Genomic DNA, 72,089 nt, shown 5'->3' on the forward strand with positions numbered 1-72,089 from the left:
GTCCATCTGTACAAATTAATGAGCCCATGAGTGCTTGACCTGCCTACTTGAACTCAGTTGAATCTTACTGAACACTTATGGTGTGCCAGGCACCTTCCTAAGTGGGAATGCAATATTAACCCAGATACATACAGTCTATGTCCAAAAGGAGTTTCAAGTTGGCATGGGCAAAGAATGCATATCATAATGGACTGCTTATATAGATGATGGTAAAGTAAAGGTGGTATGAGATTATATTAGAAAGAATTTGTTACTTAAAAAAATATGAATGATGGACATTGTAATTTCGATTCTTTACCATATTGCAGTCATATAGTCCTGTTCCTATCAGGTTTTTTTTTTTGCGGGATTGCGGGGGGTGGTTGGAGTCTCACTCAGTCACCCAGGCTAGAGTGCAATGGTGTGATCTTGGCTCACTGCAACCTCCACTTCTCAGGTTCAAGCAATCCTCCTGAGTAGCTGGAATTACAGGTGTGTGCCACCATGCCCAGCAAATTTTTGTATTTTTAGTAGAGATGGGGTTTCGCCGTGTTGGCCAGGCTGGTCTTGAACCCCTGACCTTACATTTGATCCACCCGCCTCAACCTCCCAAAGTGCTGGGATTACAGGTGTGAGCCACCATGCCCGGCCACTATCAGTTTTATTATATCTTTCTCTCACCAAGACCATGCATTCCCTCAAAAAAAAAAAAAAAGTGTCTTCTCTGAAAACTCTCACCATTCTCACCAGCTCCACCCCCAATACTGGCTCAGTTTGTGGCCTTTGCAATTGTGGTTCTCTCTGCCCACTCTATAAATGATTAATTTATTATCTCACTTGCTCAAAAGAAATCTTTTAACCCCTATCTGAACTGTTCACTTATTCCCAATCATTCACTTATTATCTCTCTTATTTTTTTTTTGTCTTTATGAAAATATTGGTGAATTATTCACTTTTTTAAATCATTGTTACTTTCTTTTCTAGACAGTAAAGCATCATTAGAAAAGAAGGGAACCTGGTCTGTTTTGTTCAGCATTATATTCAGTACCAAGAACAGTACACATAGTAGGTGCAGTCTTAATATTTGATAAATAATGAATAAATGAATGAATGAATCCCACATAATGGGGCTTGAGATAACACAGATCCAGAGTTCCAACAGTGTTGTTTATCTCCCAATGCCTCAGTTTCTCAATATGTAAACTGAAAATGCGTTCTCCCAAGACCTTCTTTTGTAAAGGAAAAATTAAGGATATCTAAGAAACATTTTAACTGTGGTGTGTAAAAGCAGTATTTAACAATTATTTTTCATGTGTAGTTACTTGGGTCAAAATTTTTTAAGCCAAATCAAGTGCAGCAAAACCTTAATAAGACTATTAGAGAATCGACAGGGAGACAATTTTATCACGTAATCACTTTGGGGTCAGCATGCCTCGATTCCAGTTATGATTTTAGCATGGACTATGAGACCAAAAGTCAATCACTTCCAAGCCTCTCTGTCCTTGAGCTAAAATAAATGATGTAGACTAGCTAATTTAACAATGCCAACTACATTTTTCAAAGAAAAACAAAGTCATTGGGGTCTGCATTAATCCATTCTCATGCTACTAATAAAGTCATACCCAAGACTGGGTAATTTATAAATGAAAGAGGTTTAATTGACTCAGTGCCACAGGGCTGGGGAGACTTCACAATAATGGTGGGAGGCAAAGGAGGAGCAAAGTCATGTCTTGCATGGTGGCAGAGAAGAGGGCATGTGCGGAGGAATTCCCCTTTATAAAACCATCAGATCTTGTGAGACTTACACACTGTCACAAGAACAGCATAGGAAAAACTCACCTCCATGATTTAATGACCTCCTACTGGGTCCCTTCCATAATACGTGGGGATCATTACAAATCAAGGTGAGATTTGAGTGGGGACACAGAGCCAAACCACATAAGGGTCTAAATAAGATTCTTATAGGTCTCTTCTGGCTGAATCTAAAAGGAAATCTATGAGAAGCTTTTGAATACAACCTATGAGAATCCCTGATGCATTCAAATGGTCTATAGAGTCCATAGTATAGATTGGAACTGGGATTGCTCAGAGAACAGAAGATGGATAATCACCATATCTGCAAGGCAGCTTCCAACTGTGAATTCAAAATGCAAAACCTCAACTGGTAGATAGATGGGTAGATATGCAATAAAGCAAGTATTGAAAAACGTTAACGTTAGAATCTAGGTGGTAGGTATATGGTTTATTTTACAATTATTTTCAACTTTGCTACGTTTGGACATTTTCATAAAAAATATTAGAAAAAATTTAGGTTTAACACCAAAACTTAAGGGCTCAAATCCTTGCTATGCACATTTAGGTATTTTGGGCTGTATAGGGGTTCTTTCTTAGGACTATATCATGTCATCCCATTTGCTAGATTGTCACTTTAGATGTTGGTTCATCTAAACCGACCAATGTCTAGAAACTTCTAAGATTGACAAGTGGGTAAGAGATATTCCAGAAGAATGTCAAAATGTAGTGCAAAGAGCAAAGGAAGCCCTAGCAACCACATACTTGCTCATTCAGGACCTTATTTGACCCCATGAGAGCGGCAGGTGGACAAAACGTGACCATCTTATAGGCAAGAAGATGAAAGCCCCAGGAAACCAAGTGACTTCCCCAGGGTCACACAAGTACATGGAAGAGTCAGGTTTTGAACTGGGGTCATTGGACTCGAACTCTTGCATCTTTATTCTTATTACAATAGCTTAGACTTTAATGAGCTTTTAGTATGTTCCAAGCTCTATTGTAAATGCTTTTCATGTTCTGACTCACAACTTTTTTTCACACCTACATGGAGTAGGAACTTCTTTTATTCTCTTCATTTTATAGAAGGAATTGGAGGCTCAGAGAGGTTAATTAGCTTTTCCAAGGTCACACAGCTAGGAGAGGCTAGAGCTAGGATGTAAACCTCATAATGATCCCAAGGTATCTCAGTGCTATGAAAAGGTATCCAATGACTCTTATCAATGATCGTTTAAATGTTAATAAAGCTGTTTTTAACAAAATATCCCTTCAGGGATTCTGCGAATTAGCTAAGCTAAGAATAAAGTCTAGACACAGTATTTTTTGTTATAATATTTTAAACTTTGTGTTTTAAAAGACAAATTAGTAATATACTTTTCTTATGGGACAACTTTTATATTTCTTATGTGTTTTTTTGCTTTTAGTTATTTCAGAGTTAATGAACTTACAATAAAATGTATTTTATTGTTTCTTGAAGCCAAATAAAACCATTATTTATTCTTGAATGGGCCCTTCATGCCAATTTAGAATGGGATAATGGCAATGTTTATTTACACTCAATATATATGTGACTGTAAAGCATGCTTCTAGCCAACACTAACTTCCTAAACTAAGACTTGTACCTGCTTCTCTCTCTCTGTACACGGAGACCCAGAGACTCTCTAAGAGCCTCTTCTGGATTTGTTGCTGATAAACTTGAGCATATTTGCTATCTGACTTGTAAGTTGTGAGAAGTTTAAGTGTGAGAAAGGGAGGGAGGCCTGACTGTATCCATCAGAACCTGAAAGATGAAGGGACCTTGTGGCAAATGCTGTACCTGCCTTGCCTGGTCTTCTGGCCCCATATCGTTTCCTGGCACATGTGCTCGACTTTCAACCATTAGCCTCTGTCTTCCTTTATCTAAGGGCTTTCTCTGGGAGTAGCAGAGCCACTCTGCCTGTGTGTGCAACAGGACAAAAGAGTAGAGTTTGGAATCCATGCAGCAGCAGCCCTCAGCCAATGCCTGAATGTGGGTGCACGGGGAGATGAAGCTCCAGTTACCCAGAGAGGCAGCCTGCTTAATATTGCCTGCTTTTTTTTGTTGTTTGTTTGTTTGTTTGGCTTCTTTTCTCTCCCTGTCTTACTTCCTGTGATGGTAAATTTGATGTGTCAACTTGGCTGGGCTATGGTGGTCAGATACTTGGTCTAACATTATTCTGGATATTTTTCATGAGAGATGAGTAAGGGATGAGATTTACATGTAAATCATACACCTTGAGTAAAGCAGATTGTTCTCCAGAATATGGATGGGCCTCATTCAATCAGTTGAAGGACTGAATAGAACAAAAGGGTGATCTCCTCAAAGCAAGAGGGAATTGTCCAATAGACTGACTTTGGACCTGACCCATAACAATGGCTCTTAACTGTCCTTGGACTCAAACTTCAGCTCTTTCCTGAGTCTCATCAGGTTTTGGACTCACCAAGTCTCTAAAATCATGGGAACCAATTACCTGCACTTGAATCCTGAACTCAGGGTCTATTTCTGGGATAACCTAAATAAAAACTCCTGAGAATCTCATGGAGAAAAGGTGTGTGATTCTGGGCAAACTCATGTAAAATCAAAAAGGTAATAATTGAGCACTTACAATGTGCTTGTCATGTATTGCCCTGCCTTATGTACAGTATATCAATCAATCCTCACTATGCAACAGGTACTAATGTTGTCCTTATTTTACAGATGAGAAAAGTAAAATTTGACGAGTTAACTATCTGATTAAACCTAAAAAGCTCTAAACTTTGCATCCTAAATTGCTTTTTGCTAGTGCTCAACATCGATTTTCTGGTCAACAGAACAGAAAATGACCATTCCTCACTGCACGAGCACATGTTCTCCTGAATACGAATGCTATGAAGGGATAGCCAGGCACAACTGAGCTAGAAGATTGAGTCCATACCAGGATCAGCTTTTCCTACAATGTCCCAATATATCTGCTGTTGGGGTGCAAATTCCTGTTTCTAAGAATACTGTGCCTCTCTGAAGGGAAAAAGAAAAGGAAGGGAGAGACAAAAGATGGTGGCAGGCTGAATGTACAAAAAAGAACTTCAGGAGTCTTCTTGGAAAGCAAACAACTTTTGCAAAGCAACATTTTGATGAGTTAAGTGCAAATGAATCAGGAATAATGAGAAACACATGGGCTAAATTTTCCTTAAAATATACGAGTTTAAAAATTAAGAGGAAAAAGTGCTTGGGGAAAATGTGTTTTAAGTTTTAGCCAAACTGAAAACATTCACAAAACGGATCAAGATATTTGTTGAGCCCACAAAATGACTAGGTTGGTCCATCTTGGGCAGATAGAGTGATAAAGAGACATATAAACAGTGGAGAGAGACATGCTGGGCCGGCCAGGACAGAGCTTTACGATAGAACTGTTCCAGGCTCCCCAAAAGCTGTAAATTGGGGATTTAGAGTGATATTGCTTTTCTTTCATTTATTTCTCCAAGTAACATGAAGCTCTGCACTCTGAATGTAATACTAATGAATAAATAATACAGTCGTTTGAAAAGCTGTTTGTTGAGAACAAGAAATATATTTAGTTTTTTTTTAAGACCTTCAAAATCTGTGTTAACAAGAGAATCAAGAAACATGGAAGATGTGCCGGGATTCTGGAGGCTCCCACACACAAGCCAAAGAGACTCAACTCAGCTTGCCAGCTTCTGGGTGGCAGAAATGACAGGTGTCAGCATGGAAGGAACGCAGAGCCCAAAACTCCCCGTTGCTAGCTAAAGCAGCAACCCAGCCAGAGTGTTCCCTGGGAGGCAGAGCAGGGCCTTCCATGAAGACCCAGACCAGAGGTGCTAATCCTCCTCCTAAGCGCCAGGATTCATGGCGCCTCCCCTCTCCATGTCAATGGGAAGCTGTGACATTATCAGTCAGTTTCACATTCACACTCTCAGAAACAATGACCAAAGTTCCCCTTTTGTTTTGAATCAATATAATTTTTAGGTAAGAGGTAAGAAACAAGATTTGAGGAAATATTTGCTTGTTTTTTTTGTTTGTTTGTTAGTTTTTTTGTTTTTGTTTTTGTTTTTTTTTTTTTTGAGATGGAGTCTCACTCTGTCACCCAGGCTAGAGTGCAGTGGTGCAATCTCGGCTCACTGCAAACTCGACCTCCTGGATTCAAGCAATTCACCTGCCTCAGCCTCCCGAGTAACTGGGATTACAGGTGTCCACCACCATGCCCAGCTAATTTTTGTATTTTTAGTAGATACAGGATTTCACCATGTTGGCCAGGCTGGTCTGGAATTCCTGACCTCGTGATCTACTCGCCTCGGCCTCCCAAAACGCTAAGATTACAGGCGTGAGCCACTGCGCCCAGCCATATTTACTTGTTTTTAAAGAAACAATGCTGAGTCAAGTACCATGGCTCACACCTGTATTCCCAACACTTTGGGAGGCCGAGGTGGGCAGATCCCTTGAGCCCAGGAGTTTGAGACCGGCCTGGGCAACATACCGAGACCCTGTCTCTATAAAAAGTACAAAACTTAGCTGGGCATGGTGGCATGCATCTGTAGTCCTAGCTACTCAGGAGGCTGAGCAGGGAGGATCGCTTGAGCCCAGGAGGATGAAAGTGAGCTGTGATCACACCACTGCACTCTAGCCTGGGCATCAGAGTAAGCCCCTGTCTTAAAAAACAAAAAACAAACAAACAAAAACAACAAAAAGAAGCAACACTGATGTCTGGTGCTTCTTTCAATAGCACCATTCAGAGAACTTTACAAGGTCCAGAATTATCACTGGTGGTTCTGGGTCTAAAAGAGCAAATGAGGCAGATGCTATGGCCCAGCAGGAACAATGACACTCAGCATTGAGAATTGTCTTTGTGTTCCCTGAAAATTAGTCTGGGATACCCACTACTCTTTTCCCAAAAAAAGGCTCATAATGACCACCTAGAGTTTCACCTCTTTCCACTTTTGCTCTTCCAGTGACCTGCTGGGAGACCAGATTCCTTCATGGCCAGTGTTGACTCCACCCTATTTCTAGAAAGAGCCAACTGGAATCCAAGCATCTGGACCTAGGAAGAGATACCACTTTGGAAGCAATAGAGAATATTGGGTTTTCCAGGTGTAAAGATGGGCAAGGCCTGGGTTTGGGTAGACAGAACAAATGAAAAGCAAATTTCTGAAGAGATTCCTTAGAGCAACATGAACACATATTGCTGACTCTTCTGCTGGCTATCGTGCTTTACCAAAACTAAACAAACTTACTGTTGTGCACGTAGGGCCTTATGGAATTAGAAGTATATGGTCTTTGAGCTTTTGACCCAACTGGGATCAGTGGTTTTTTTGGCCCAACTTGGATCAGTGCTTTTTAACATCTCGATCTTCTTTAGAAAGTAAAATGCCTGATTGTCACTGAAATAAGAGCCCAGAGGGGGAAAAAATGACTCTCCTCTCACATTCTCTCTGTCTTCAAGACAACCAAAGAAAATCAACAGAAACCTAAGGAAACGGGGAAAAAAATGGAAGGAGAAACTCTTTTGTGGAAAGGTAAAGAAAAATGGCCTTTTTGAGGCTTGTCTGGAAAGAAAAGAGCCTTGGTTTGAAAGGCAACCAGCTCATTCTGTCACTTACCAAAGTGGGCAAGTTAACTTTGCTAAGTCTTGGTTTTCTTTTCTATAAGTTGGGGGCTGATTTGCCAGGCATTGTAAAAATTAGAAGTGATACAGGTACTGGCACATAGTAGATCATCAGTCATTGCAAGCCATTTGCTGTCATGCTTTCTGACTACCAGACAGAGCAGATGAAGTTGACATGCAGCTATACAGAAGAAACGTGTTTCGGTTCCCATCTGTCTGCCGATGAAGGGAACCTCTGAATGTTCCGAGAGTCTCTGCAGAGCAGCGTGGGCCTCCTGAACAGCAACGGTTCTGTGGAGGTGGGGTGACATTTCTGAAGTGTCTTGATTGACAACTTCAGCCATAAACATAAAGCAAAATAAAGTAACTTCTCTCTTATTAAGGAATACAGAGAACTCCCCTCCAGGTCGCCCACTTGAAACATGGAGAGGGCTCTGAGGGAATGAAAGTTGTTCTCAAGATGCAATTTGGGAGTCACTCAAGAAAGCGCCCTAGTCCTTCCTTGTGGGAGGAATGGCACTGTCACAGCTCACCAGCAGGGCATTAGGAAAATTGCATTCCTTGAAAGATGTTAACACTTAATTAGCAGAAGTGGTTCTATGGTCAAGTTCATCTGAGAAGCACGCAAACATCGTCTAAGCACTAAACAAGTCTTCGTAGAAATCATCTTAGTACATTTTATATACTCTTTAGAGAACCAGGGAATCTGGGAGAGGGAGATATAGCTTGGAACTTTTCCCATATTTAGTTGGCCACAGCTCCTTTTCTCCAGGCTCTCATGATCCAAAGGATACATCCTGGAGAGGGCTGGTGTGAGCAGCGCCGATCCATCAGCAAATTGTTTCTACTTCATGGTTCTTGAATGGAAATTGTTTATATATTTACCTTTCATTGTTGCTGGGTTTTGCTTTTACACCTCTGGTTCTCAAACTGGCTGCATATTTGAGTCACGTGAGCATCTTTTTAGGAAAATGAAAACAATTTAAAATCTGGAGCCCCAGTTCAGACCTCTCTAAATAGCAGCCAATGAGTCTGTACTTTCAAAATCTTCCACCGGGAAGTTTGGGGCAGCCAATCTGGCATGGCTAACCAAAGCCTGACACGGAAGCCACTCCCTCTCCCCTGTATCACTGACACCATTTTCCATCTTCTTGTCATCACAGACTTTACAGTTGTTGTCATGAGTCTAATCTGAAAATAAAACTGGCACGTGATGGCAACCAACCCAAAGGGAATTTTGAAGCCTGCAGAAAGAGGGATATTTTCTTTCCACTCTCCAAACTCAAGTAAGAACAATCATTGACTTTCCCTACAACCCATTAATTCTATATTTAGGGAACTAAAAGGAAAGGGGGGAAAAAATCAACCACAACCTCACACACAACGGAAAAGATTGTAGAATCCCAGTGGCTATGTTGGCAAAATGCAGCGTGCGTGGGCTTCATTGGGGTGTTACTAGTCTCATATATTAGATTTTTCTTTTCTAAAGTAGGTGAGTTAATTTGTCTTGGACTAACATTCCTACAGATAGAATAGAGATCTGGTATCTTCATCACCACTAGAGGTAGTACAATCTGGACACGCCAAGTCCCTTGTATGCCTGCAAGCAGTTTTAAAAGGTTTTGGTTAGCTCCACTTTTATTAGAATGAAAGCTTTTCACAAGTAAGAAGTTTTATGGGAGTTATTTTTAAAGTAATGTGTTTTTATTGGTTTCTGGTAAGATCAGTGAAATCACATGGCATTTTTAAAGAATTTTAAACCAAAAAAAGATGTTCAAACAACTTGCTTGAAACACAAAAGCCAGGAAAGTCAGAATAAGATATTTAAAGACAAGGAAGTTAATACCAAGATAAAAACAGTTCTGAAGAAGCAACAGAAAGAAGGAAAGAGTGCTACATGCCAGGACAGATATAAACTCAGCTTAGCATCTAAACTGTCGTTCATGTATTGAGGTAGAAACACGTCTCTTTAACTCCGTTGCCCTCCCCCAACCAGATGTGAGGATCACAATTTGTTGTGTGTAAAAATTAGGCTCATTAGATAAGAGAACATATTCTCAGTTGCCTAGACCTCAAAACAATAAAATTAACAATATGCAAAAATCCAACTGAGTGCAGGGAAATCAGCAGAATTTCAGACGCACAAATCACAGAAGATCCTAACTGGAATTCCACCTTCTTCAGTTCCTCCTCTTCTTTGTCTTCATCTTCTTAATCTTTGCTGTCTTTTTTTTTTTCTGATTATTAAGTTAATACATGCTCAATCCAAAACACTCAGACATGTTTAATGCAGCCTGAGAAAAACAATCTCATTCTTTAGGTGAAAAATAAAAACAGGTCAAGAGAAAAAAGGATGACTTACCCAAGGTCCACAGCAAGTCAACTGGCAATTTAAAACCAGAAATCAGGTATTTTAATAGTTCTTCAGCATAGTTAATAGTCATAATGTGTATGTATTTGTTGTGTAAACATATGCACATTTTTGCTGTTAACTTATTTTCTACACCCTTGCTATGGTTTGAATGTTAATATTTCCCCCTAAATTCATATGTTGGAACCTAATACCAATGTGATAGTGTTAAGAAGTGGGGCCTTTGGGGAGTGATTAAGTCACGAGAGCTTCACCCTCATGAATCAGATTAGTGCCCTTAGAAAAGAGGCTCCAGGGTGCCACCTTGCCCCATCCCCATGTGAGGATGCAGCAACAAGGCATCACCTGAGGAGCAGGGAGCAAGTCCTCAACAGATACCAAATCTGCAGGTGTCCTGATCTTGGACTTTCCAGCCTCCAGCACTGTGAGCAATACATTTCTGTTGTTTATCAATTGCCCTGTCTAAGGCATTTTGTTACAGAAGCCTGAATGGACCAAGATACCCTTACAGTGTGCAGGCACAAGCACACATGCTGGCACACACACACACAACATGAGTGTAAGCATCAAAAGGCAAGATTCATGTCTTTCTAATACAGCACTGTAGACCAAGTCTCCAGCACTTACTAGGTGTGCAATAGACACATAGATGATTAAGTGAATGGATCTCTTCACAATGCTTTTTAAAAAGCAAACCATAGCTGTCTCATAACCCTTGATCCAATACAAGTGAGCAATCAAATAGATCTATTAATGTGATATAATACCTGTAAAACCTCAGAACTCTTCTACCTAATTACAGAAAGCAGTTGAAGAGTGAATTTCCACCTATCCTCTGCAAAGGGTACCTCGAGGCAACAGTTTTCTAGAAAGAAAACTATAATGAGCTTGTACACACCTGGGGACAAGTTCTGTCTGGGCCATTGTAGTTGTGCGGTCTTAGGACTTCCGCCCCTCCTAGAGGTGACAGTGGTATTAGTCACCTATTCCCCTTGAGTTGGTACAAGGGTTAAGTGGAATGATAATTTGGAGAGAAACAAAAGTCAGAAAAGTTACAAACATACAGACTTTGTATTTCAGACAAGAAACTTTCTTAGAGTGCTTTTTTTTTTTTTTTTTGGTCTACTTTGGTACCATGTGGTGATGTTATATAGAAGATGTAAATGCTTTTTGTAAAATGTGGACCCACCTAACTAGATAATGGTTATTTTCATAGAGTGTGAACATTCTCCTTTTTGAAGTGCAATCTTCAAGACTATCTCTCCTTATCTGCTCTGAAAAAGGATTCCATCTGTTTCCTTCTAAAGAGCATCGCTTAATCTTGAAATACCACCTGGCTCCCTCCAAATTTAATTTTAACTATGAGACACATCATTACTTAGAACTAAGAGATTTTCCCACCTTGGACACAAGTTGAGAAGGGGAAAACTTGAGTCTCTGGCTGCCATTGCTTTGGACATTCTTCAATTGATAAAAGATTAAGCAGTGTTCAGTAAACTTGACCACCTACCACTGAGAGTACACTGCCTGTACCTTCTCCCATTCCTTTTTTTTTTTTTTTTTTTTTTTTGATATGGAGTCTCACTCTGTTGCCCAGGCTGGAGTGCAGTGGTGTGATCTCAGCTCACATCAACCTCTGCCTCCTGGGTTTAATAATTCTGGTGTCTCAACCTCTCTAGTAGCTAGGATTACAGGCATGCACCATCATGTCTAGCTAATTTTTGTACTTTTACCAGGGACAGGGTTTTGCCATGTTGGCTAGGCTGGTCTTGAACTCCTGACCTCAAATGATCCACCAGATCTCGGCCTCCCAAAGTTCTGGGATTATACGCATGAGTCACTGTGCCTAGCCTGCCTTTTTTTGGAGGGGGGCACATAGAGGAAATTTCCACCATTTTCCCCTCTTACTGGGTTGGCTTATAGGTAGTTATTTATGGTGTTTATCAAATATGTTTGGCTCTCCACCTCTTCTGCACATCACAGGACTGTTTCCTGGCCTCTTGTGTTTGAGTGAAGCCATATGAGTTGCATATAGAAATGATGTGCCACTTCCAATATAGAAAATTTAATTGCTAAGGAAAATATCATTAGAGATCTGTTTTCTCTGCTGTAGTACCCAGCAACACTTGCATGCCAGCCTACATGCCAGATTATAGAGGCAGAGAACAAAGCCCCCAACTGACCCAAAATGAACATGTACGAGACATTAATTTTTATGGTCCAAGTTGCTAAAATATTGAAGTTGTTACCGCAGCATAACCTAGCCTGTCAAGACTAAGAAAAATGGGGAAAATAGAGAATATTTGCATCAATTAGCTATTGCCTATACCTATAATAAACCACCCCAAAACCTAGTGATTTAAAACACCTACCATTTTACTTGCTCATGACTCTGTGGGTCAGCAATTTGGGTTGGGCTCAGCTGAGTGGTTCTTCTGCTTATTTCACTCAAGTCACTGCTGTAGCTGCAGTCCATGGGTATATTGATTGGAAGCTGATTGGCTTAGGAGTCTTCAGCTTAGATATCCCATTGCTGCTCCATGTATTCTGTCTCTGGTAGGCTTGCTCAAGCTTCTTGACCTGAGCCTCCATACAGCAAGAGAGCAACAGTAGAACCTACAACACCTTTTGAGGCCTGTGATAAGAACTTCCACATCCTATGGATCAGAGCAAGTCTCTAGTTCAGACTCATGGGGATGAAAAAAATAGACTCCATCTCTTATGGAGGTGGCAGCAAAGTCACATTGCAAACATAGGGAGGGGAGGAACTTGTGGTCATTTTTTGCAATCTATCACATCATCTCATGACTAGTATACCAGCCCAGAATGTTTAGACATTGAAACAGCATCCTGTCTATTTTAGAGGGGAGGGGTATCATCAACAAGATTTTGCTTAAAAAACAATTAACTAAAGAACCCATTATTCCAGCACTTGCCCACAGAGGGTTGTCGTTACCCAGTTTCCATGACACTACATGGTCTTCTTGCAACCAGTAGACACCCTACCTCCCAGGATGCTTGGGCCATTTTCTCTACCATCTTTTATACAATGTTTTAAGAAAACATACCTCTTTCAGGAAAATGACTTGGAAAAATGAGATAAGAGCCATAGAGTTCCCAGTTTCACTGAAGTGGATTGAAAATTCCAACAATGGCTCCCACAACATAGGGCAACAATTGATATCTGGAGGCAGTGAGGACCAGGGAGAAATTTGAATAAGAAGTGGGAAGGAGAGCTTCTTACAAAAGTGAACAGCTTGATAAAGGCACTGATGAGTAATAATAGCAGTTACTCACTGAGTACTTAATATTATTACTCCTAATAGTAATAAATGCTAAAAAATAAAAAATAAAAAAAAAAAAAAGCATGTGCTCTCCTAAGAATGAGGCTAAATGTTTATTAAAATGTGAGGGACTTTGGATAAGCAGTAGTCAGTTTATAGGAAGCCTACATTGGCTCCTTGCTTATATAATTTTAACAAATTAGCAATAAAACCCACTGAAAAAGGATAATTATCAGAGAGAAAAAATACTCAGTGTTGATGAGACAATGGCAGAAGGCAACCCCTCGACCCCACTCCTCATTCTGATGCCCACCTACCATTTTATCTTCACCTGTAGCTCCCCCTGGTTAAACTTCCAGATTCTATAGGTTCATTCCTCTTGTCCCGCAAATCCTTGGACCTGCAGTCTCCACCTTCTGGTGTTCAGAGAAGGCCTGGATGGCCAGAGTACAGGGTTCACAGACCTGGCATCCCAGATCCTGCCTTCAGCTGCCACCTTAGACAAAGCAGTGGTTAGGGAGGTTGGGGTCAGGGAGCACATGAGGACAGAAAATGCTCCCTCAGCCATATCACCCCCTAAAGACTACAGGATGACTGAAAGGTAGCTGCTCTTGCAATGGAATGTGAATGATCTTCCCCAGGGCAATTGGATAGATCCAGCTCCAAGAGGTTCCAAAATTTGGAAGGACAGCCTCTGGGCTGGCTGTGAAAATTACACAAAAATTGTAACGTGGGCCCCTGAGGTCACTCTCTGCAGGTCTGTTCCCCATGGCTTGCCAGTTCTTTTTGCTCTCACCCAATGTCCTATTCTCTGGTGGCCATGTAATGACTCCTGAGGTCAGAAAATGAGTCTACCTCTACAAGAAATCCATCCTCAGCTAGTGAAGGAGGCTGCAGGGCATCTCCCACCCTTCATTCATGCCCAAAAGCTTATTTCACTGTTAGCCTGCCCAGGTTTAACCATTTCGTTGTCTTTTACATAAAATTATAACAGGGTTTCAGTTGAGGCTGGATTTCTAAAATCTTGATACCTAAGAACTAAGGCTATAAAACCACTTTTAAAACTAAAGTCAGATTTTCAGTTCAAATTGGGAGAGGGATCACACACTTTTATCTTCTGTTTTTCCCTCAATACTAACAGAATACTACTATGAACCCAAAGATCGCTGAGATAAGGAGGAAGGGATCCTTAAGTAGAGCAGAGAATCTGTATTGTTTCTGGAATGTGGAAAGTATAGGGGATCCTACAGATGCATGAGTCACAGAAGAGGAAGCTGGAGTCCAGAGCACCCAGAGAAGGCCCCTGCAAAGGTGGAAGGAATTCTTCCTTGCTGACCTCTGGAGAGCTATAAGCCTTTTACCTGTAGGTAGGCAGAGCAGAAGCAGAAAGGGGAGAATAAATAAGGTAATAAATTAAAGTTCTCTCAGGCTCCTCTCTTCTATTCCCTACTCTTAGCACACTGAGCAAATGATGGTTTATACCCAAGACTTGGACTAGGGCTCCTGATATGGCTGTCAATTGCCTCTTGCAGATGGAGGGGGAAACCTGCTAGTTGTCCCAGCCACCCCAAACTCTCACCACCATATGCCAAGGTTCAAATCACCTTATTCTACCATGAAGGGAACGTAGGGAAGATGAGTTGGGAAGAAGAATTGTAAAACCAAAATGGAGAATGCCTGCTGTGTAAATCAGCCAAGTGCATAACTGGCACACAAGAATGGGCAACCAAAGATCAAGAGCCAGGTGGAAAATCCATTGAGGATACCTTGCAGCCCCAAACTAATAAGTGAGCAAAAAATGACCCCAGAAAACAGGAAATTCAAGAAACAGGGGAAAAATATTTTAAAAATCAAATAAGTACACTAAGATTTAAGGCAATATTACTTTATGACAAAATATACTGAGGAAACAAATCAGAAGATAAGAAAAAGTACTTTAAAAATAAAAATGTGATAATATTGTGAATATTTTTGCTTGTCCACTCAGCATTTATTGCTCCTTCAATCATTCCCAAAGAACACCCATTTTGTTGAGGTATCCCCTCATCCCAGAAAGCTTATGTGACTCAATAGGCAACTTTTGGTTGTTACAAGGAGATGGGGGTTAAAAGGAATGAGGGTGTGGTAGGCTGAGTACTGGCCATGGTCACCCCAATCTTTAGCAACCACCACCCTGATCAGTAGGCAGCCATCTGACTGACAACATTGAGGGAAGATCATTCACCAGCAAAAATTTACAAGTCCCTAAAGGCTCAGAAGAGTGTTAGCATTGTTTAGCAATAACATATTTTTAATTTAATTAATTTAAATAATTTAATTAATTTAATTTTAAAAATAATACAATTGTATACTTAATACACTACAATATAGTATAAACATTACTTTTCTATGCACTGGGAAAACAAAAAAAATTTTTGACTCACTTTATTGTGATATTTGCTTTATTGTAATAGTCTGGAGCTGAACCTTCAATGTCTCTAACATATGCCCATATGAAAACTATATTTCAACAAAGCTGTTAAAAGATAAAAAATATAGCCAAAAATATTTTACACATGAAAGTTCATATTGAACAGAAACACCAAATACTGTGTAGGATTGGAAAAAAAAAAAACCCACATTTCAAAATACTCTTATAAAAACTTACAGAGAATAAGAACAGTTAACTACAAAGACAAAGCTTCATCTGACTTGTTACAAATAATACAGAATACAGGAAGAAAATGGATGGATCTGAACATTATTTTTAAAATGTTTGAGTCTAGATTTTTATACTCAGCTCAACTATACAAATCATGAGAGGATGAGGTAAAGATATTTTTCAGACATGTAAAGACTCAAGGTTTTTTCCTGCCTATCTCTCCCCCAATTTTTTTTTAACAAGCAAATGAAAAAAGACTAATAAAAGACAAAGGATTCTATCAACAGAGGATCGCCATACGTGGTAGAGAGAATAATGACCCCCATCAAAGATATCCACATAATGATCTCTTAATCTATGAAGATGTTATCTTACTATGGTCAAATAACAAGATAAACCCTGCAGTAACAAATGTATTTACATAATCATAATATTTTCACTGCAGTTTATGAGGTTTTAACTTATAGGAAAATACTGATTACTGATTATTCTTATAGAACATAAAGTGTTATAAACCTTGGCAATGTGAAAATACTCCTATGACTAACAGGAATTAAAGAAAGTGGGAGGGCTATGTAGAAATGCTAATTTCCTTAATCTTGCAGTGTCAAGAGAGATGATATGACATAATGTTAATAAATCTGAAAATAGAAATACATTATTGAACAGATATAAAGCCCTCCAACAGAAAAACTTGACAACAGAAAATACCTAACAAAATTGGATGAAGGACATGGGGAGAATTAGTTCAGACCCTCATATTTCTTATGAGGAAGCTGGAAAACACTGTTCAAAATTCATAGACCAAAAAGTAGAGTTGTGTGCATTGCATGTGGACATTTGAAATCAACTTGGAGAAACTAAAACTAGGAACAATCAAATACGGTTACCTCTGTGGAGCAGATGGAGTATAGCAATCAGGGAGAAGGGATGCTTTTCTTTTCCACTTTACACCCATATTTCCCCCCCGATCAGCTCCACCTATGGAGAAGAAAACTGTTGCTCCAGCTGTTGGGCTACTGCCTACAGTAGTAGACAGTCATCAGCTATCAGCCCTCTTCAGATAGTGCCTCAGCTAAAGAAAGTTGCCTTGCCCAAGTCCCTTCCTTTTAGAGGTAGCCTACTTAAGATGTTTAGTCTAGATCAGTGATGCAAAGTCCTGGCTTCCTCACTCAACTAAGGACCATTCTGAAGAGCCAGTCCAGCTTCAGAGGTCTCCATGGAATCATTGCATTACTGTGACAGCATCACAGCCCAGCCACTCCCTCAGCCCCAATTCTGCTTCCTCATTTTCCCTCACAGGCTTCGATCTCAAGAGTCTTCCTTTATAAACTTCCCACTTGATAATCTCTATCTCCGAGTCTGCATCCTAAACGACCCAATCTGGGATAGTTTTACACTAACTTTTTAAAAAAACCATTCCTAAATTAATTTTATAAATGCAAGCACAGAGCTATGTGCATGCTTTTATTGATTTGTTTTCTTCTAGAAATAAAGGCTCACTTAAAATCTGAGGAAAGATAAGCTTTATTTTGAGAAAAATGCTCTAAGAGGCTGTCTGCTTATGCAGAATTGCACCAACTCTCCCCATCTATGATGCAGAGGTTGAAGACACTGGTGAGCTAAGCTCCTTTGCATTGTAATAGGAAAGATTGCCTTCTTGAAGCACAGGTGGCCTTGCATTCTCTCAGTGTACCTTAGCAGAGTATCTTTCACCTGCAGGGCTTGTTGGTGAGGGTATTTTGGTTTGTTTTATTTTTAATTGACACGAAATTGTACATATTTATGGCATACAAAGTGATATTCTAAACTAAATTTGGAAGGCCACACCCAATGTCTTTTCTTAAAAGAATAAGGGTGCATTGCTATTCTGTCCAAATAGATGAACACATTCATATTGTCAGAAGCATCTCATGCCATGGGAAACTATGAGGCCTTGGTAATAACTTCCAGTGATTTCCCACAACATGAAAATCCAATTCAAACTCTTAATCAAGTCTTACTAGGTCCTAGGAGATCCTGCCTCCACCTATGTTTCTGTTTCATCTTATAGCACCTCTCCCCCTATTCATGACTCTAGAGCCACACTGCCTCATTGCATCCTTGGAATCCACCATGCTGATTTCTGCCTCAGAACATTTGCATAAGCCGTTGTCTTTGCTTAAAATGCCTGAAATATTCTTCTCCTGAATCTTTGTTTAGCTGACTCTATCTTGCCAATTCAGGTATCTGTTATAATGCTCCCTTGGGAAAGAGACCTTCCCCGAGCATTCAATAGAAGGCAATGCCCTCTTCCTTCTCTATGGCATCACTCAACTTTCATTTCTCCAGAGCACTTAGCACCCACTGAGATTACCTTGCGTTTCTTTCTTGTTTAGTCTCTTCTCTCCTTGCCTCCCAAAAGGGAACCTTAGAGCAGGAACTTCCTTTGACAGGGTCTTGCTGTTTTTGCAGAACCTTCAGCAATGCTGGGCCCTACCTGTTGCTTAATAAATAGTTATTGAATCAGCAAATATAAAACTATATGAATTTAGTAGGTTTAGAAATCTCACCCCAAATTAGAAGGAAAGCTTTGTATTTTTAAAGAAATTAGAAGATAAGTTCATAATTCTGAAATACCCTAAGTGTTGTCAACTTAACTAAGTGGTGCTTGTGACACAAAATGCCCTGGAAACACTGATGAAAGCTATTGTCCTTCTCCTCAGGAAAAAAAAGTATGTCTATACACCTTGTATATCCACAAAGTATGATGCGTGCAGTTTCAAGATTTCTTCCCCTAGGTTGAGAAGCCCTACTTTAAAGACTATGTGAAAACCATTTGTAAATGGCACTAAGTTAGCAGGCAAATGAGTGTTGCAGGAGTAACTGCATGTCATTCCCCCACCCCCGCGCCCCGTATGGTCTACACCCATTTAAACAGCTCTGGCTAAATGGGAGCCACATCACGGAGCAGGCAAAACAGGGTCAAGCTAGCAGGAGGCCTTAAGAGGTCATCTTCTCTAACCTCTTGCTGTGCATGACTGCTCGTCCAAACATCTCCAGCAGGCTCGATGATCTTATCAATGGCCTCTTGGCCTCAGTTAACCTCTCTAAAGAGATAGTAGCCCCATCTAATATAATTTATCTTTAAACACATCAGTCTCCTGCATTTGACTATAAATTCATTGAAGACAGGTTTACCTAACAATCTCTAGTGCTGAGTTAGCACAAAACTTCAATGTTTGCAAAGCAGATACTAAGTACCAGGCACTGGGCTCAGAACTTTACACTAATAAACTATTTTAAATTTCAAAAATCGAGTACTTATCATAATCCTAAGAGAGATAATCTATCATTTATTTGCTCACGTGTTTATTATTTTACTTTCTTTACTGGAATGTAGATTTCTTTGGAATCGTCAGTTACAAGTGAATCCAGTAAATATAGCTGAATAAGTGAGTGAATGAATGAATGAATGATGACACCATGCAGATGAGAACAAAAAGATAAGAAAGCGCTTTCACTCTTAAGGCAGACAAATAGTGAGCCAAGAAAAACTATAAACAAACAGGTAAATATTTTATTTCCAGTTGTGTTAAATGCTCTAAAGAAAGATTTCTTTCCTCTAAATAAAGCTTATCAATGAGCTTGAGAGTGGCTTGTGGCAGCGGGATGCAGTATTAGATAAGCAGTCTGGGAGCTCTCTCTGAGGAAGGGATATTGAAGCCTAGACCAAGTGGTTAGAAAGATGTAGCAATAAGAAAATTTCAGAGAAGAAGATTCCAGATGGAAAGAACAGCAGGTGCAAAGGCCCTGAAGTGGGTGCTTGACATGGTCCAGGAGCAGAAAGAAGGCCATTGTGCTTAGAGCTAACAGGTTCCACCGAGAGCTCTGACGAGAAGTTTGGGGACATTGGCAGGGGCTGTATCATGTAGTATAAGAACGTTGGATTTTATTCCAATTGCTATTAAAAGCCACAGAGTAGCTTTAAATAGGAGGTTGACCTAACATTTTTAAAGATCACTCTGGCTTCTGTCTGGAGAATGAACTGTAGGGGACAGAAAGCCCCAGGCCATGAGCAAAGGGATGCAGACTGGCTGGAAGGCTGGTGGAAGGATGGCTCCCATGAGCCAGGGGACCTGAGGCCTAATCTCAGCCTTGTCCTGACCACTCGCAGGGTGGGTGTTGCTCTACCACCTGGGCCTTCATTTTCCCACTTATAAAATAAAAGGGGCTCATGGGGCTATCTATTGCTGCTATTTCCTTCCTTCCTTCCTTCCTTCCTTCCTTCCTTCCTTCCTTCCTTCCTTCCTTCCTTCCTTCCTTCCTTCCTTCCTTCCTTCCTTCCTTCCTTCCTTCCTTCCTTCCTTCCTTCCTTCCTTCTCTCTCTCTCTCTCTTTCTTTCTTTCTTTTTTGTCTTGCCCTGCCACCCAGGCTGGAATGCAGCATTGCAATCTCAGTTCACTGCAACCTCCACCTCCTGGGTTCAAGCAATTCTCCTGCCTCAGCCTCCTGAATAGCTGGGACTAAAGGTGCACCCCACCATGCCCAGCTATTTTTTTTTTTTTTGTATTTTTAGTAGAGGTGTGGTTTCGCCATATTAGCCAGGATTGTCTTGATCTCCCGACCTTGTGATCTGCCCGCCTTGACCCCCAAAGTGCTGGGATTACAGGCGTGAACCACTGTGCCTGGCTTATTGCTGCTATTTCAACCATGACATTGTTAAACTTCTGAATCTTAGTCTTGTCTTTGTCATTTGGATTCAGAGACAAATCTAAAGAGAGCAGATCTGCCCTCCTCCTGCCTGGACCTTCCTGAGACAGCCCAGCTAACACATAAGTAGCAAAGCTCAGACCAGCAGTATGAGGCTCTGTGGCAGGGGCTAGCTGACAGAAGCCAAGCATGTGCTTCCTACGTGCTTCATGAGAGGGGCCAACCCCTACTGGATCCTGCTCCCTAGTCAAAGCCAAAAACAGACCGCACCCTGCTTTTAAAACAGCGACTCATCAGGAAGACTCTGATGGGGCTTTGTTTCTTGTTTTGCTCTTTGGTCCCCAAAAGGAACACATGGCCACCCCTCGGGGCTCATCCCAGTGTCTCCTCTTGGAAGGAAGATGTGCTCTTTCTAGGCCAGCATTCCAAATGCAGCAACGCTTTGGTTTGACAAAGAGAAAGGGGGTCTGACCTGGTTGGATATTGAATCTGGCTCTCTCCCTCCCTCCCACCTCCCCGCCTTTCCTTTTATCTCCCAAAGTGGTCCTCTCCGGGCTGATGGGAGAGGGCGTGCGCTGTGCTGGGGGTCACATCGCCTCCCCTCCCGACTTCCTCAGCCCCCGCGTCCCTCGCACACTTGCTTGTGCAGCTGCTGTGTGTAAATTCCTCACATACATCTCTGGCCGGCCAGTTTATTTTTACAAACAATAAATAGGACGACATTCCTATGGTGTCCCTCTCTGGACAGTCTAGTTTACAGAGCTGAAGAGACAGTGATGGAAGATTGGTGGGGTTTATACAGATGGTGGTCCGCATGTCGTAAATCTCATAAACACAGAGTGAGGGTTTTTTTTTTTTTTTTTTCTAAGAAACACAAACAACAACAACTTACTCCCCCACCCCCTTTTTTTTCTTTCCCCCAAGATCACAAGACATTATCAAGGCCTGCAAATCATGACCAGATGATATTAAGTTGCTTCAATAACACTCTGGATCCCTTCCGGTGTGCTATTTTTCTTCATTAGAAACGATAGCCCAAGTGCACCAAGGCCTCTTTCCTTCTCCTCAAAATTTATAGATCACAGCCTCTAAACTAATTGTTACTTGCACACTAGGCTGCAAGCTGTTTGTGCATGGAGCAATTACCTCCAAGGCTTGATGAAAGGCATGGGGGAGGCAGGAGGGTGAGGAAATTGAAACACTCAGGCAGGGTGGCCAGGGTGCCCTGACATTGTGGATAAAAGTGAATGCGAAGTTCCCTTATCCATCACCTACCTTGTTCAAAGCTTGAGATGTGACAGATACCTGGTGCAAGCTGCTGACTTCATATCGTTATGAACCAAGCCCCTTCCAGACCAACATCTCCCTAGGAAAGAGAAGCATTTGCCCAGATTCTCTGTCTTAACCTCCCAGGTTATAGCACTTCCTATAGCTCAGAGAGTCATTGACTTCCCTGTGAATAAGCAAAGCAAGAGATTGGGTTCCCTGTGGCTACCCTGTCCAGGAGGTTCTCAGGATCTGGGTAGCAAAGCTAAGAGTGCACTCACTGGATGACTGCCAGGTGCTGTCCCTGTGACAGCATCATCCCACCTCAAGCCAGGTTCTCCTCCCCTAGGCAGAGCAAAATCTGAAGGCCTGGGGTCAGAATTAGAGATCTGTCTGACTGCTGCCTTTTGTAGACAGAGAAACAGAGGCTCACCGGCAGGCCAACATCACAGGGCATGCTAGTGCCAGAGCCAGGTCTCTTGACTCCATACTCAGATCTGTTACTGTCTGGCAATGTTGATGCCCTGGAAATCATGCCACTTGGAGGTAGAGTTCTCATTCAAAATGCCATGCGAGAAATAGCCCCAGCTGATCCCACCAAGGATGATTACCAAAGAGTCGCAGCACATCACCAGTCATAGTCCAGCAGAAAGAAAGTTCTTATTTAGTGGGGTTCGCAAAGTGGTGTTCTTTCCGGGGTACAATCAGGCTTGGTCAATCAAGTCTTCGAGATCAGCCCATAATATGAGGACGCTGTTAGTGTGCCATCTGTAACCCCCAACACCCACCATTCTTGTGTCCTGCCAGAACCTGGGACTGTGCGTGAGAGATGCTCAGCCCTCATGATGCTGAACAGAAATGCCAATGAGTGAACACTCTGGGAGCAGCACTCTACCAAAGAAGGAAAGGAGTGGTGAATAAATGCCTCGGTTTCCTCCTCCCTCAAAGGGAACAACTCCAAGGCATCGCTTCTGGGTGTCCCAGGGTTCCCCGGTGGGATTGAGCCCTGACATGCACAGGCGTATGCTGCTCCTTAGCACAAATTTTAGTGGATGCCTTCTCTGCCCCACATTACCTCCCAACTGCCCTGCCAGCAATTCCAGAGATCACTGTCTAAATAAATTTCTCGCTTGCAAATCCTTGTCTCAGAGTCCACTTCCGGGGAAACCAAACCCAAGATACTTCCCAGTGTCTTCTCTCTTTGTGAAGAATGTTGAGGTCTGTTTAATGGTTCCCTTTAAAAAAAAGTGTTTTCTTCCTTTTTTTTTTTTTTTGACAGAGTCTTGCTGTGTCTCCAGGCTGGAGTACAGTGGCGTGATCTCGGCTCACTGCAACCTCTGCCTCCTGGGTTCAGGCGATTCCCCTGCCCCAGCCTCCCTGCTAGTCCTGCTAGCTGGGACCACAGGCACCCGCCACCACGCCTGGCTAATTTTTTGTATTTTAGTAGAGATGGGGTTTCACCATGTTGGCCAGGATGGTCTTGATTTCCTGACTTCATGATCCACCTGCCTTGGCCTCCCAAAGTGTTGGGATTACAGGCATGAGCCACCGTGCCCAGCCAAAAATACATTTTCTTTATCAGAATTTTTAATTAAGGATATTTGAAATAAAGATAAAAAAACAAAGATTCCTGTTCTATTAAAAATCAGAAAATCTGGCATCCACGCATGGCAGCCCTGAGCAGGAGCTGGAAGGGGCCGCCACTTTCAGAGAAGGCTGTTCTCTCCACTTCCTTACGGTTCCCACCAGGTCCAGCTTTGTTCTTTCAGGTCAGTTTCCTGGTCCCTATAGACAATTGAGTTTTTGAACTCAAGATTTCTGTTTCATCCTAGGCATCTTCTAAAGAGCTGTAGACAACAGATCAAGCATTTTTCTTGCATTCCGTTTAATTTCTTCCTGAAATCTAACAAAGGAATTCCCCATGATTTGGGCAACTATGCCTCTTTTTGTTCTTTTTAAATTCAGATTTTTATGATAGTTACTCTCTGTTTTTACAGCAGAAGAGATTTCCCTGATCTGCAGTCATCTGTGTAAGCTCCCTGCACTTTTTTCACATTCAACAGGAAACGAGACCAATGACATGCCCCGTTGCCTTCAGTTCATGGTGGGCTCCTGCGTAGCCCACTTGAATGGTTTTGATTTTTCCCTTGAGAAGATGAACTCTCAAAAATAATTCCCATCCTCCTCCTTCCTCATACCCTACCACTACTACTATTCATGAGTTATTTTTCTTCTTGTATGGAGGAATCCTTTGGACCCCTCAAAGACTTCTCAAATTGCATCAATTCACTTTTCTCTCATATCAAAGTACTACGTGGTACCATTGTCAGCCTCATAATATAACCAACTATAATAAAACAAATCTAAATATGTGTTTAAAAGAGCATGTGTGACCTACTGTGGTAGTGTGGTGTAACATTTGAATTCTGTCACCTTAGAAACTTAGAGGTTTACCTGAAAAATGCCATCACTTCTGTTCCATGGAATTGAACTTTTGCCAGGATCCTTTTGCTGTGGCTGCAAAAGGGTCAACGTGTAGGATAAGGGAGAAATTCATTCCATTGTCCAGGTAATGTGCCTACATAAATCTAAAAGCCGGACATAAGAAAACTTCATTTTTTTGCTTCATCTCTGCTGGTTTTTCACCAACTGAAGAAGGGCAGACCATTGAATGTGAATGATTCTGAGAAGTTTGCATTCTTAGGAGAACTGAGTCATTGGCCCCATGGCTTCCTTGTTCCTCCTCTGGGTTTGGCCTTGTGTGAACAGGTGGCAACAAGGTCTTAAAATTACCAATGAACACACTTCTGTCCCAAATCTGCTTTGTAGCGGGAGCTCTGAGCTTGGAATCCACAGCAGCCTGGCCACTCCAGCCAACAAGAGGAAGCAATGCAGCAAAGCACAGGGTCAAAGAGTGGAGGTACTTTTAGGATATTTTCCAGGTAAACATCCTATAAATAGGGAGAGTCAAGATGCCACAGCAGGCAGTCCCAGCATGGAATACAAAGCATAGGTGTGGCATGGAGACCCAGTGGAGGGACCAGCACAACCTAAGGAGAAACCTCAGAACATCAGAACTAGAGTGGAACTCAGGTATGGGGCTTTCTTATGGGGGCAAAGAAGGCGGCCATGTCAACATGCCAGGGAGTCTCACCCCAAGCAAGGTTCTGCCTCTCCTCTACTTAAACCCCTAAAAGGCTCCCTGTTGCTCTCAAGATAAAGTCTAAACCCCTAAACAGAGCTTTTCAACATCAAGGGTCTGGTTGGCCTCACAGAACTTCATTTGTTCCTCATTGTCTGTCCACAGGCTCTCTGACTGCTGGGCTGGGCCTTGAGTAAGCTGGTGGGGGGATTGGAGATCAACCAGACCTGGTGCCCACCCTCAGGAAGCTCACTGTTCAGTAGGGAGACAGATAGGGGACAAATAGTTTACAGAGCTACTTCATAAGTGTTGTGAGAATTCAGAGATGACAAAAAGAAAGGGGTGATCAGCTCATTTGGGGGCGGGAAGGAAGTCCTTCAAACCAAAGACCTTCAAGACCAAGGAACAGTTCACTGAGGGCAGGACAAAAGAAACGAAAACAGTCCAGCAGAGAGATAATGACTTGAACACAGACGGAGGGGCTCAATGCTGCTTGGAACATAAGAACTTCAGTGAGACAGGAGGTCACAAGGGATGTCTGGGGGACTAGAGGGACGTCTTGGTTCCTGGGCCAAAACTCAAGTTTCCATGCTGAGTTATGGGGACTACCTGGAGGTCACCTGTGCTTGGAGGCTTCCTGAGTCTGTCAGTACTGTGTAGGTTATATGTGGCACATCCTCCCACAAGAGACATGAATGTTGGGCTCACGTTCCTGGAAAATCAAGTGGGTATCATGGCTCCAGGGTCCTTTCTCCACCTCTGAGCTCCTCTTTCCTCCTTGTTGGCTTTGTATTTCAGCCAAGTTTTCCCCAAGTGATGACAAAGATGGCCATGGGGAGCTCAGAGATGCATCTACAAGTTTAACAACCTTCTAGATAGAGTTTCCCTTCCCTATTAGTTTCCACGAAATTTCAAGGGAAATAGCCTCATTGGTCCCAGCTGTGCCACATCCTTGTTTCTGGACCAATTGCTGCGGCCAAGGAGATGTAGCATTTTCTGAAGCCAGACCCAGGTCATGGCTAATTCCTGTAGCCCTGGGTAGGGTCAGTTTCCCCTGCTCCCATGATGATTGTGGATAGAGTGTTGGCAACCCAGGAGAAATGAGGGTTTTTTTGCTAAAATGGACACTGAATACAGGGCAAGTAAAAGCCAGTGCTATTTCCCATACAACTCTGAATCGAGCCCCTTACCCTCCAGATGTACAGCTTGTGCAGAGAACAACATCCCTCTTGCCAAGATGATAGCTGCCTTGACTTTGATGTTCCTCAGTTTCCACACTTAACGTCAGCTCTTCTGCCAGGGCTGCATACTTGTTTGTTTTGTCTGGACAGATTTTTGTGATGCTTCTGCTGCAGGAAACAGCTACATCAATAAGGTCCACTGTTTTGTTAGCTTTATCAAGGAGCAGAATGTCTGCTCTGGTGAGCTGCTTTTGTGTCTCCAGCTATCTCAGAATAGCTGTTTTCCAACATATTCTTTTTCTTTGTGCTATTTTCTTTACCCAAGCCCACTTTCAAATAATTAATTGGTGAGCTTTGTGGCAACATTCTTGTACCTATTAGCATTTCATCCTGCTATCCAAGGTGGTTTACGACTTCTGTATTTCCTAGCAATTAGATTTTGCTTATCAAGCAAATGGGTTCAAGAGCAATGACATTGCACTGTATCTATGAAAACAGGTCTTCAAAGCACGAAAAATGACATGTTATGTTACTCCTGCTGTTGCTATGGCTACTTTGCCTGCATAATATTGACTAAGGAGATGTCAGAAAATCTGCTAAAGAGCAGAGATTTCTGTATCTTTCTTCCCTCCCTTTCTCCTTCCTTCAGCAAAGACTTACTGAGCAACTATTACACCCTAGGCACTAGACATATAGTAATATTTCTAAAATTCACCTAATATCATATATAACTATATCTATAATAATATAATACTATCTTATGTAAGTATGTATCTACAATATAATATAAATATACAAAATACATAAATATTTATATATAAATAAATTATAAATATATATTTGATCTATGACATATGTATCAGTGCTTACTATTTGACAGGCACTGTTCTAAGAACTCTGCACACAAAAACTCTTTTAATCTTTTTTTCATTTTCTTAACAATCTCTTCTTTTTCTTTCTTTTTAGTTTATAATTTTAAATTTTGTGGGTACATAGTAGGTGTATATATTTAGGGGGTACTTATTCTTAATATAATATCATAAATACATTTTATAGATAAAGAAATTAAGGCAATAAGCAATCAAATGACTTTCCTAATATCATACAACTAGTTACTAGAAGAGAAAGGACCTTAACCCAGGCCTCAGAATCGCTACACTATTCAATAGCAGACAAATCTTAAAAATCAAAAACAAACAAACTAACAAAAAGAATCATTACATTGTGCTACTAATCCATTTGTTGAGTATCACATGAAAAAAATTACAAATTATGGCTAATATGATGATGGATAAGTTTTAGGACCTTATAAGGAGCTCAGTCCGGTTCAATGGCTATAGTGAGGGAAGGCATCTCTGAAGAAGGGATGTAGCAGCTGAAATTTGAGGACGAGTTGGAAGTAAGTGGTGTTGGGAGGACAAAGAGAAGATCAAAGGCAGGTGTCAGGCAGAGGGACAGTAGATATGTACCTGCCCCCAAACCCAAATGGAGCCTAGTAGACTCTGTGACTGGAAGCAAAACCTGTAGAGGTGGTGTAGTTAGGTTAGAAACAGTAAGGTCATGCTTTGTGAGTTTTTTATTTCTGGTAGACAGAAAATGGCCCCCAAAGTGACTGTGAATATGTTACCTCGTGTGGCAAAGGGACTTCACTATGTGATTAAACGTACCATGGACCTTGACAGGCGGAGAGTATGCAGTTGCACCCAATTTAATCACCTAAGTCCTTAAAAGCAGAGACTTTTTCAGCCATGGTCACAAAGAAAAATGTGACTACAAAAAAGAGTCAGGAAGAAGTGACTTTGATGGCTTTGAAGATGAAGACATGGAATAGAGCCAAGGAAGAGGGTGTCCTCTAGAAGCTGGAAATGTAACCAAGTATAATAAGAAACAAAGCCAAACATGTATTTTAAAAAACATGTATGACATAATGTAGCAGTTAGGTATAATATTTGAATAGTTCTGTCAACTTAGAAAGTTAGATGTTTGCCTGACAAAATGACAGTACTTCTGTTCCATGGAATTGGACCCTTGGAAAAGGAGGGAAACAGCTTTCTCCTATAGAGCCTCCGGAAAGAATGAAGCCCTGAGAACATCTTGTTTATAGCCCCGTGAGACCAGGTCAGATTTCTGACTCCAGAACTGTAAGATAATGGATTTGTGTTGCGTTAAACTAAGTTTGTGGTCATTTGTGACAGCAGCGATAGGAAATTAACACATGTCATAAAAAGCTATTGATGGCTTTGAGCAGAGGGACAGCACTATCAAAAATTTTTTTTTGGAACTTCAACAATTTTTTATCACCAAACTTGTGCAGGGTTAACGCTTTCACCTGGAGAACAGCAAAAATGACACTCTAACAAGATCAAGGGTGGGAGGGCACAAACCCAATGAAGACTGTCTCTTAAAAAAAGCATTAAGAAAAAATGCATTATCTGCATAAGCATTGTTTTAAAAACTAAAACGTCCCAGTGTGGCAGAAAAATATCCCAAAGTGATTTCAGTGCACAAAAAAACAGCATTTGGCAGTCTGTGCTGCCTTAAAAACTCTAACTTAGAATGACCCTAGGAGAAAATCATCCTTCCTCTATTAAAAAAAAAAAAAAATCCCTTTTTTCCTTGTCCTTGTTCAGATTCCATGAAACACTCAAAGAATAACAGGATGAACAACATCCAGCCCACTTCTCTCATCCCCTATCTCTTAAGGCTCACACTCAGGACTATTCCTTAGGAACCTTCACCTCTACTACAATCAGAAAATTGATCCCTAATTTCTGGGCCAGAGTCCTAGAAACTTGCAAATCACCCTCCTGCTTCCTTCAAGGAGAAGCCCCAGGGTTCCTTGAAAGATCAAGGGGACGGTGTATCTGGCTGCAACTGGAATGCCTGCCGGGTTGGGCCCAGGGGAGCCCTTTCTCAGCAAAAGCACCCCAACACCTTATTACTGAAAGTCTAACCTACCAGGTAAAGCAAAGGAACAGCAGGCACCAAACTACAGCTGTACCAAAAAGGTGCACCTCTCCAACATTAACCATAAAGGTAAGGGAGGTGAGGAGAGCCGAGTGAGTATTTGACCTCATCTGTCTTCTGAGAAGCTTGCATATTTTAGGCCAAAGCCTTGTTGCAGAGAAAGACATTTGGCCAAAGAGTTGTCTTTGCTGTGTCTGGCTGGATAAAGCTGCCATTTCTGGGCATCCTGGTTCAAGGCTGCTTTATGGAAGCTTTGCTCCCTTATGTAGAGTACTTTAGAATTACTGCGGAAATTTTCCATTTGCCTTCATAACTGGCAAATACTTCAACAGCAGTTTCTCAAAAACCACCAACGGAGAAAGACCACCCCTTAAGTTGAGGATCACAGCTCCTTCCAGTCAATGCACTTCTTGCCAGACTTTTGTAGCAGCTCATTGGTTTTAGAAAAATGTCTGCATCCAGTAGGGCATGGTGGCTCACACCTGTAATCCTAGCACTTTGGGAGGCAAACGTGGGTGGATCACTTGAGGTCAGGAGTTCAAAACCAGCTTGGTCATCATGGTGAAACCCAGTCTCTACTAAAAATGCAAAAAAATTATCTGGGCATGGTGGTGTGCACCTGTAGCTCCTGCCCAGCTACTCGGGAGGCTGAGGGAGGAGAATCACTTGAACCCGGGAGGTGGAGGTTGCAGTGAGCCAAGATCATGCCACTGCACTCCAGCCTGGGTGAAAGAGCAAGACTCATCTCCAAAAAAAAAGAAAGAAAGAAAGAAAGAAAAGTGTCTACATCCAAAGAACCTCTATACGCAGACAACAGGGAGGGTTGAGCCAGCTGCAGAATGTGGTACTATTTCCTATCCATGGCACTGCCCTTCTTCTGAGCATAAGAGCCCCAGAGCAAGAAGACAAGCCAGTCTGAGTTCTGATTTAGCCAGGACACAACTATGTCAGTGAGTTGCTCCCAGCCTCTCTCCTTATAAGAACTGGCTTGATGGGCCAGAATAGTGAGACCGCATTGAGTAGAAGAACCCCTTGTTTGGCCCACCCAGATAAATCTCCATGCTGAGGGTGAACAAAACCATCGATGTCTGCATTCAACAATTTTTAAGCATTTTCTGAACTGGGCGGAGGTGGAACAGGTCTTTGCACATGAAAGCAGAGCCTGTGAGCTTAACTGGGTCCATGATATGGATCCTGTATGGGAATGAGAGCCTTCACATCTCCTATGTCACACATATGGGTCTAGGTTCTGAAAACTTGGTGTGGGGGTGAATAAACAATGTAATGTCTGTTTTATTCTGCACAAATCCCATTAGCTTTATAAAATACTCTTTCCTGAACTGCACTGAGGTACTTCTTCCAACTCTCACCAAAACACATGGGTAGTTGTGGACCATGAGTCTATGTTGGGCCATGAGTCTGGGAAGAGACCTGACCTTCCCCTTTAGATGTGAACCAAGTGCTCAGTGCTCAGCAGTGAGGAGGACAGCATGCTGGGCTTATCCTTCCTGGCCCTGGCTTTCTTGATGGGGTGGGCCTCTGCATCTCAGTTCTCCTAAGCTACAGCTGCCACACCAGTCCCCAGGTCAGCCGGCTTGGGACTGTGGGAAAGAGACTTCCCAGCCAGATTGGGAGAGAGGAAGCAGTAGAGTATCTTCTGGCTGTTCTTCCCAGAGCTGAGGAGGAAGCAAATACACAGCCCAAGGACCTACAAGGCTTCCACTGGCTGCAGAAGTCAGCAATTCAAATTTTTAAAAATTAGTTGCATATTTTTATCTGGGTCTCATATTATTTCACTGTGATTTGGGGGTTGTGACGGTTAATTTAATGTCAACTTCACTGGGCTAAGGGATGCCCACATAGCTGATGAAACATTATTTCTGGGCATCCCTTAAAGTCTGTGCGGGTGTTTCTGGAAGAGATCCACATCTGGGTTGGTGGACAGAGTAAAGCAGATGGCCTTCACCAACGCAGGTGAAGTCACCCAATTCACCGAGGGCCCAGAGAGAACAAAAAGGCAGAGGAAAGGTGAGTTTGCTCTCTGCTTAAGCTCAGACACCCAACTTCTTCTGCCCTCAGAGGTCAGCACTTCCGGTTCCAGGTCCCACTCAGATGGGAACTGACACTGTCAGCCCCTCCCCACTCACACCCTTGTTTCTGAAGCCTGCAGACTTGGACAAACTGCACCACGAAATGTCCTGTTTCTCCAGCTTGCCAGTGGCACAGGTGGCAGGTTGTGGGACTTCCCAGCCTCTGTAATCATGTGAGCCAGTTCCTGTACTGGTTCCATTTCTCTGGAAAACCCTGAGACGGGAGTCAAACATCAGCCACATTTTACTAAGCTGTTGACAAAGTTTTCAACTGGGGTTGGAGGAAACTATTTTTCTACATCACAGGACAAACTGTCCTCATTTCTTTCACTAGACATTTGTATCAATTCCTGCTGTTGTCATCAGCCACTGGCACCAATGTCTGACAGCAGCAGAGATTTCCAGGGGCCTTGGTGAATTCCAATGCTGGCCTAACTTGGGGGACCTTAGGTGAGTTGCATAACCTCTCTGAACTTCAATTTCTCTGCTGTCAGATGGAAATTCTGCCAAGGCCTATTCCACGAATGGGTCATTATGAAGATTTAAAAAAAAAACCTAATTGTCCGAACTTTAATCTTGTCACAGAGTAGAGCTCAACAAAAGCTACTTTCTCTTTTTCTGTGTAGTTGCTTCCAGTGCTCCGGTGGCTTCTGGGTCAGACAATGCAGTAAATGACTGGACAACTATAGCCATGAACATGAACTATTCATGTAAATGTAAGGGCCAGGGGAGAATCAATTATCAGCATAAAGATGACAGGCAAGCCTCTCTCCATAGAAATGTTTTCTTATTATATTCCAAAGCATTATAACTCTCTGTGTCCTCCATTATCCTAGTTATTGGCTGGAGTGATAGGAATGAGCTGTTGCTGACAGTGGTGTTACTCATGAGAACATGACTGCTGGTCGACAGCTCTGTGCAGGGACAGACAATGGCTTGTCCCAGCTGGAGGAAGTCCTCCGTCTAGTGACTTAGGGAAGTAGTAAAAGGAGACAACCAGGTAATTACCAACCCCCCACACACTTTCCATAAATAATGTAGCCGTTCCCTGTATATCTATCCCTGATATAATACATCTTTTCTTTGTTTCTGATGAATAGACATAAACCTAAAAAGGAAGTATCTTGAGTATGTCTTGGCCACTTTTACTATATAGACAGATTGATGGGTGCTTAAAATTTCAGTACAGATATCAGTAGGGCAGTAGGGTCCCTCTGCTTCTTATAATCTAGCTAAGAGTGGGTCAGACTATGGAATGTCTGTGTCCTTCAAGAGTCCTCTGATTTTTAGAATCACTTCTGACTCCAGGCACCCTACTTCTGCTGATTTGGAGAATTTTAGGAACCATCTGAGTCCTTCCAGTTTCTAATTGTCAAACCAACCTGGAAGCCAGAAGGCAGAGGTACCTGTGGATGTAGTTGACACAGCTGAGCCTCCCAGCACAGAAAGCAGGGTGGAGCTGAAGATGCTAGTGCAATACGTGAGCATGTGTGCGTATACAAGATGCCATGTGGGCTTGGGTGATAGAGTCCTTTGTGTGTCTGTATAGGATTGGGAGTGGAGTGCACTGGTGCATCCCTGACCAGTTGGAGATGGGAGAAGCATGGGGTGTTCCCTTCCAAGATTCCAATTCCCTTCTTCAGATGTACTCTTGAATTCAGCTAGACCAGACAGCACAGGAAAGCTGCTGGCTGATCCACACCTCTTCTGGTTTCTTGGCTGATTTGGAGTTCCCTGGGCCCTCCCTAAGTGTAAGTGTCACCCTCAGCAGACCCTGAGTGACACAGCAAGCAAGATACAAAGGGGACGGGGGGCTCTGATGGGAATCAGGATGTAAAGAGAGCCCATTTTAGGACAGGGGCCTTTGCAAAAAATCAGGCCAGGGAGGGCATTCCAGCACGCAGCGTTCACCCGAGAGGAGGGAACATCACCTTGTAGGCAAAGACTGAGAATATGCAATAGCTGAGGGATTCTCAGGACCCCTCCCCTGCTTCCCCATGGGCTTAGGCCATCTCCTCACTTGCTCACGGGGTTCTCTCCGGCAGATCTGCCCTCCCACTCATACTTCCTTCATTTCCCAACACGTCTGCTTAACATCTTGCTCCCTTCTCTTAGGCACTTTTGTTTTATCACTTAATTTTTAACTGTCTTCCCCACTTCCAATCTCACGTTCCCTCAAAACACTTCTCATTGCCGCCATGAGGTCTGTCACGCCCAGGGATGTTATTCTGACCGTATAAACCTAGAAAACCATATCTGAACACAACAACATAATTTGAAGATGTTGTCCAACATCCTGCTACGCTCAGCTTAGTCCCCTAGCTTGAGCTGGCTCTGCTCACAGCCCTAGGAAAGACAGTTTTTCCTACCTGTATGATACCACACTCGCAGGTCACAGCCAATTGTGTCAGGTACATTTACTGACTCTGGAGAAGACAAGCCATGGGTGGCCAGTGCCCACTCAGATCTGTTATTGCCCAACCCTTTGAACAATTGAGGGAGTTTGGAACAGAGTCAAGTGAGTGTAGAGCACTAGAGAGATGTCTCTGGCCAGTGAGATCCCCATCACTGCCCTCTGTCCATCCTTCTTTCTTCTTTCTTTAGCTCGGTCACCCACCCAGGCTGGAGTGCAGTGGCATGATCTCAGCTCACTGCAGTGTCCGCCTCCTGGGTTCAAGCAATTCTCCTGCCTCAGCTTCCCAAGTAGCTGGGAATACAGGCACCCGCCACCATGCCTGGCTAATTTTTTTATATTTTTAGTAGAGACGGGGTTTCATCATGTTGGCCAGGCTGGTCTGGAACTCCTGATCTCAGGCGATCCGCTTGCCTTGGCCTCCCAAAGTGCTGAGATTACAGGTATGAGCCACTGTGCCCAGCCTGCCCATCCTTCTTAAGTACCATTTGTTTAAGTCTGTGGATTTAAACCAGAATGCAAAACTGGACTGCAGATCACCTAGCTAGGCACCGTTTTCTTTGTCTGTTGATCCAGGTCAAGGGTTTGATGAGTTTCACTGATACCCATCAGGAGTTTAAAGACCAAGGGCAAGAGAATCATGGGGTCTACCTTTGGCCGCATTCTGGTTGGGCCCACCCTACAACAAGAAGTTGTCTTTATAACACTTTCTTTATAAAACCTTATATAACATATATACATTTTATAGATATATACATATAACTTTATAAAGTTTTCTTTATAAAACCCAGTCATTGAAGATTTTTCTTTTGTATTTTTAAATAATAGGCATTTTCATCTGAATAGCTCGTAAGCAAGTCAGTGGGGACAAGGACAGCAGTTAAAGAGTCTGTGTGTATCCACACTGGAGCAGCAGCCTGGAATAGCCAGAGAACTTGGGCTTTGAACTCAAACTAAACTGGGTGCAAATCTAAGCTCCAACACTTCCCAGCCGTGACTTTGGGCAAGATGTTTGAACTCACTCATTTATTTACTCAGCAAATATCTGTTGAGCCCCTACTATGGCCTGACTAGGTGCTAAGCCCTGGGACTACAGCAGAAATCAGACAGACATGCTCTGTCTTTACTAAGCTTCAACATAGCAAAGAACTAAGCAGTTATCCTATCTGTGTTGTTAAGACAATAACTATTGTAAGAGCCATTGCGAGATCAGAATATATATATGTGTGTATATATACACATACACACACTCACACACACCTCACAGGCCTCCATCAACATGACCCTGTTCTCTTTTGTTTGAGTGAAACAGCTTCTGGGCAGCTTGATGCTTTCTAGATCTTGGCCTCCTGGCTATGTCTGCATATTTTCTTCAACATCTAAGGAGTACTTACTGAGTGTCAATAATCTGCCTGGCACTGTTCCAGGCACTTGGGACACATCAGTGAACAAGACAAAGTCCCCAGGCGCATGGAGGTGCTAGATGGAGCCAAATGATGAATCACTGACATACCAAAGACATAAATTGTGCACTGTCTCAGTTCCCGAGGCCCCACAAGCAGACTCTGAGGTAAGAGCTGGTGCAGGGACATTATCTGGGAGGTCATTCCAGGAAGCACAGGTGAGGAAGAGGGATGGGGAGGCAAGGCAGGGGAGAGAAAGATAAATAAAAACACATTAGTAGCCCAGGCAACATGAGCAAACTCTATCGCTACTAAAAACAAAAAAATTAGCTGGATACAGTGGTGCACCCCTGTAGTCCTAGCTACTTGGGAGACTGAGGTGGGAGGATCTCCTGAGCTTGAGAGGCAGAGGTTGTAGTGAGCCAAGATTGCACCACGGCACTCCAGCCTGGGCAACAGAGCAAAACCCTGTCTCAAACAAACAAACAAACAAACAAACAAAAAGCATTAGTGAGCAAAGGGTTAGGGTTAGAGTTAGCCTGTTTTTAAACATCACAAGCATCAAATCATACAGGATGCATGTATCTTTGTCCTACTCTTTCTACCTAGTCAACATCATGGCTGTGAGATCCTTCCATGTCCCTGGATTGGTCTGAAGATTGCTCCTTCTCATTGCAGCGCAGTAGTCCACCACGTGACTCTACCATAATTTACTTCCCAGCCCAGGGACTTTGCATTGTTTCTGATTTGGGGCTGTAAGCACCGCTCTGAAGGTCTCTCTTAGTTGAACACATGCTCATTTCTATCTGGTATTTACCCAATGAGGCAGAATAGAGTCTGGAGACAGGGAACCTAATGCTGATTTGTGCTGACTTCCTAGAACTGAATCCAAAGGAAAACCCCAGCTTTCTACACCCAAGTAACAAAAGGATCAGAGGCTACTCCCTTTGCACTGCCTTGCAGATGAAAACTGAAAAGTACCTATAATTGGTCTCCTCCCTCAACCAATCAGACTGGTCGTGGGGCCAAGTCTTCATGTGTAACTTTGCTTCACTTCACCCTCTGATTGGTCACCTTCTGTGACCTTCTGTGACTAATCAGAATGGCTGCAGGCCAAATCTTCTTTTACACAGGGCGTAACCAAGTAAACCAAGTTTACCCTCTGGAGGGTAAACTCCACAAAATTCTGTAACCAACGATCTTGAGCCACTTGCTCAAGCCAGCCTCCCACTCTGTGGAGTGAATTTTTGTTCACAGACATCTGTACTTTCATTGCTTCATTGCTTTCTTTGTGCGTTTTGTCCAATTTTTTGTTCAAAACACCAAGAATTTGGATGACAGGTAGTCAAGACCCTCCACTGGTAACACCAGGAGTGGAATTGTTGGGTTGTAGAGTTTGCATAGATTCAGCTTTGGAAAATAATTAGCAGATGTTTTGCAGACCAATTCTGAAAAAAAGAAAATAGTTACAGGTTTGACTGTTTTATACTCAACATGAAAATAGTTTGTAGACAGTCCCATGCGGGGTTAAAAATAAATATTTTTATAGCTGAAATGACTTACTCTATTAAGAAGAAGAATGTCAGTGAGAAAATTGGCCCTCTTGTCGGCCAATATCCAGGCCTTTGGGGAACACCTGAGGAAGCATCTTCCTCATTTGCCACTTTAAATTTAAAACATGCCATAGGGGGACAGCTGGAGGAATGCAAGTGCCTCAAATGCTGTCTCTTATTCCCCTAAAGGGGTGTCTCTGCTTCAATTTCCAGAAATCCACATGTCATCTCCACCATTTTCAGGCTCAGGGAAGATGTTTATTGTTCAGTAGATACCTGTAAGCCTCAAGATTTGGGGAGTAGGGGGATATGGAGCAGTTGTGAGGATGTGAATTCTTGATTCAGACACACCAGGTATTAAAGCTTGAATCCTAGTTTGTGATCTTGGATGAATTATTTCCCCTTTTGGGTTCTGGTTTCTTCATCTGCAAAATGGACAAAATAACAGTTCTTGTCATTGAGAGAGATTATGGAAAGGACAGTCTGAAATGCATGAAAAGGAATTAGCATGGGGCTAGCGCCTAATTCTCAGAAAACATTAACTGCAATCAGCATCATCGCTGTGGTTATTTGTGTTTGCTAGCTGTCAGAGTGGGGATGTTCCCAGCTGTGCAGCACCCAAGTGGGCACTGCAGGTTCATTCTCCCCACCTCTTTCTTCCATGAGGCAACTAAGTCATCACTCTCCCCACCCCCAGCTCTCTGCGGTAGCAGAAGAATCCAGGCTACAAGTGCCAGAATCACATCACACTGAGCTTGCTAATCCTTTTTGCCCTCAGATGTGGTTAGCTGGGGAGGGGAAAGGCAAGAGGAGGGAGGTTGGCAAGTTGCAAACCCAGGACAACAAAGCTGAGCTGCCTGAAGCCTGCAGCCAGGAGCAAACGGAAACAAATTAGTTCAATCCCAGAATGTAAACCGGCTTTGACAGAGATGCATGGAAAAGCCATGCAAGGAAAGCCTGCTGCAATTTCTCATCTAGTTAGCAGAGGGATCAATGCCATGGGCACAGGCCCCGTAGACAACACTGCACGCGGCAGCGTGTGCAGGGCCTGGGGCCTGGGACCCCCCTTTGGGGTTCCCAGATGCATCGGGTGCCACGGTCAGCTTTGGGGGAAGGGGACTTGCCCTCAGATGTTCTAGTCCATGTATTATAGTGCCTGAGAGTCCTGCATGACAGCTTGATTCGGGGATATAGAATTTTAGGACTTGGAGGATATTCTGTCCAGAGATTTTTATATTCTAGAATTCTATGAATGTGCACTGGGGGCTAGGAGGACGCTGTGAAGATAGGGAAACACTGAATAATAGGTGGGCTCCCGGCTTCAAACAGAGCTTTCATATGTTTCGGATTGGGATGAACCACATGAAATTGCCATTTTTATTGGTCAAAAGCAGCTCATGATTGACAATTTCATTTGGTTACATGAGATGCAGGCTGGATTTGATCCTGAGCAAGCCACCAGCTCCAGGAGGATGGGACAATGGGGTGCAAATCACTTCTCCATCTCTGGACCTGAAACAGGACCTGGCATACGCCACAGCTGGAATAGCAAATGAATGAAGCAGGTGTCAATGCCCTCATGGGTTCTTTCTCTATTCATTCATATATTTGTGAACAAGCATTCACTGGTATTAGTATGCATCAGATATTAAATGCTGGGTTACAACAATTAATCTATACTTTATTTAAGTATAGTTAAATTACTTTAACAGCAGACAGACATTGACTTTCCCTGAGGCCATTTATAGTGCAGTGGGTGAGACAGACATTAAACATACGGTGGCCTGAGTGTTAGTTACAATTGTGATAAGTGGTACAAAGGAAAGAGGGCATATAATCATTGAGTGTTGGATGCGGCTTGGATGTTTTGTCCTCTCCAGATCTCATGTTCAAATGTAATCCCCCGTGTTGGAGGTGGGTCTCATGCTAAGTGTCTGGGTCATGGGGACAAATTCCTCATGAATTTGGGTGCTGTCCTCAGATAATGAGTGAGTTCTGGCTCTGAGTTCACACAAGATCTGGTTGTTTAAAAGAGTGTGGCACCTCCCCATCTCTGTCTGGCTCCTCCTCTCACCCTGTGATACTCTGGCTCTCCCTTTGCCTTTCACCATGATTGGAGGCATTCTGAGGCCTCACCAGAAGCAGATGCCAGCACCATGCTTCCTGTACAGACTGCAGAACTGTGAGCCCAAATAAACCACTTTTCTTTATAAATTACCCAGCCTCAGGTGTCCCTTTATAGTAATGCAAGAACAAACTAACATAGCACTCATTAGGTGCAAAGTGCAAGGGTGGCCACTGGGAAGGTTACAGTAATAAGATGCTGCCCAGCTGCCAAGAGAAGAAAGTGTAGTAGGCAGTATTCTGCTCACAAAGATTTGGTGTCTCTCCCTTGGAAGAATTGTTCTTACCTCACCTATTGAGCTCAGGCATGGCCATGTGACTTGTTTTAGCCAATGAAATGTGAGCATGAGTGATTAGTCATTTCCAGGCAGAAGATTCAAGCCTCAGTGTGCCATGCTCTCTTTCCCTGCTGCCACACACTGCTGCTTCTTTAGCAAGGGTCCTGGAATACAGGCCCTGGGAAGCAGAGTCCTCAGCCCTTCCCAATGGGTGCAAAAATCACCTAAGAAATCACCTAAGAATTTCAGGTTGTTTGTTTCAGACTGTTTCAGCATAAGCTTGTCTGACTAACAGCAGTCATCCATGCCCTTGCCCTAATCTAATATGAAACCATGTTATAGACTTCCACATTCCTCTCCAGTGTCAAGTACAGTAGCTTCCATGTGGTAAGTACCAGTAAATGATTGTGAATGAACAATGCAGCACAGGTTGTGGTAATTGCCATAAAAGAAGGGCAAATCTGGTGTCCTGAGAGCTCAGAGAAGGGAGAGCTCAGCTTTAAGCTCCAGAATGAGAGCATCTTGAGCACAGACTGACCCTAAATGCTGGGTAAATAACAATGAGTATTATGATCACTGTTACATTCTAGTCCAGTTGTGTTTGGGGAATGGCTTGCAGGTGAGTGAGAGTGGAACATATCATACTGTCCATGATCTTTCTTTATACTCCAGAGGGCATGAACTCTAGTAGCTATGGCCTTATATTCTTAGAGCCTCACGATCAGAGAAAGGCATGCATCCTTCTCAGCTCAAATTTCTTAAATCCCAGGGAAGACTTCCTATTGGCTCAATTGAAGTCACATGTCTTTTCTTGAACCAATCAATAACTGTGGTCTCTGGGTAAAATCCAATTCAATAGCCCAGCCAAAATTTGGTCCAAAAAGAACAGTATCTGTTCTAGGAAGAACAGAGTCAGAGTCATCGTGAGTCAGGCAGGCTCCCCATTTTTATAAGTTTTATGCAATCATTTATTGAGTACTTACTGCTCTATGGAAGACTTTGTGCTTGGCACTGTGGAGGAATATAGAAGACATAGAAGCAGAAGGGGTATTGGGACTTGAGGAGGCAGAGGCAAGGAAAAAGTAAAGCCCAGACTGAGTCCAGCCCCTACTGCACAGACACTCCCTCTGGGCTGCCCTGCCCTGGAATGTCTCTCCACCAGAAAGCTCTGGTACCCTCCCAGCACAGTCCCCAAAGAGCTAAAAATCAAGGCCGCTCACTCCTGAGCCTGACAGCCAAGCTGGATGAGAATGAATGGGGCTCTGTGAGGCATCTTGCAGCCTTCTTGACAATGCTCTGGCCCGTGCACTCTGTTCTCGTGGTTTCTGTCTCCTCTTCTGTGTTTACAGGGTTGGGCAGCTGCTACAGCCCTTGTCTCTTCCCTGGGTGTCTCAGAGTGACAGAGATGAAGAAGTCACTTGGCTCTAGGAAATGTGGCCTGGCTCTGATATGGTTTGGCTTTGTGTCCCCACCTAAACCTCATCTGGAATTGTAATCCCCACGTGTTGAGGGAGGGAGGTGTTTGGATCATGGGGGCAGTTTCCCCCATGCTGTTCTCATGATAGTGAGTTCTCACGAGATCCGATGGTTTTGTAAGTGTATGGAAAACTCCTCCTTTGCTCACTCTTCTCTGTCTTGCTGCCTTGTGAAGGTGACTGCTTCCCCTTCTGCCATGATTATAAGTTTCCTGAGGTCTCCCCAGCCATGCAGAACTGTAAGTCCATTAAAGCTCCTTTGTTTATAAATTACTCAGTCTCAGGTATTTCTTTATAGCAGTGTGAGAATGAACTAATACAGTGTGAGAACTAATACAGTGTAAGAATGAACTAATAACAGTGTGAGAACAAACTACAAGCTCTGTCCACAGTCAGCACTATGCAGTAGGCACTGAAGCGAGACAGAACTAAGTCTAACCAGAATGCTGTCACTCACAAGCTGGCTGGCATGGGATGTTAGAGCAACTGGGAATGTGCTGGGCAGTACGTAGTATTAAAATAGGACTGCAGTGACTAAAACAAATCAGGGTGTATTTTTCATGCCTACAAGAAGTTCAGGTTTAGTGGCTCAACCACCAAAGGGCCACCAACTCTGAAACTCTTTGGGCCTTTTCATTTTGCAAGCTGGCCTCAGTAGTGTGAGGCATTGCATCTGTCAGCAGATGAGCACCGAAGAGGGGTTTAGGGCAGGGCAAAGGCAGTGGGACATGTCTTGTCTGTCTCTTTTTATCATGAGAGCAAAACCCTTCCCAGAAACTTCCAGCAGGCTTAGATCTTATTGGCCAGATCAAAAGAAACAGGGAAAACAGATATTTTGTTTCTCCAGTCTTCATAGTGGAAGACAACAAGTGAAAAAAGTATTGGGAACAACCGTAGGTCAGCCAGTTGTCCGTGTCTGCTCCAGGAAGTTACCTTCTTAGCCCCATGCACTAGTTTCCTAGAGATTCCGGAACAAAAGACTGCAAACTTTGAGTGGCTTAAAAAACAGAAGTTTTTTGCCTCACAGTTCCAGAGGCAAGAAGTCCAAGACTGGTGTTGACAGTGTTGGTTCCTTCTGAGGGCTGAGAGGGAGGATCTGATCCCAGTCCCTGCTTCAGCTTCCCAGGGCTGGCTTGACATCTTTGGCATTCCTTGGCTTGGAGAAGCATCACCCTGCCTCCTGCCTTCATCATCACATGGTGTTCTCCCAGGGTGTGTGTCTGCTTCCACATTTCCCCTCTTCATCAGAACTCCAGTCTTACTGGATTACAGTCCACCCTAATGACCCCACTTCAATTTCATTAGCTCTGTAAAGACCCTGCCTCCAGATAAGGTCACATTCTGCGATACTGGGGGTTAGGATGTCAACATATAAATTTGAGGGGGACACAGTTCAACCCATAATAGTCCCCTTTCTTAATCTATAAAATGAGTACAAGAGTTCCTGCCCCACGCTGGCTGTAAGACTTAAACGGGGTGATCCACATAAGGAACTCCCATCAGTGCTGGCCCAGAGTGAGGACCCAATATACAGCTGCTGTGTGCGGCTCCCGGGGCTCCGCACCTCTAGGGCTGAGGCTAAGGTCAGGGCCAATGAAAGGAAGATGAGGCCTAGAAGGAGAGAGGCCCATCAGTTCCCAGCCCCTAGAGTTTGCCCGTGTCCCCAGTGGGACAGACATGACCTGACAACTGACTAGCTGACCCTCATGATCCAAGATGGCCCCATCCTTGGCTAGTCAGGACAGGGTGGCCTCACATACTTGGTCCCACAGAGCTCCCATTTCCAGGAAAGTAACCTTTAGCAGCTCCAAGGGAAAGGTGGAGGAGTGGGCTCCCCAGCCCTCACTTGGCAATCTCTTCTCTTCTGGGCAGTAATGGAATCCACCTTTTCTTCTGGGGGCCACTTCCAACAAGAGCAGGACGGGCTGCGATCCCAGGTTCCGAGGGGCTGCTGTCTCTTCCCACTTGAGTGTTTTGAGTAAATTACAAGGCTCTTATCAGTGGTGGGGGCTTTATTGTTCTGCCAGGACATCTCCCTTTGTCAAAAACACAATAACTTGTTGTTAAGTGGTACTTTTTTAGGTTTTCCAAGCAGACAGACTAATTGTATCTTTTAATCTGGGTCAAACTGCTCTTGCTTATTACAAATTGGCTCTGAATCCTAAAAAGAGAGGGGAAAATGTGAGGAGCATTTGCAAATAATTTAGAGGCAGAATTACCTTCAGACAAACATTATGTCATATTGGGGAGAAATGCTTACCCAGACCTCAGCCTAGTTATGCTCTGGTTGGCCCAGAGGGAAGCTGAGGGACAGAGAATGTTCCCTGCTACAGATTCTGGCTACTCATGGAGCTTGTGAATGAGGGGAGCCAATTTGGGCATAGAACCAGGCATTACAGCCTGGATAATGATTCCCAGAAGTATCTGTTCCTAAGCCTGTAACCTGTAAATATTACCTTATTTGGAAAAAGGGGTATTCATAGATTTTACTGCATTAGGGAGTTTATGCTGGGTTATTTAGGTGAGTCTTAAATGCAATCACAACTGTCCTTATAAGAGAAATATGGAGGGAGATATGACACAGACAAAAGAAGAAGACAGAGCTTAGAGTGATGCAGCCACAAGCCAAGCCTTGCCAGCAGCCACCAGATTCTCCTAGAGCCCCTAGAAAGACTAGGGTCCTGCTGATACCTTAATTTTAGTCTAGTAAAACTGACTCAAGGCCTCTGACCTCCAGAACTATAAGAGAATACATTTTCATTATTTTAAGCAACCAAGTGTGTAGAAATTTGTTACTGCAGCTTTAGGAAACTAATGCACCAGGAGATTCCTGTTGGTGGCTCCACTCTACCCAGAGAGGACTTTCCAAGGCTGAAGAGGCCCCCAAGAGACATGGAAAGTATCACAGAAAAGATTGGCCATTGGCTGGTGGTGTTCTAGCTCCTGTGTTGCCACTTCCTAGTTGTGTAACCCTCTCTGAACCTCAGTTGCTTCATTAGAAAAGCAAGAATAACCAATCTCCTCACTACATTGTTGGAGTATTAAATGACAGGGCACACATAAACCAGAAGATGGCATGTCACCATTGATGATCAGGGAAGGTTACTTTTTTGTTTAATTTTTATTGTTATGCCTCCATTGACTTTCCAGGGGCTATTGTCAGAGTCATCAAGCAGTTTCTTGGGGCACTCTAAACTGTACTCATATCCTGTGCAAACCCTTTAATTTGCCAGGCAGTGCTATTTGTAAACTTCATGAGCTCAGATCATTGAGGGTTAATTTCTCATGACTCAAAACAGTTTGCAGAAAACGTTGATGGCGACGTAAAGCAAAATGGTGCTCAAGCCAGAAAGGTGACATCCATAACAATGAGGCCAAGAGAGATATTTATGTCACCCAATTCACCAAAAAGAACACTATTTTTGAAAAAGGCAATTGAAGAATTAGCCATATCTATGCACCTCTGATAATTGTCCTTGGGTTGAGGCAAGGCTGGCCTTAACTACATTCATGATGTGTTTCCAGGGATACTCCTGGACTACCCACCTTTGAAATAACTTCACTATCAGAACTGTAAATTCCACTGTTAGAGATTTATCCCTTTGGTGAGCTCAAGCAGGGACCAATTGAGAGTCAAGTATCACTAAGAAGCCAGTTCCAGTTATTAATAACTTAATAAATTGCAGTTTGCCATTTAAAACCTTCCAGTGTCTTCCTGATGCTTCAGAAAAAAAACTACATAATTTTCATGGTCTCCACGGCCTCCACAATCTGATCTTCTCCTCCTTGCCCTTGTATGTTTCTTCTAGTTGTTCAAATGTTCTATGATCTCTCTCTCTCCTGCCTCAGGCCTTTACACAGGTTGCTCTATCTGGAGAAGATATTTAAAACATACTGACCTCCTGGGGCTGGGAACTATACAGGGAAGGGGAAGAGTGAACATGAAGATAATGGGACATGGTCTTCACACTCAAGATGCTTGTCTTCAAGTAGGAGTCACAGCTGAAAAGAAACTGAGAACAGTCAGAGCAAGCAGCCCAGATGTGAGACAGCTAAATGCTACAGGTCTTAGGAGAGACCATTTCTCCTAGAGGTGGTGGAGGGGATACAGGAGGCAGCAGAACCTTTGAAGGATGCATCACACTTAGCCATGGGGGGAAGACTGCTGTAGAGAGTAATTTCTAGGGGCAGCTCAGGCAAAGACACTGAGGGGGCAGAATGTGAACATTCAGAGAAGAACAACAGCTGGAACAAACACTGAGCACCAGGAAATTACCCCAGATCACAGCAGTCCCTCATGACCTGACCCTGCCCATCTCCCCATTTCCTCTCACTTACAGTGGCCCAGCCACGTGGGCCTTCCATCTGCGACCCCAGTGAGTTTGTGGTTCCTCACTTAGGGCCTTGGCTCATCCCTTCACTCTGCCTGGAAGCTTTCTCCCTCATCCCTCCCATGGCTGCCCCCTTCTCACCCTCTCCATCTCAATCACTCCCCATTGAGGCTTTTGCTACCATCCCATCCAAAGTGTGTCCATGCTATTTTGCTCACTCAGTGCCCCTTTCTTGGTACTTCCTGACATGTAGCACAATTTGAGATTGTATTTTTCTTTGTAGATGATCTAATTAATGTCTGTCTCCCCGCTTATATCATGAGCTCTGAGAGGCTAGAAAAGGGTTTGTTTGTCCAGTACTTGAGGAAGCTTGGGAGACTGGGCACCCAGTGGAAATTCATCAAATTAGTTGGTGTGTGTGCATGATTGTGTGTGCACATGTGTGCATGTGTGTGTTTGTGTTATGGCTAAAGACTAAGATGGGTTAATGTACAACATAGATTTTAAAATTATCAAATTAATTAATTGTGCTCTTGTATACTTTAACTCTGAAAGTTAATTATTTGTCTGCTGAAGGCCTGCTGCCTTGGTCAGAGATGTGAGCACAGGGGAAGATACAGTAAATGGTGGCATCCCAGTTTGCAATGAAAAGCATAGAATTCAAGCACATTTATGAAATACAGACATCACTTAGCACAGATCTGGAACCAGGCATAACTCCTTCAGGTGACAATTGGTCTCAAGCATAGACCAGAATGGAGTTATAGAAATACAAGCCAGTAGCCTGTAATCCCAGCTCTTTGGGAGGCCAAGGCGGGCAGATGACTTGAGGTCAGGAGTTCGAGAACAGCCTGGCCAATATGGGAAACCCTATCTCTGATAAAAAAATACAAAAATTAGCCATGTGTGGTGACACATGCCTGTATTCCCCACTACTCGGGAGACTGAGGCAGGAGAATTGCTTGAACCTGGGAGGTCAAGGCTGCAGTGACCCGAGATTGCACCAGCTCATTCCAGCCTGGGCAACAGAGCAGCACTGTCTCAAAAACAAAACAAAAACAAACCAGTAATTTCTAGACAGATTTTTCTCCTGTAAACTGTCTGCCAGCAGCCATTTACCTGGCAAACTCTGGATCTAGAATTCTCCTTCTTGGGAATTCATGATTATACAACTCTGACGTTGGCTGGCTGACGTTGACTCTGAACCCTCCAAAAGGAAACTTTTCTAAGAAAATGAACAAACATCATGAAATATCAAGGAAGCAGGTCAAATTATTTAGGAAACAGAAGTGGCCTATACCAACATAGAGGAATCTATTTACATACAAACAATATATTAATTATAAAGCATTCTTTACTATTCTTTGAAGCAGGGGACTCCAAAGGATGTTCCGTCTATATAATGCGGTGGCCTTATTAGAGTTTTTGTGTTGAAAGGCAACACAACTGCCTCTCCAGTACATTAGAGTGAAAGAAAGGGAGGGAAGAAAGTGAAGGAAAGGATGGAAGAAAGAAGAAGACAGGGAAGAAGGAAGGAAGAAAGAGGGAAAGGAGGAGGGAAGGAGGGAAAAAGGGAGGGAAGGAAGGAAGGAAGGAAGGAAGGAAGGAAGGAAGGAAGGAAGGAAGGAAGGAAGGAAGGAAGGAAGGAAGGGAGGGAGGGAGGGAGGGAGGGAGGGAGGGAGGGAGGGAGGGAGGGAAGGAGGGAGGGAGGGAAGAAGGGGGAAGGAAGGAAGGCAAAGAGAGAGGGAGGGAGGGAAAGAAAGAAGGAGAGAAGGAGGGATGGAAGGAGAAAAGAAAGAAGGGAGAGAGGGAAGAAGGGGAGGACTTGCAGCTGCCATTTGCCCAGTGCTTAGTGTGCCAGGCATTTGTGCTAAATGTTGGACATACTTCATCTTTTAATCTGCCAGCTACCCTCTGAGATAAGTATTTATTATTATTTCCATTTTGCAGATTCACTGAGCTGAGGTTTGGAGCAGTAAAGCTACCTATTCAAAGTGGCAAGACCACATGTGCAGGGTATAAAATCCAAGTCATAGCTGAATGGACCAGCGCATTCCTCCTCCATCACAATCAGACCACATCACTTCCAGATCTTATCGCTCTGAATTTCCTTCACGCAGAGGATCCTTCCACAGAATAATGCAAGCACAGAAGGCTTAATCCTTCTCTGTGTGTGCATGTGTGCATGTGCTCATGTGTGCACTATGAAATCACTTTAAAATGTTATATAAACCATAATGAGGTACCTCATTTCCAAAGAGATCAGTTGGCAAACATTTTAAAAGTTTGACAAGTCAATCCTGGTGAGGTAGTGGAGCAGTGAGAACTTTCTTACCCCTCTGGTGCAGGTATAAACTGCTAAAAATCATTCAAGAATGCAACTTGCTGATGTCTAGAAAAGCTGAACCATGTGACTCCCATGACCCAGCATTTCCTCACCCACCTGTATAGACAGGAATTTTATACATTTGCATAAAGAGTCACATGGAAGAATATTCATTGCTATAGTGCATGAAATCTAACAAAATTAAACTTACTAGATTTGGAAAGATACCACGTATCGGTTAACAGGAAAATGGATAAATAAAGGGAGATCATCATGCTGTGACAGTTTGGCTGGAAGTTAAACCAAACTAGAACCCCGGAACTCCTGTCAACAACATGGAGAACTATCAAATCAATACTGAAAAAAAAATAGCTGGGCGTGGTGGCTCATGCTGGTAATCCCAGCACTTCAGGAGGCCGAGGTGGGCAGATCAAGAGGTCAGGAGTTCGAGACTAGCCTGGCCACCATGGTGAAACCCCGTCTCTACTAAAAATACAAAAATTAGCTGGGTGTGGTGGTGCACGCCTGTAATCCCAGCTACTCAGGAGGCTGAGGCAGGAGAACTGCTTGAACCTGGACCCGGGAGGTGGAGGTTGCAGTGACCCGAGATCACGCCATTACACTCCAGCCTGGGCAACAAGAGTGAAACCCTGTCTCAAAAAAAAAAAAAAGGAAAGAAAAAAGGCTGCCAGAGACAACCAACAGTGCGATCACATTGATTCTCTAAAGCCCATGGACACATACAAATGAAATAAAATTTAAAATCATATATGGGAAAATTTAGGACAGCAGTTACCACTGAGGGAGAGAAGGAAGAGAATTGTATGGTGAAAAGGCTTCCACTGTGTTTGCAATGTTTTCATTCCTAAGCTGAGCGATGGATATGTTAATGTTTATGAACTATTCTCTGTAAGTTTTTTTGTATGCCTGAAATACTGCAACATCATGCAATTTTAAAAGAGGGGGAGGAAGACTAAGTGTGTTGCTTTCTATAAGAAATGCTATATAGCAGGGGTATAGCAGGGCTGAGAAGCCGCCAGACTGTTTGCTAACCTAGATAAAGCTTCTAATTTCTCCTGGCCTGGTTGGAGGTGCCTTGCCCTTGGCGGGTGGTCCAGCCCGTGATACAGCTGCACACAGCAATGCCTGTAAGCAGCAAGCATGGTAAACCTCCCAGGATGCCACCTCCAGCCTGCTGCAACACAGAGCACGTTCCCTGGGAAGCCATGTTTCCTCCAGGTGAAGGATGGGATCACTCCATCTCTGTCACCTGCACAGAGAAGGAAGTGCTATAGAGAGACAGATTAGATCATCTATTATCAAGTAGGCATAAGACCGACCGAGGAGGCACCTGCCGCTCGCCAGATGTTCTATTCATTATCAGAGTCATGGGGAGGGTGGGCCTTGATTCTTCCTCTCTGTCCCCCCAGTCCAGACTCTCAAGGGAAGAATCAGACAGGAGACTGGATCATGGACCAGCTCCCTCAAAACTGGCCTGATGATGGGATGGGGTGGGGTGAGAGGTGCATCGCAGGCAGCACAGAGCACATCACTCCTGGGCTGTGAAAATACTCAAGAAGAGAATATAATATTTTGGAAGGTTCTTGTGTTCAGGCCAGTGGCAAAGCATGATGAATGTCTCCCCTGGGACACTTAAAAGCCCAGCCAATACTACCGTCGTTGTCATCATCATCATCGTCATCAAATGCTTACTCTGAGCCGGAAACCCTGCTAAGAGTTTCACCTTCATTTTCTTACGGACTCATGGCAAGGTCTGTACAAGGAAAGAATTATCCACATCCCCAGGTGACAGCAGAGGAAACAGGCAGGGAGAGGTAAGTAACCAACTGAGCTCCACCAAAGTGAACTGCCACAAACATACCGTCTCCTCTACCTCACCATTGACCTGTCAATGACCTCACCCAGGCATCCGCTCCACAGGTGGGGAGGTAGGCAGGGTCCCTGTGCTTCCTTATATCCCGGAAGCACTCTGGGCAGAAATGGCACACTCAGCACCTAGCATCCAGCACCCAGCACCCAATACAGCCATCTCTGACCAGCCAAGGCCCAGAGGTCTGGGCTTTAAGAGCATTAAAATTTCTAAAACGGGCACCTGGGAGCGTTACATGACTTTCCTCAAAACCCAAAAGGTTCTTCATGACTTTATGAATCTTCAGAGATGAGGATGAGCATGGCTGTTAGGTCTCCCACCAGGCGGCTAGCAAGACCTAACCCCGAGCCCCATCCCTGGTCATTAGGGATATTCTCATCACCTATCCACTCCTAATTGCTGGCTCTTGGAAACAAACAACACAGAGTGACTAACTCCACCAGCACCACCACCATATCACCACTACCACCCAAAGCCCGCCGCCTTCCAAATCTACGGGCACATCACCATCTGATCTGGAAACCTCTTCCTATAACTCTGATGTTCTGTTTCAATGAGTCTGAGCCCAGACCCAGACACTCTATAAAATACCCCGAGATTATTCTGATGGTCTTACAGATTTAGTACACATGGACTTAAGCTATAGAAAGTTCTAACGGTGAAATCAGAGAATTCCATCTTATAGTAGGAGCAGGAGGAGATGGAGATTTCAGCTTTTCTGGCAGAGAACACAAAACTTAACTCCCTACCCCACCTGGAAACATTGGTTAGCGATTAGGTCACACAGGGAGAAATTATTCTTTAGAGTTTCACAAGCCAAGGATCTACATCAGCTCCACTCTGGCCCTCAGACACCCTCCCTCCTTTTCCCTAAAATTATCCCATCTGCAGCCAGGCTCATTTTCAAAGTCATGTTCACTTGTCTTGACCACAGGATGCCCAGGCAGATTACATGTTCTAGGTCCAAGGGAGGTGTATTAGTTCAGGCTACCATAACAAATACCACAGATTGGGTGGCTTAAACCACAGAATTTCTTCCTCACAGTTCTGGAGGCTGGAAGTCCAAGATCAAGGTGTCGGGTCAGGAGTTCGAGACCAGCCTGGCCAACGTGGGGAGATCCCATCTCTACTAAAAATACAAAAATTTGCCGAGCTTGGTGGCAGGTGCTTATAATCCTAGCTACTCGGGAGGCTGGGGCAGGAGAATCGCTTGAATCTGGGAGCTGGAGGTTGCAGTGAGCCAAGATCAAGCCACTGCACTCCAGCCTGGGCGACAGAGTGAGACTCTGTTTCAAAAAAAAAAAAAGGTGTTGGCAAAGTTGGTTTCTTCTGAGGCCTCTCTCCTTGGCTTATAGCTGGTCATCTGCTCCCTGCGTCCCCACATGGTCTTTCCTTTGTGTGGGTCTGTGTCCTAATCTTCTCTTCCAAGGACACCAGTGAGATTGGATTAGAGCCCACCATTGTGTTATCTCAATAACTTCTTTAAAGGCCCTATCTACAAATACACTCACATTCTACAGTACTGGGGTTAGGGCTTCAAAATGTGCACTGAGGGGCACAATTCAGCCCGTAACAGGAAGGAAAACAGCTTTCAGAGAAATGCAGGGAGCTCGTATGCCATGGATGATTCTCGCACCCACTGGGATCTTCCACCTGGATTTACATCCCCTCTCATTCCTCTCTGCTCCCCACAAACTCTAACATTTTATATTAACCCATGATACTATATTTCATTTTTTTTTTCTTTTGAGATGGAGTCTCACTTTCTCGCCCAGGCTGGAGTGCAGTGGTGCGATCTCGGCTCACTGCAACCCCCTGAGTTCAAGCGATTCTCCTGCCCGAGCCTCCGGAGTAGCTGGGATTACAGGTGTCTGCCACTGTGCCTGGCTAATTTTTGTATTTTTAGTAGAGACGGGGTTTCACCATCTTGGCCAGGCTAGTCTTGAACTCCTCACCTTGTGATCCACCCACCTTGGCCTCCCAAAGTGCTAGGACTACAGACCTGAGCCACCACGCATGGCCTATATTTTCTCTTTACAGCAGGAATTATGGAAAATTTAAAGCATCATTTCAAGTGCAGGAGATGAGCCCTGGAAAATATTGTCATCATGCCCAACACTGGCATGCATTCTCTTCTCTCTGGTTGGGTTCCTCCGTGCTCATTAATTAGTTCACCGAATAGCAGCCATCAGTCACTGGCAGACTCTTCTCTAAAACTCTATTCGATTTTCTTGAATTATCACCTGAGACAGGGTAAACAGGAGACGCGTGAAATATTCTGGAATTCCAAATTGATAGAGAGGTGTCATGCCAGGCACTGGCACCCATCAAACCGAACGACTCCGAATTTACGAAGACAGGATGGAGGCTGGAGAGGACGAGAAGAGATAAGGACAGGGTAGAGCTGAGGGAGTCCCCAGGTTTGTAAGCCCAGCCCAGTTCATCACAACTGGAAAGACAACAGCAGCCTGGACCTCAGCCTCACTGAACCCCAGATCCCCAGATCAGCTCTGGGGAGAGGATGTTTGCAGGTGGTGTCCATTACCCTAGATAGAGAAAAAAGCCAAGAAGGCCCTTCTGACTGATAGTGTTGACCTGCCTTCAGCAAACAGTCTCCAAACATCAACAACATGGCATCAGGAGGTGGTTTTGGTAAACTGACTGCTTGAAAAAAAGAGTAATTATTTTATTTTATTTTTCAGCTTTTATTTTGGCTTCAAGGGTACATGTGCAGGTTTGTTACACGGGTATATTGCATGACACTGAGGTTTGAGGTATGAATGATTCTGCAACCCACATAGTGAACATAGTACCCAATAAGTAGTTTTTCAGCACACACCCACCTCTCCCTTTTCTAGTAGGCCCTGCTATCTGTTGTTGCCATCTTTATGTCCATGTGTACTCAATGTCTAGCTCTCACTTATAAGTGAGAACATTCAGTATTTGGTTTTCTGTTACTGCATTAATTTGCTTAGTATAATGGCCTCCAGCTGCATCCATGTTGCTGCAAAGAACATGATTTTTTTCATTTTTATGGCTAAATAGTATTCCATGGTGTATATACATATATCACATTTTCATTATCCAGTCCATTATTGATGGGCACTTAGGTTGATTCCATGTCTTTGCTATTGAAGAGTCATTATTTTAAAAAACATTTGCCAAATCCTTGTGGACATTGCCCAAAGTGTATTTTTCCCAGCACTCCTCCTGTCTTGGGCCAAAGCCTCTTCTTGACCAGAAGGCAGATAATGACTAGAGGTAGATCTTGACATTGAGATCCAGAAATGGTCCCATTGGCTTAACAGAATCTGTTCTTTGGGAAAAGGTTACTCCAGGTGAGGGAGTTTTGAGGATGCCTGGGCTTACTCCAGGTGCCAACATGCAGTCAGCCCTGTCCCCAGAGCTCTGTCTCCAGTCTCTGCCTATTCCCCCTATGCTTGTTCTGCTCTTCCAAGCCCTTGAACCCTGCCCGGCCTGGATATATTCCCCCACTCCCCACTGTCAATGACCTCTTGCCTTAAGAGTGTGTCTAAAATGTTAACACTATATGGATCAAAGAAATGCACACTGAGGCTTCTGGAAGCCAGATATGTATAAGCTCTTCAGAAGCAATTTGGAAATGGCTGAACTGAGACTGGCCCGCCCGCCACTTGCAGGAGCGGGAGGTCTCATTAGGCTGGACTTTCTCTCCCTTCCGGGAGCCTGCTGTTCAGAGACCAGCAGTCGATCACTCGGGGGCAGGGAAAGAGGGGGATGAAATCTACAGCTTTAGGAAAATGGAGCTGAAAACATTTAACTTTGAATCATAAACAGAAGCAAGAAATTAGAGAGAGGTCAGGGAACAGGAAATCAAGAGAGGAGAGGTCCATTCCCAGGAAATAAGATTTGGTTGGGCAATGACATTCAGCAGCCTTTTGTGGAGATACTGATCACTGGGGCAGGGCTGGCTGCTGCACCACTGTCAGAGGAGTCTGACCCAGAGGGGATATCCTGACTGCTGCCCTTCACTGAATTCTCTAATTGTGTCCAGAAGCTCAGCCCTAGGCATAGATATTTTATGTCTGAGAAAGGGACAAAGAGCTCAGTTGGAAGTGGGCATCCTCTTCCAACCCAAAAAGGAATGCATGGTGCAGGTTCTAGTGGGACTTTCAAAGACAGGGTATATTTCTAGCATTTCTCCAGATGCTAACCGATTTATACCTTTGGGCAATTGCATAAATTCCCTGGCAATACAAGTCTATAGCTGTTCTGAGGGCCCTGAGTCAAGTGTTTTGTAGGGGCTAGAAAGGCAGAGATGAATAAAACATGGCTCTAGAGCCACCCAGAGTAATGGGAGAGACAGATACATTGACCACAAAGCATAATATTAAGCAAGGCAGTTGGTGATGAATTGGTCTACATCAGTATGACATAAAAATAAGTTGGACAGAGTAGGCGCCGTAGCTCATGCTTGTAGTCCCAGAACTTTGGGAGGCCAAGGCAGGCAGATCACTGGAACCCAGGAGTTTGAGATTGGCCTGGGCAACATGGCAAAACCCCGTGTCTAGAAAAACACAAATTTGCCAGGCATGGTATATGTCTGTGGTCCCAGCTACTCAGGAGGCTGAGGTGGGAGAATCACTTTAGTCCAGGAGGCAGAGGTTGCAGTGAGCTGAGATCCCAACACTGCACTGCATCTTGGTGACAGAGTGAGACTCTGCTTCAAAAAAAAGAAAAGGAAGAGGAAGGAAGGAAGGAAGGAAGGAAGGAAGGAAGGAAGGAAGGAAGGAAGGAAGGAAAAGGGAAAAGGAAAGGGAAAGAGAAAGGTCAGAAAGACCCAGAATGCAACTCCAGACTTCCTCATCCCACTTGATGGTCCTTGAACAAGTTATATCGTTCCCTGGAAATTCCATTTCCCGGATCTAAGAAGTAGAGCCCTCATTTCTATGAAGATCCACAAGGCAAGGAGTGGGGCAGTGCGGCTCACAGGGAAAGAAAGGCCCAGGGCACTGTTCTGAAGCCGCCTGAGGGTATGCACCTTGGGTGGATTTCTAGAATCCCTATTGAGATTTGCACCATCTAAGTAAAATGAATCTGAAGAGGTCATCTGGAGATAAAACTATCCCTATGTTTGGCCCAAGGTCAGTGCTGAACAAATGGGAAAGTAAGCAAGAGAATGAATGGGGTAAATAGCAGAAGTGATTCAGGACTGACTCATCTCTCAGCAAAATCTCCAGTTGAACCCCTGAGAATAAAGGAGATTTTATTTATTTATTTATTTGTTTGTTTAACAAACATATGGCACTTAATTTGTGCCAGGCATTATTCTCAGTGCTTCACCTAAAAAAAACAGTTTAATATTCACTATAATCGAAGGAGGTATTAATATTATCTCCATTTTACAGATAAGAAACCTAAACAGAGAGGTTTAGTACCTTGGACAATGTCACACAGCTAAAAAGTAGCCAAGACAGTTTTTGAATACAGGCATTGTGGCTCTGGGAATCCACATTGCTTCTCTATTAAGGAGGCTAAAAGGTCATCTGAAGCCTCAAGGAGCCTGGTACCAGTCACACCCATCTACAGCAGTCAGCTCAGGTGGGAAGCTGCTAAGGTGGCGTTCAGAGCCCAGGTGTGGTCCTCAGCCTCTGCCTTGATTCAAGAAGCCCAGTTTAAGGGCCTCCCCATCCACCCCCCAGGATATTATCAGGTACCCCCAAGCCCAGAGGCCTCAATTCTTCTACCCAGATCTGTGAAGTGTCCTTGGGTCTGTGGTGGCACTGGCCACCCTGGGTCCTCCTAGAAAGGGTCCCTGTCATGCTCCTCCAGTGGCCAAGGTCTGTCCTTGTGCCAAATGCAGCTGATCCGTATTAGCTGCCTGCAATATTGAATGGAAAAGAATTTGGGGTCACATCTGGGCTCACCAGGAAAGACACGGTGGTCCATCAGTGATGTCCCCAAGGGCGTAGGAAACAGGTTTTCGGCCACTGACCTAGCATCTCACTCAACCCTATGGCTGATGCTCACAGCCCTCTGCCCAAGCTGGGCTGGGTGTTTTCTTCCTGTAACCTTCAGGCTGTTCTGCTACTACCTCAGTTAGGACTCTTCTGATTGCAAGTGTCAGAAATCCAGCTCTACCTGAACACGCAAAAAAGGAGAAATAACTTACTTAACTGAATTTTGCAGGGGCAGATTTCTCAACCTTTCCATCTCTCATGTATGCTTTCTTCTGGAACAACTTCATTCTCATGCAGATTCCCCTCTCAGGATGGCAAATATGGCAAAAATGGCTACCAGGACTGACAAGCTGGTCTTTCAGCTATAGTTTCAAGGGAAGCTCCAGAATTGAGTCTCATTGGCTTAAGTTAGATCACATGACCTCCCCTAAGCCAATCATTGTGGCCAGGGGATGTTCCAGTGGGCCAGGCCTGCGTCCCAGGTTGGCCCCTGTAATGAAATGGGGAGATGGGAATGGAGATTAATCTCACTTGCCATCTAGCAACCTATGGTGGAAAAGGGCTGGCTCTCTAAAGGAAACTTGGGATGCTTTTCTCAGCATTTTAAACACCTTAAAACCGCGTTTTAAGAAGGTTTTTCTGGGAAAAACGTTTACGGGATGGATTAGAGCATTGACTATGTACTATGCCAACGAGCTGGTCTTGGCTCCTGTTCCCTGGTTTGTGTTTATAGACTTCAGTCCTGGGAAGATGGATTCTTTCCTGACTGTCTTGATCATTCACATCAGAAGAGTTCTGTTCCTTGGGATTTTATTTTTTAATTATGGGAAATTTTCAGATATAATCAAAAGTGTTGAAAATAATCCGTGTCTGTTCCTCAGCTTCAACAATGATTAACTCAGGGCCAATTTTGTTTCATCTATAGCCCCGCCCATCCCCACCCCACCCTGGATTACTTTGAAGCTAATCCAGACATCATATGTCTTTAAGATGCTCAGATTGCAAGGTCCTACAAGAGCTAGAGATTCCATTCTCCCTGAGAAGAAAGGAATCTGGCCTGTTATTATACGTCACTTAGCAGAGGAGAGTCTTGCCTTTCCTCCTCCACAAACATGGCCCAACTCTCCTTACTTGATATTATACTTTGAATCTTTATGAGTGGAAAATTGCACTCTGTTTATTCTTGTCTGGAAGTGCTCAGCTGGAGTGATTGCAATGTTATCTCCCTGGGCATCCCCATTGTCCTCATCCTGCTGTTGTCCCCGACCCCATTTCAACCCACTTTGCCTGTAGCCTTGTTTTACGACCTGCTCCCTGCCTCCTGTTACCTGATTTCTAGGGTCCCTTTCCCCATTTTCCTAGCGGTCTAACATATACATGGCCCAGAGAACAACAATAGCCTGAAAAAACTCTATTTCCCATTTTATAATCCCAACACAGAGCGATCTGTCTCCCCTGCACCTTAACAGCCTACAAATGGCTGCAGATACACGCATCAAAGAGCCATTCGGCTGCTCACGTGAACAGACTTCCCTTGCGCTTCCAAACATTATGTTATCTCTGCCACAGCAATACTCCTTGAATAGCTAATAAATGCAAAAGAAAGTTTGGGAGGAAAAAAAAGTTACAGAAAAATTATTATTATTACTTAAAGAGCCACAGAAAGATAGCAAGGTTCTTCTAAAGTTACAACACCATCGTTAGCAGCTGCAGGGTACATGAAAGCCAGGGGCCGGGGGAGGGAAGATAGGGCATATTTCAAAGCTGACTGCTGCAGTAACAAAACGCGAAGGGGGTGTTGTGTGGAATACGCCAAGTGTTTGAAGTGGACAAGGTTTCTAGCATGTTGCCTTGATGCCTGTACATACTTAATAACAGATGTTTGGTCTCTCTAGGCAGATAATTGTCCTTCTGTAAGGTTGACTTGACCTGCCTGAACGGTCCAGCTTTGAGCGCTGCAGCAGTAACAAATGATCCTAGCTTCTCTCTTTTTTACTAGGGGAGATGCTCAGCCACGCTTCCTTTTAAGCACATAATTACTCGGCAGCAACTGAAGGCCATACATTCCCCTCTCCTAATGGCCATGGAGCCATTTGGTCATAATTTATGGGGACAGGGTTCAAAGTTTTAATAATATTTGGATAATATCATTGCCCACACGTCGGGGGCGTCGTGATGAATAGAAGGAGAGTGGGCTTATTTCGATTCCATGCATGACAGTGAGGACGTTAACGACTGGGTGCGCGGCGTGGCCTTTATGGAAACTGCCACCAGGCCATCAGCTCATGAATTATAGATCTGGGCATGAAGGATCACATAGGGACGTTGTTCATGAGGAACTGTCCTGTTAGTGCCCCTTCCTTATGCAGATAAATGAATTGCAGGGAATACCAAAACGGCGTAAATAAGCCCTTAGTGGATAACATATTAGAACATCCACATAAAAAACCCAGTGCTGGGGCCTGCTTGGGGATATTTATGTTTATACTCTCTGCTCAAGTGGCTCCCTGATTTTTTGGCTTCTTACTGCTCACCTCATAATTCCAACCTCCTAACGGCACCTCTGGGCATGTTTCTCGGATGCTCTGTGGTGCCTGTTGACATTTGTACACAAGTTTGCTCAGAGAAGTGCTTTTGGGTGGGCAGATGGGTAAAGACTCATTAAATTCAAAACAGACCTAGTTAGCATTGTCTTAGTGACATGGTGGGGTGTCCCTAAAACGGAGGCCAGACACTGGCAGGTGCTAGTGGAAAAAGAAGGGGCAACTATGTCCCCAAAAGTAGAAAGAAGGGAGACGTTCTCAGCCAGAAACCAGATAGAAAAGAGCCTTGGAGAATATCGAGTTCAACCACACTACTCCCAAAAAGCAGGTGGCAAAATTGAGGTTCAGAGGAGAGCAGGGACTCCCCCTAAATTATAAAACTTTGTTGCCAAGCCAAGATTCTTGACTCCCAAGTGTGGCCCCAGGCTGCCTTATCTGGCCTGAGTTTTCTCTCCCCAAAATGTAAACATTCAACACCAGCCCCAAATGATAGTGTTAAGACTAAAACAATGTTTGCCAACTTCCTCCTGTTAATCTAGACTGACTCACTCTGAACTTTGACAAGGTTCGCGTGCCGTGAGCAATCGTTGAACTTACACACTCGATATCCATTTAATCTGAAGGATTTATTTGGAAAGAACAGCAATTATAGCTGCACCTCAGAATAACTAGGAAACGGTGCATTTAAATCTCTTTAAATAGCTTGCAGGAGTTCTAAATAGCTCCCCCACGCCCAGGTTCTGATCTGGAGTTCTCATTTGCCTGGGCCTGTTTACAGAGCCCAGGAGTGGTTTGGAGCAGGTTTCAAACGTGGAGGTTTGTTTCTCTACTGGGAGGCGCTTTATGTAGGGGGTTTTCTGTTTTCTGACACATCTAGGGATGTGTTCTTTTTTTATCTTGCCAGGAGAAAGAAGGTAACCATGTTCTGCTGAATAAAGGCCAAGAACATTTACCCAGTTATAATTTTTTTAATAATCATACAAAAAATTAACTTTTGGGGATCACAGCTTTATGAAATTTAAGACATATATAGAACCATGTAACTACCATCACAATCAGGACACAGAACAATTCCATCACCTCCAAATCTCCCATTAAAAAGTAAAATCCCAGCCAGGGATGGGAGCTCATGCCTGTCATCCTAACATTTTGGGAGGCTGAGGTGGGAGGATTGCTTGAGCCCAGGAGTTCGAAACCAGTATGGGCAACAAAGCAAGACCCCCATGTCTACAAAAATGAAATATTTAGCCAGGCATGGTGGTGCACACCTGTAATTCCAACTACTCAAGAGGCTGAGGTGGGAGGATGGCTTGAGCTCAGGACTTGGAGGCTGCAGTGGATGATGATCACACCACTGCACTCCAGCCTGGGCGACAGAGAGACCCTGTCCACTCCCAAAAAAAGTCAAACCTTCCCTTGATTCCTAACCCCTAATCCCCACTGATCTGTTCTCCATCACAATAACTCTGTTTTTTGGGAGTGTTGTATAAATGGGTTTATACAGTATGTCACCTTTTGAGACTGGCTTCTTTCACTCAGCATAGTGCCTTCGAGATCCATTCAAGCCCTTGTCTGTATCTACAGTTCAGTCCTCTTTGTTGCTGAGTCATATTCCATCCCAGAGCTCAGACCTCGAGTCAGGCATCACCAGGCACTTACGGGATGAGGACAGTGGCTAATGGCTGTGATTGTGCTGTGTGTACCACACTCTGTCCTGGTGTTTTACTGTACTAACTCATGTAACCTCTCAACAACCTAGTGGGGTGACTACTAGCATTTTATCCATTTTGCATTAGGAAATTAAACCATAAAGAGGCTACATAACTTGCCCAAGGTCACACAACTGGTAAGTCAGGAACCACCTATAAGGTTAGAACCTGCCAACCCTTGTGCTTCTTCATGGGACATCCTAATTATAAATATCTCTGGAAGGGAGAGGAGAAATGCCAATCCCCAGGGAGGTGTAAATGGCTGACAACACCGTCTTGCCGAGAGCAGGCTGTGCCAGGGTTTGAGAAGGACAGCTGACATGATCAGGAGGAAAAGAAGGAAAGGGGCCCTGGGATCCCACTACCACATGCCACAGAGTGTGCACCCAGATACTCACACACACCCCAAAGGGAAAGGGAGGGAAGCAGGGGAAGGCAGCACTTCACATAAATGTAGTGGCTAACAAATAGGAAACATCCTGGCCTCTGCCCATCCTACTAAGTCTCAGGGGTTGAGAAAAGAACCAGATCTGAGAATTTCAAATTAATTGCCATGAATCCTGGAACTGTCAATCTCAGGCTTTCAACAGCACGGTCATCAGCTGTCTTACCTAGTCTCCTTTGAAGCCTGAGATGTGGCTGCTGTCCTTGGAATCATAACAACCTAAAACATAAATGTGGAATTCCAGGAGTGATTTCACCCAGCATTGAGCCTGTGGGGAAACTGAGGCCTAGCAAGAGAATGGACTTGGCCAAAGGCACATAGCAAATCAGTAGCAGATCCGGAACTGTAACCCAGATCCCTTCCTCCATATATCCACCCATTCATTCATTCAACAACTGAATGTACCATGTGCCAAGCACTTTTCTGGAAGCTGGAGACAAAGGGTGATGAAGACATAGTACTTGCCTTCATGGAGTTATAGTTTTGGCAGGAGAAAGATATTAAACAAATGATCACAAGCAAATAGATAATTTAAAGTCATAGGGAAGATTTTAAAATTTTCTCAAGACCCCTAGCAAGTATGTTTCCAACTCACCTCAGCTGCTTCTATTTCCTAAATCAACAAGATGAAGTTTCCTGTAGCAGTAAAAGCCTCCATGTGCCCTCTCAATAAGATCGTGCAAAAAGGTAGTTATGTCGTTCTATAATATTTTAATCACAGGTGTTGAATGTTGGCTCCCCAAATACCACTAACAGTCTGTTGGTAAAGCAAAGCTGAATTGATTGGTCACTGCAATGAGGGAGAACACCACCTCAAAAGAGCTTTGGCAGTACTATGGTTTGGATGTTTGATGCCTCCAAACCTCATGGCAAAGTATGATCCTCACTGTGGGAGGTGTGGACTAATAGGAAGTGTTTGGGTCGTGGGGTGGATCCTTCATAAACGGCTTCGTTCGCTTGTTGCAGCAAGAGTGAGTTCTCACTCTATTAGTTCCTGCAAGAACTTGTTAAAAAGAGCCTGGCATCTTCCCTCCTCCTCCCTATTTCTTTTGCTTCCTCTCTCGCCGTGTGATCTCGGCACATGCCAGCTCCCATTTACCTTCCACCGGAAGTAGAAACAGCCTGAGGTCCCCACCAGAAGAAGATGCTGGCACTGTGTTTCCTGTACAGCCTACAGAAGTGTGAGCCAGATAAATCTCTTTCCTTTGTAAATTACCCAGCCTCAGGTATTTCTTTACAGCAATGCAAACAGACTAAGACAGGCAGCATCTTAAATGGGGAAGGGCAAGGTTATTTGTACTGAGATTCTCTAGTCTGGTTTAAAGAGTATTTTCAAAGGGAGGAGGCATTGGTTAGAATCAGGTAAGTACCATGTTATGATAGGTTAGAATTGGCAGAAACAGTAAAGTGAGGGTTTTGAGGGGGATGCTTCAAAGAGTCTTAGAGGGTAAAGCATTGAATGCTTTATATTGGAGAATTGATGGTTTTTTCAGGATATTCCGGTAATTAACTATAAAATTAGTTGACTAGGCAAGAATATTGCTAATAAAAACAAAGGGATAGTAAAATCATGTTATTATAAAAGTAAGCCATGTGGGGTAGATGACTTAGGTTCCCATAGAAATGATGCCTGTTCATCCTAAGCTAGCCAATAGAAGCAATCATAGTAATAACATCTACCACTCTACGCCAATCAGCAAATGTTAGGAAGACATGAGGAAACCTATTCTACAGCTGCTGACTCTGAAGTGGAGAGGGGCCAAAATGTTTAGCCCAAGACCTCAACTTTGAAGCAGGAAAATCAGGATTAGAATGCAGGTCTGTCCTTCTCTGTCTCTGCTCTATTGCCACCCAGCCAAAAGGACAAAAAAAAACAAAAACAAAAACAAAACAAGAAGAAAAAATTACCCATGTTCCCATTACCAATATTATTATTCTGCCCTGAATGGTCTCCTTTAGCTCAAGTCCACCTGGGGGAATTTTGCCTCAGACTGAAAGGTTCAAAGATAAGATCTTCTCTGTAAAACTGCCAGCAAATCACCACCTCCTCCTCGTTCATCACCATCACTACCATCACCCCCATCACCTCCACCACCATCTCTACCTCTACCACCTCCACCTCCACCACCACTATCTTCATCACCATCTCCACCACCATCTTTACCTCCACCACCTCCATCACCATTTCCACTGCCACCACCACCACCTCAACCGCCACCACCATCTCCATGACTGTCTTCACCTTTACCACTTCCACCACTACCCCCATCACCACCACCATCTCCATCACCATCTTTACCACCGCCTTTGCCTCCATCACCGCTACTGCCAGCATCTCCATTACTACCTTCACCATCATCACCACCACCTCACCTCTACAATCATTTTCACCTCCAACACCACTACCACTGCTGCCACCACTATCTCCATTATCATCTCCACCACCATCACCACCATCATTACCTCCTCCACCTCCACCACCAGCACTACCATCACCACCATCACCACCACCTCCATGACCATTCCACCACCATCAACACCACCTCCACCACCACCACCATCTCCACTACAATCTTCACGTCCACAACATTCACCACCACTACCATCTTTATCACCATCTCTACCACCATCTTCACCTCCACCACCACTACCACTATGTCCATTACCATCTCCACCACATCACCACCACCATCACCACCACATCCACCACCATCATCACTATCTCTATCACCATCTCCACCATCATCTTCACCTCACCCACCATTATCATCACCATCACCACCACCTCCAACACCACTACCACTACTGCCACCATCACTACCAACTATCTCTAGCAGCATCTTTACCACCACCACCACCTCCACCATCATCACCACCTCTACCTCCACCACCACCACCATCACCTTCACCATCACCTCCACCACCATCACCGTCTCCATCACCACCAACTCCATCTTCACCACTACCACCAGCACCACCATATATATCTACCACCATTTCCACCACCACCACAACCACCTGCACTGGGGTGATCGTGCCTTCTTTGTGACATTTCAGAAGGGCTATTGCAACATTCTCCAGGGATCTTTGCAAGTTGTTTGTGCAAATTATCAGTGCTCTCACTAGACTGTGAGCTGCTTGAGGGTAGGGACCTCCTGATTTACCTCAGAGCCTCCAAGCAGCTTGCACATGGGCTGGCACAGAGCAAAAGCTCAGCCAGGATGTGTTGACTGAATGAGGGCACATGAGATTCTGGAAAACTCAGATTCCTGCAAAGCAGGCTGAGGCAGGGCTCTTGGCTCCCTCCACACCCCTACTGCCTCAGTATTTCTGGATGCCTTTGATCCCCATCTCCCACACTGGTGTGGGCATGCCCCTCTTTCTGTGCCACCACACAAGCACTGAGTGGTTTAGAAGGCAGTTTCTGATGCCCCAGTCTTGGGTAATAATAATACTGTTATTGTTACCATTATTATTTTGCCTGTCATTGTGCGGGGCCTGAGAAGTAAAGAGGTCAGGGCAGTGGTCCAGCTGGGGATAGCCTGCTCAGTAGACTCAACTTCATGGCAGCAGGTGCCAATTCACTCAATGCTCAAATACCAGTCTGCCAAATAAAGACCAAAAGTCAGTCAGTATTTGTTAAATGAAATGAGCTTTAATTCTAGACATTTACTTTTTAACCTTAGAATGAAACCCCTTGGTATAGTTGTTCTGAAATTTCCGAGTGCATTAGAAGTCACCTAGAAGGCTTGTGAAAACCCAGATTGCTGGAAGACTCAGTAGGTCTGGGATAGGTCCACTGATTTGCATTTCTACTAACTTCTTATATGATGCTGATGCCACTGGTCCAGAGACCCCATCTGATACACCACTGCCCTCATGGGAGTGAGTGAGAAAGGCATAGGAATTGTGAATTGGGAAGACCAGGAAGTCCCTGTCCCATCTTCTCCCATCCTGTACCCCCACCTGGCATCAAGGCTTTCCTGGGCCATCAGGGCAAACGTGGGAGACGTCATCAAAGAGTGCAGCAGAAAGGCCTGGGCAGGGGCTTGGGCAGACCCTACCTGAGGAAGGGGTGGATTCCCAGGTGGCCTCCTGTTTAGCCAACAAACAGAAGGGGCTAAATCCCCAACTGGACCTGCTTGTTTGAGTAAACACCTCACAGGGCCGCCTGTGTAAACACCCATTGTCTACAGGCAGATTAAGAGTGAGCAGGAGCTGGGCTTTTTTTCTTTCTTTTTTTTTTTTTTTTCCTTTCATTTTTTTTAAGCACTGAGAAAAGCCATTAAGGGATTAACACCCCGATTTATGAAAATGGAGGATGATAAAGGAACAATGGGGTGACAGCATTGTGTAAACGACATTGATTCATTTCAGAGACAGGGCTGTTAACTGGGAGAAATGGAGAAATAAATGGAACAATGAGGAGATGCTTTTACCAGCTTGTCATTAATTAGCCGAGAGTACAATTGTTTTATTGTCCTTTTTGAAAAATACAAAATTGGTAGGAAAATACAAGCACTGAGCAAATCGATTATTCTGTGTCACAGGCTGACATCTGCTTTTCCTTTTCTCCTGAAGCTTGCCTCCGGAAGTGGCTTCCTAAGGGAGGAAAAGAAATCTTCCCCCAGCAGGAGGATCTTGCAGGGTTTGGGAATAAAATGACCTTCCTGCCCAAGGATACCCCAAACTTCTTGGCACTGGAGGGCGGCCTCAAAACAGGAGAACCCCACTTCCATCCTCTTCTGGCCTCACCAGTGAGGGAGTGAGGGTCTGGGAGGTGGGAGGTGAGTGGGACCCCCCTGGGAGGCATCTTGCTGCAGGTGGTGGGAGACAAGGAGCTTGGGCAAAGGGAGATGAGCTTCTGGGGGCAGCAAGACTGACACAGTGGTCCCGTCCCTGCTGACAGCTCATCCAGCACCACTGTCCAGGCTCCAGCAAGATTCCCTCTCTCCACTCATTTCATCTACAACCAGCAGCTGAAGTGCCTGCCCTAGGCCTGTGCTGGGATGCATTGAATGAAAAGGCTTCTCCAGGCAGAGAAAGTGAGCTCAGATCAGGGTGGGCGTCCTGACCATAGTGGGCTTTCCAGAGTCGTGAGCAGTGCCAGCTCTGTCTCAGAGAAGGACACATTTCTGGATTGATGGGTGTTGAAATAAGGTTTTGCTGGATCCAAGAGGACTCCGGTTAGGGTGAACTGGAGAGGAAATGCATGGCATGGGCTTAGGGCCATGGAGACACATGCGGTGGATGCAGAGCATGTCTATGGGGAATTTTGACGGAGTAAAGAAGGCCAGGCATGTACAGGCTGGATTATCCCCACCCAGCCGCCCAAACAGAGATGCAGCTAGGAAGAGGAGAGATGCTGCTTGAACCCAAGTTCACCCCTCTATTTGTAAGGGTGGTTTGCAAATCCAAACATCCATGTTTGGATTCTAACCTGTCAGAAGAGTTGGCCAACTGGGACTATTTCCAGAAAGAATCTGACAATCCCACGAAGGGTTAATAGCACTTATAAAGAAAAGGAGCTCACAGAAACAGTATGCAAGGAAACTGTAAACAGCATTGCCATTGTCTTTGCCTTCTGTGACTACTGGTCATTGTTTGGTCTTTAATCTGCAGGCACTATAGATATAAATATAGCTGTCTTTATAGCATTGTATCTTTACAGCCCAAGATAAAACAATGCATCTTTATGTCTCTAATCTTTATATTTATATAAAGATATCTTTATTTGGAAAGATTAGATATGTATGTCTCACAGATTAACGTTGACTGAACATAGATTTTTATGCATTCATTTCCTACATTCAACGTCTCCGATGTGCCAGGCACTGCTCTAGTGCTGGGTATAGAGCAGAGAACAAACGAGAACCCCGGCCCCAGTCCCCATTTTCATTATCCAGAGAATTACATTGCCGGATGTAAGAGAAAAAACTCAACAAATGTGTACTAATAGAAATGGATTAGATGGTAATGAATGCCATGGAAAAAATGGAGCAGGTTTAGAGGGCAGAGAGTGGTAGGGGGTTCTGCTGTTTTCTATGGGGTGGTCAGGGAAGGTCTCACTGATAAGATGACAACTGAGCAAAGACCTGAGCTGGCAGCTGTGCAGGGGGCAAGCTGTTCCAGGCAGAGGGCACAGCAAGTGCAAAAGCCTGGAGGCAGGAACATACTTGGTGGGTTAGAAGCAGAGAAAGAGCCTAAGAGGCTGGGAGCAGTGGCTCACACCTGTAATCCCAGCACTTTGGGAGGCCAAGTGGGGTGGATTACTTGAGCTTAGGAATTCGAGACTGGCCTGGCCAACATGGCAAAACCCCATTTCTACTAAAAACACAAAAATTAGCCAGACGTGGTGGCGCACATCTGTCATCCCAGCTACTCGGGTGGCTGAGGCAGGAGAATCCCTTGAACCCAGCAGGCAGAGGTTACAGTGAGCCAAGATTGTGCCACCGCACTCCAGCCTGGGTGACAGAGGGAGACCCTGTCTGGGAAAAAAAAAAAAAAAAAAAGATCTGAAGAGGCAGGAACGGTGAGCAAAAGGCAACAAAGTCCAAGATGAGCTCTGAGACGCACAGATAAAGGGTGGTGATCTGATCTACGAGTTAGCGTGATTGCTTTGGCTTTGGTGTGTAGAAAAGACCCAAGACGATGTGTACATTTCGTATCCTCAACCAGACCACACAGCTCAGTGCCCATAGGAGCGAGGCACATGAGAAAGGGAAGAGAGAGCTGGAGTCGGCCTGCTGGTCTAAAGGGGCAGGCAATGCTCAGCTCCTGCTGATGGTCGAGCTTGAGAGAGATGGGCATGGAGTGGCCGTGTCTTATCATCTTTAAAGCAAGTCTGGATTTTCAAGTGGGCTATCCTTATTTTAAATCATGTACAGTTAAACAAAGCATACTTTTGGCCAGATTCGCCCACAAGCTATTAGTTTATGCCTCCCTCTTATCAGGCAAGGAGAACTCACACAAGTCATACATCTTCTTGCCCTCTGTTATCTGGGTGCCAGAGAACTCGGGGATGAATTTAATTTTAAGGCATTGTAACTATACTGCATAAAATTCTCAGCAAAATCATCTCTCTTCTCCCAGTTCTCAGTTGAATATGATTTTTTTAAATGTCCAGTTAAAGGTTGTGTGCTTTTTATTATAAGCAACCTTAAATTATGTTCAATTAGGAATAAACTCTAACAAAACTAAACTGTAAGAGAATAGCTACTGTGATCACACTCTTTTGTAACCATTTATTGTTCAGGGAGTAAAAAGGCAAGTGTCTGCTTCTTTGATTCTCTATGAAGGTGTCTCTGGCTCAAGTCACTTGGAATCCACGCAAACCCTTTAGATAAGGGAGGAGATATCATTTGCCTCCCACATGCCAATTCTGATCAGTCGGAAGACGCTGCTGAAAACATTTGTGTTAAGAAGGAATCTGAGGCTATCCTTACGTTAAGTAGGAGAGTGCAGGCTGGTCAACTAGGGATGTCTGCTGTCATTATAGATTAGGCATTTTTCCATGGTGAAGGGAGGACAATTCTAATAGAATTGCATGTAAAGGCCCAGGTGAAATCAGCCACCAATTGAGGGCTGAAAAACAGGGGCTTTGATTGGCCAAAAGTTAACAGCCCATACTAGTAACAGCCCTGGATTTGAACGCTGTTTGTCTTCTCCAAGTTGTATCAAGTTTGTCACATTTCTTAACCATTTTCAGCTTCATTTCCTCATCCGTAAAATGAGGATAATAGTTGTATCTGAAATCATAGGACAGATGGGATGATTAAAAGGAATAACCTTAACTCAACTGTAATAAGCATAGGCACTCAATCAATATCACCTGTTATATCTATTATTATCATTATTTTTCAGACTGCACCCCCCACCCCTGCCCATCACACCAGTCACTGTCTTTTAAATAAAAGTAAGGGATTTACTGGCTTATGGAACTGAGAGGTGCTCAGGTCAGAAATCTGGGTTCTGCAGTCACCTCAGCCTTAGGGTTTCAGAGGCAGCTCATGCCCTGTGTTTAAAGCCTGTCTCTGCCACTTTAGAGCTACAGGATCTTGAATGAATAACTCAGCTCTCTGGGCCTCAGTTTCCTTATCTGTTCATATGGGTGTGGTAACAACTTAGAATGACCTTATAGAACTTCTGTGAAGGTTAGATAAGGTAATATATATGAGTCATAACAGCACAGAGCATGTAACAAGAGCATAGAGTTGTTAGCTTTTACGATTGTGATTTTATAATAGATAGTTTGGGATAGTTATTCTCTTGGTTACACAGCTTGTTAACTTCCTCCTTATTTGGAAGAAATTTTCCACTTTCTGAGTCTTGGGAGGAGCTGAGTCCACCTCCCTCAGCAGACGATAAAAATAGGGGATACTCATCTCCCCAGGATCCCTTGCAGCTGAAGCAGAGGCATGTGACTGTCTTCCACCAATCAGAAGCATCCAGCCCAGGTTACTCATTGGATCACTGTGGTACAAAAAGTTGGGGATTGCGTAGCATTCACGGAGCGGCAGTAGCCATTGCAGCAAGACCTAATCCTGGGGACAGCCATGGCACGGCTAGGAGAGAGGACAGGCACCTGACACATACGAATGATGTCAACAGTGCCCTCACCAGACCTTCCTGTGAGACGACTAGGGCATCCCCCTGGCTGCGTGGCCTCTCAGCCTGGCTCTCCAGCTCTCCTTGCAATGCAGTCAGCCACCCATACTCTTGAATTCATTTCTTTCCTGCTTAAGGCAGCCAGTGTCTTTTTCTGTTCCTGGCAGCTAAGAACCTTCCCAATACAGTAAGGCAAGGCGGAAATCTTTTTCCAAGTTCTGGAAGGATTTGAGTTTTGATCCTGTTAAATTACTGACCTTATAAAGAAGCTTCTTCCACCATGACTAAGCCCAAGTGGCTTTGCAGTTGGCATCAACGGGTGTACCCCCCACCCCTTACTGAGATGTCCACAGATCCATATGCACCCAAGGCCGTCACAAAGATCTTGAACTGTCTGCTTTGCCCAGCACTCACCACTCTAGGGTGCTGCCTGAACTCCCTAGGGAAGAGCAAGAACTGAGAGGAAGTGGTGGAGGAAAAGAGGAAAAGCAAGATGTTCCTGGTAGCGGTATGTTTACTCCACCAGAATCAAACACAAAGCTGTGTGAGAGCACAGAAGTCTGCCAAATGCAGCCTGAGCCCTTCCCTGAGAAAGCCCACCGGAGGAAGAGGAAGCCAAACCAGTTTCAAGGATTGAAGGTGTCGTTGGTAAATAAAAATCAACGGCTTTGGCTAACACTCACTTCTTCAGTTCCTTGCAGCTAAGGAGCTGGATACTGTCACCCAGGTTGGAGTACAGGGGCATGATCTCTGTTCACTGGAGCCTGGAGCCTGAATACTGACTGGCACAGACTAGGAGCCACAGACATGTACAGGTCACGAATCACCCTGCCTTTCGAGACTGCAAAACTGCCATGTGAAACTAGTGCTGAAGGAGTTGGAAGGGATGGATTCACTTATTAGCCACAGCGCCTAGGGTAGGCATCAGAATCACCTGAAAGTCCTGTGAAAATGCAGATGACAGGACCGCACCTTAGAGTTTCTGATTCAGAAGTTTCTGTTTTCCTTCTAGCAGGTTCTCAGGTGATACTCACACTTTAAGAACCACTGGTGGCTAGATGCAGTGGCTCATGCTTGTAATCCCAACACTTCGGGAGACTGAGGTGGGATGATTGCTTGAGGCCAGGAGTTTGAGACCAGCCTGAGGAACATAGCAAGATCTTGTCTCTACTAAATTTATTTATTTATTTTTAATCTCTGGGCATGGTGGAGCACACCCTATAGTCCCAGCTACTTGGAATGCTAAGGTAAGAAGGTCACTTGAGCCCAGGAGTTAAAGCCCAGCCTGGGCAACATAGCAAGACGTCATCTTTACAAAAAAAAAAAATGTTTAAAAATCAGCTGGGGCTGGGTGTGGTGGCTCATGCCTGTAACCTCAGCACTTTGAGAGGCCAAGGTGGGCAGATCACATGAGTCCAGGAGTCCAAGAACAAGATGGCCAACATGGCAAAATGCCGTCTCTACTAAAAAAAATACAAAAATCAGCCAGATGTGGAGGTGCATGCATGTAATCCCAGCTACTGGGGTGGCTGAGGCACGAGAATCACTTGAACTGAGGAGGCAGAGTTTGCAGTGAACAGAGATCACGCCCCTGTACTCCAACCTGGGTGACAGAGCAAGACCCTGTGGCAAAACCACAACAACAAAAATCAACTGAGCATGGTGACCTGCTTCTGTGGTTCCAGCTACTCAGGAGGCTAAGGCAGGAGGATTGCTTGAGCCCAAGAATTGAAGGCTGCAGTGGGCTGCGATGGTGCCACGGCACTCCAGCCTGGGTGACAAAGCAACACCCTACCTCAAGAAAAATGAAACAAACAAAAAAACCACATTGGCTTAAAATAAGCCATTTACAGTTTCTTCTGTAAAGTAGGAATAGTGACCCTGGCTCATGAGATGGCCTGAGCGTCAATTACATTTGTGGGTGTGAGAGTGCTATACACTGAATTGCACCATCAAAATGTGAGTTGTTCATAATAATGCTAATGCAAGTTTCCCAGCGTGAAGCTGGCGTGCAGCTGCATAATCACAAGTGACGCATTTATTGAACCTCTATGCTATGCTCAGCACTGCTGAGAATACAGTGAGTCCTTCCTTAATATCACGGGTAGCTTCTCAGAAACTGAGACTTTAGGCAAACCGACACATAATGAGACAAATTTTACCACAGGCCAATTGATACAAACAAAAGTTACGTTCTTACAGCATATTCCTGTTCACACAAACATTGCCAAACTTCTAAATAAATGCTTCTAACATTAGTCATTTTAATAAATGTGAACTCTACATCCTTTTAAGAAAGATTGAAAAAGACAAGTAAGAAAATTATTTACCCAATTTTTGGTGCATCTGTGAGAGATGGCAGTTGTAGTGGTGGTGGGTTAAATTTAAAAAAAAAAAATGTTTTCAAAACATAAATTGTAAGGAGCGCCTCCTGCCACGGGGCAGTTAAAAAATCAAGCACAGATAACGAGGGCTTGCTGAGCACTTCCGTCCACAGCTTTTACTGTGTGCATTTGTAGGATTATTGTAGACTTTATGAATTTTTATTTTACAATAATTTGTCTTCGTTCATTCACTTCCCTTATTTTTTTCTTTCACTTTTTCTTTTTTTTTTCTTTTTTTCTTTTTTTTACTTTAAGTTCTGGGATACATGTGCAGAACGTGCAGGTTTGTAACATACGTATACACGTGCCATGGTGGTTTGCAGCACCTATAACCCATCACCTAGGTTTTAAGCCCCACATGCATTAGCTATTTGTCCTAATGCTCTCCTTCCCCTTATCCAGCCCCCAAGCAGCCCCTGGTGTGTAATGTTCCCTCCCTGTGTCCATGTCTTCTCACTGTTCAACTCCCACTTATGAGTGAGAACATGTGGTGTTTGGTTTTCTATTCCTGTATTAGTTTGCTGAGGATGATGGCTTCTGGCTTCATCCATGTCCCTTCAAAGGACATGATCTCATTTCTTTTTATGGCTGCATAGTATTCCATGGTGTGTATGTACCACATTTTCTTTATCCAGTCTATCATTGATGGGCATTTGGATTGGTTCCATGTCTTTGCTATTGTGAATAGTGCTGCAATCAGCATACATGTGCATGTATCTTTATAATGGAATGATTTGCATATACCCAGTAATGGGATTGCTGGGTCAAATGGTATTTCTGGTTCTAGATCCCTGAGGAATCACCATACTGTCTTCCACAATAGTTGAACTAATTTACATTCCCACCAACAATGAAAAGTATTCCTATTTCTCCACAACCTCGCCATAATCTGTTGTTTCTTGACTTTTTAATAATCACCATTCTGACTGGTATGAAATGGTATCTCACTGTGGCTTTGCTTTGCATTTCTGTAATGATCAGTGATGTTGAGCTTTTTTTCATATGTTTGTTGCCTGCATAAATTCTTCTTTTGAGAAGTGTCTGTTCATATCCTTTGCCCATTCTTTGATGGGGTCGTTTGTTTTTTTCTTGTAAATTTGTTTAAGTTCCTTGTAAATTCTAGATATTAGACCTTGGTCAGATGGGTAGCTTGCAAAAATTTTCTCCCATTCTGTAGGTTGCCTGTTTGCTTTGATGATAGTTTCTTTAGCTGTGCAGAGGCTCTTTAGTTTAATTAGATCCCATTTGTCAACCTTAGCTTTTGTTGCAATTGCTTTTGGTGATTTCATCATAAAACCGTGCCTATGTCCTGAATGGTATTGCCTAAGTTTTCTTCTAGAGTTTTTGTGGTTTTGGATTTTACATTTAAATCTTTAATCCATCTTGACTTAACTTTTGAATAAGATGTAAAGAAAGGGTCCAGTTTCAGTTTTCTGCATATGGCTAGCCAGTTTGCTCGGCACCATTTATTAAATAGGGAATCCTTTCCCCATTGCTTGTTTTTGTCAGGTTTGTTGAAGATTAGATGGTTATGGATGTGTGGTCTTGTTTCTGAAGTCTCTATTTTGTTCCATTGGTCTATATGTCTGCTTTGGTACTAGTACCATCCAGCCCTGCTTATTTATTCTGGTTCAGGGTTGTGGGTGGTAAGC

General features: G+C 43.9%; 1 long non-coding RNA gene and 1 pseudogene across 1 annotated transcript; both read right to left on the reverse strand.

Moving 5' to 3' along the window:
- Positions 1-23,299: 23,299 nt before the first annotated feature.
- On the reverse strand, positions 23,300-36,988 carry LOC126944914 (uncharacterized). Its single transcript, XR_007722223.1, has 3 exons — positions 36,396-36,988; positions 35,814-36,280; positions 23,300-26,127 (listed from the first exon to the last, which is right to left on the reverse strand). It is a non-coding gene; the product is annotated as an uncharacterized LOC126944914 (long non-coding RNA).
- Positions 29,728-31,423, reverse strand: LOC126944912 (uracil-DNA glycosylase-like; annotated as a pseudogene).
- Positions 36,989-72,089: the final 35,101 nt, after the last annotated feature.

Source organism: Macaca thibetana, chromosome 20 (genome assembly GCF_024542745.1).
Source record: "Macaca thibetana thibetana isolate TM-01 chromosome 20, ASM2454274v1, whole genome shotgun sequence".
NCBI lineage: Eukaryota > Metazoa > Chordata > Mammalia > Primates > Cercopithecidae > Macaca > Macaca thibetana.